The sequence below is a fragment of the Phacochoerus africanus genome, chromosome 1 (genome assembly GCF_016906955.1).
Source record: "Phacochoerus africanus isolate WHEZ1 chromosome 1, ROS_Pafr_v1, whole genome shotgun sequence".
Lineage (NCBI taxonomy): Eukaryota > Metazoa > Chordata > Mammalia > Artiodactyla > Suidae > Phacochoerus > Phacochoerus africanus.
This window is the reverse complement of record NC_062544.1, coordinates 262,263,536-262,335,624: the sequence shown is the minus strand read 5'-3', so window position 1 is coordinate 262,335,624 and position 72,089 is coordinate 262,263,536. Positions and strand designations below refer to the sequence as shown.

The following is a 72,089-nucleotide window of genomic DNA, read 5'->3' as shown; positions in this document are numbered from 1 at the left end:
TGCTCTGACCTGAGTTATCAAATAACTATTCTAGAAAGACGGGGAGCAAAAAAGAATGCATTGTTAAGGTGGGTGAAGGTATGAAAACTAAAAAAATCATCTAAAATGGGATATATTAATAGACAATGACTGAAACAAAAAAACCAAGAATGGAAATATCAGCATATCATTTAGAAAAAAATATCATATACCCAAGGAAAAACAAAACAAATGAAAGAGTTGAAAGTGGTTGCTTCTGGGTGTTGAGGCTCAAGGTGGACTGCTCCCAAACTTGCTATCATGGAATACTGATTATTTTGAATTAAGGTCACTTGGGAAACAACTAGTGAAAAAAATGGTATTAAAAACCATTCTGACTCCTCTCTGTCCCAGTGAAGGGTGAAATAAATTTCCTGTGTGAAGGTACCTATCCTATGCTTATCACCAGATTAGGGAATTCAAGGATAAGAAAGATGTATAAACAAACTTCGTTACTTTTTTTAATGAGTTTGTTACCTCAAGCATAAGCCCCTTTGTTTTGTAAAATCTTCCCAAACAATTGCTTCTTTGTCTAAAAATGATATACAAACAGCTTTGGTCACTTCAGAGGTCCTGTTTCATTCTTTTCTTTTCTTTTCTTTTTTTGTTTTTGCCACTCCTGCAACATGTGGAAGTTCCCTAGCCAGGGACTGAATCCACACCATAGCAGCCACCCTGGGCCACTGAACTGACAATGCCAGATCCTTAACCCACTGTGCCACAAGGGAACTCCTAGCCCTATTTCTATGAGACCTCTATACCAATAATTTAATTTTTCTCCTCTTAATCTATCTTGTGTCAATTTAATTATTAGACCGACCAAAAGAACTGAAGAAAGGTAGGGGGAAACTTTCTCCCTCCTCAATAGGTGGCATAGTCAACAGGATATTGGCTGAACCCCACTCCCCAACACACACTTCGAAGCTACTGTAGCTGAGCGATCCTGGAACCTCTGACAACGGCTGGCAGAAGGTAAGAGTTCTTAACACATCAGCTTCCTGAATTTCTGCCTGAAAAATCCAATGGAAGGGAAAGTGGTAAGAACCGTTTTTCTCTCTTTTAAAATTTAGATTAACAGGATAAAATATTTGTGGAACTTGTTTCTTGGACACAAGAACACTGGTAAATTTGCTAACGAGTATTGATCGTTTTCCTTCCCAAAATGGTCACTGTTTTGTTTCATTTTTGTTTGTTTTGGGTTTTTTTTGGCCACACCCATGGTATGCAGAAGTTCCTGGGCCAGTGATCAAACCCAAACCACAGCAGTGACCCAAGCCAATACAATGATAACACTGGGTCCTTAACCCACTGCACTACGAGGGAACTCCCACCAATTTTCTTTGTGTTTGTCTTCTGTGTCATTTATCATAAGGAAGAAAAATCATAGGGCAGAATGAGGTAATAACCCCTAGAAGCCTGCTATTCAAGCCGGCTTCACAGACTCAAGTTCACAGTTCTCACCAGATCGGATTCTGTTCATACAAACTTTCCTGTGAGTCCCCCATGTAATAAAACCAGATGAGGTTTTCCTCCCAGCTTTTTCTATGTTCTGAGAGCTTGGCATTGTCACCAGTGAAGATATTCTCTCTGGTCTCTGCCATCCAGCGGGTGTACTTACTGGGGTGCACTTTGGTGACTAAAAAACTAGACTAGGGTTCTGAGACACAGAGTCACAAACAGCACTTTCTTTGTCTAGCCATGTCAGTTCTCTGGGGAATTTGCCATAAGGGCTCCCAATCCATACAGGGCCTTTGATATCTCAACCTTTGCTGTTTTGTTAGTGCTGAAAAAAATCCCATTCTAGTAGTGCCTACTGGTGTCACAGATTAGCAAATTTGTAATTGGAATGGTCTCACATTCTCAAGGGAAACCAGAGACTCCAGTTTCACTACACCATTCTTACCACCTTGTTACTTTCTTACACTAACTCTGGGAAATTTCTGGATCTTCCAAGGGCTGTATACTGTGAGAGAGTACTTGTGTCTCTGATTAAGCCAAAAAAAGGCTTACTGTTTTGAAAATGATTCTTTTTTTTTTTGGTCTGCACCCATGGCATATGGAGATTCCCAGGCTAGGGGTTGAACTGGAGCTGCAGCTGCCAGTCTACACCACAGCCACAGCAACACAGGATCTGAGCTCTGTCTACAACCTACATCACAAGTCATGGCAATGCTAGATCCTTAACCCACTGATCAAGCCCAGGGACTGAACCTTCGTCCTCATGGATACTCGTCAGGTTCCTTACACTGAGCCACAGTGGGAACTCCTGAAAGTAATTCTGTGTGTGATCAAACTGTAAGATTTAATGAATTTGTAAAAAGGGTTTTAAAAGTAATATCAATAGGGTACTTACGGAAAACTGAAACTTAATTTACTTTAATATGCTAGAAGGACAAAGTTTGCTTGGGTTATCGCTGTGCTCCTGATAAGAGATTATAGAAGGTTTTCTTTACCTTTCAAAGTCATCTGCCTCAAAACAAAACAACAAACAAGGATTTTATGTTTTAAGCAGAATAATTTCCTGTGTTTACTATCTTCATTAGGCCCTTGATTACTTAAGTAAACTGACCTTTTCCAATATTAAAAGACCTAAGGCTTTTTACAACTATTTAACTTTCTGTATTAGCCTGCAAAGTCTTTGTCATTATGGTTAAATGAATAACTTAAGTGTTGTTTCACAGACGTCCTATTTGACCAAGTGCTTTAAAACCTTTTGATATTTTTGACAAAATTTCCCCAAGTCAAATTGTAAATAAAGTCTTATTGACCTGGAAATAATTTGGGGTTTTTTTTTTGCAGGCCCTTGGAACAACTGAAGAGATTTGTTTTATCTCCTTATAAAAGAGAGATATTAAACTAATTAAGCTTATTTGGTATTTACATTACATAGGAAGCATTGTCAAATAAGTGATGCTAGGGAGTTCCTGTTGTGGCTCAATGAGTTATGAACTCAACTAGTATCCATGAGGATGTGGGTTTGATCCCTGGCCTCACTCAGTGAGTTAAGGATCTGGCATAGCCTGGACCTGTGATGTAGGTCACAAACGCAGCTCAGACCCCACATTTCTGTGGCTGTGACATAGGCTGGAAGCTGTAGCTCTGATTAGACCCCTAGCCTGGGAACTTCCATATGCCACAGGTGCAGCCCTAAAAAAAAGCACACACAGGAGACGGGATTAAGATGGCAGAATAGAAGGACTGGAGCTCAACTCCTCTCCTAAAAACAACAAAATTCACAACTAAAGACTGAGCAATCTCCACCCAAATGGACCAGAAACCCATACTCTACTCCAGAAGAAAAAGAGGCGGCCACATCCACAGGTAGGAGGGGTGATTTCGTGATATAAACAACCCCATACCTCCTAGGTGAGAAGCTCCACAGACTGAAAACTAACTGGCTCACAGAGACTCACCTACAGGAGTGAGAGTTCTGAGCCCCACATCAAACCGTCACGTGCAGAGATTTGGCACTGGAAGAAAGAGCCCCTGAAGCATCTGGCATTGAAGGCCACTGGGGCTTGTGCACAGGAGCTCCACAGGACTGGGGGAAACAGAGACCCCATTCTTAAAAGGCGCACACATACTTTCACACGCACTGGGTCCCAGAGCAGAGCGAGGATTCCATAGGAAGCTGCATCAAACCTGACTGCAGTTCTTGGAGGACATCCTGGGAAAACAGGGGTGAATGTGGCTTGTTGTGAGGGAAGGACATTGAAGGCAAAGCTCTCAGGAATATTCAGCAGTTGCCTTTCTCTGGAGGTGGCCATTTGGGGAAAATCTGGCCCCACCCATCAGTCAGTGCTGAGAAGCCCCAGGGCAAACAACAATCCAGGTGGGATCACAGCCCCACCCCTCAGTAAACAGGCTACCTAAAGAGCCTCAGGCACACAGCAGCCCCTAATCCCATCCAGAGACTAAGCCTCACCCACCAGAGGGATTAGAATTGGCTCCACCTACCAGTGGGCAGGCATCAGTCCCTCCCATCAGGAAGCCTACAGCAAGCCCCCCATATCGACTTCAGCCACAAGGGGGACAGACAACAGAAGTAAGAGAGGCTACAACTCTATTATCTGTAAGAAGGTCACCACACCAAAAACCTATAAAAATGAAAAGACAGAGAACTATAACTCAGATGAGGGAGAAAGGAAAAACCCCAGAAAATCAGCTAAGCAATGAGAAGATTATCAGCCTCCAGAAAAAAGACTTTAGACTGTCGATGCTAAAGATGATGCAAGACGTTGGAAATAAACTGGAGGCAAAGATGGATAACTTACAGGAAACACTAACCAAAGAGATACAAGATATAAAACTTAAACAAGAAAAGATGCAAAATATAATAACTGAAATAAAAAACTCACTAGAAGCAGCTAACAGCAGAATACAGGAGGGAGAAGAACAAATAAGCGAGGTGGAGGACAGATTAGAAGAAATTACGGATGCAGAACAGAAAGGAGAAAAAAGATTGAAAACAAATGAAGAGAGTCTCAGAGAACTCTGGGACAATGTTAAATGCACCAACATCTGTATTATAGGGGTGCCAGAAGGAGAAGTGAGAGAAAAGGGGACAGAAAAAATAGTCCAAGAGACAATGGCCAAAAATTTCCCTAACATGGGAAAGGAGCCACTCACTCAAATCCAGGAGGCACAACGAGTACCATATAAAATAAACCCAAGGAGGAACACACCGAAACACATACTAATCAAACTGACCAAAATTAAAGACAAAGAGAAAATCTTGAAAGCAGCTAGGGAAAAGAAACAAGTAACATACAAGGGAACCCCAATAAGGTTATCAGCAGGTTTTTCAGCAGAAACTCTGCAGTCCAGAAGGGAGTGGCATGATATACTTAATGTGATGAAAGGAAAAAACCTCCAACCAAGAATACTCTACCCAGCAAGGCTCTCATTCAGATTTGAAGGAGAAATAAAAACCTTCTCAGATAAGCAAAAGCTGAGAGAATTCAGCAACACTAAACCAGCCTTACAACAAATACTAAAGGAACTTCTCTAGGCAGGAAAGAAAAGATCAGCAACAGGAAACAAAAATTCCACAAATGACAAGGCTCACCAGTAAAGGTATATATACAGTATAGATACGAAATCATCCATGCACAATTATACCATCAAAATCAGAAATCATGAGAAGAGGTGGGTACAAATGCGGGACACTGGAGATGAACCTGCAATTGAGAGAACAACAACTTAAAACAATCTCATATACATATAGACTCTTTTATCAAAACTTCAAAATAACTGCAAACCAAAAATCTACAATGATTCACAAACAAGGAATCTCTGGAGAAGAAATATATCTCATAGTAAATAAGTTCATAATTCACCATGAAGGGGGTCATGTGACATCATTCTTGGAATGCTGAAGTCTTCTTAGATCTGATTCTGATTTCCTCTCCATCAAAGAACTTATTATGATAATTATAATTAAATAATACCACTGTACAATTAAATAATACAGTTCTACAATTGTATTATTAATAACCATTTCTCTCCATGGTACAAGGTAAAGTCTATAATGTCTTGTTTATCACATCACCTAGAATGGTGTAATGCCTTTATTGAAGAATCAATGAGATGGAACAAATTGTGAAGACATATTTATATAGTTACACTGTTTTTTAACCAACTTATGCATTTTATATTTTACTTATTTTCAGAGGACGTATTATTTTTGTTATGCTTACCAGTTATTCTTTTTACTATGCTATATAAAATATTTAATGGTATATAAGGCTTTCTTCTTCATAAATTTTAGTTGCATAATATAACAATTTAATATAATGCTAATTTTTAAAGAAAAATTGAAATGTAATAGATAAAACTAAGTAGTAAAGATGAAAGCCATAAAATTGGGATAAAGTATAGAATAAATTTCCTATTTGTCTCAGCATATTTTCCGTTCCACTTCTCCAGTGGGAGTCACTTAACCTGTTTCTTAAGTCACTTAATCTGTTTCTTAAGATCCATGTTATAATAATCTGTGTGAATGTAATTGTGTATAAATGTATGTATTTTATTCTGTAAAAAAAATAAAAAATAAAAAAAATAATAAAAAAATTTTTTAAATAAATTTTTAAAAAAAGCACACACAAAAAAATGATGATAAACCCTCTTAGGTTACATTATATACATGTATATATATATGTGTGTGCATATATAGTGTATAAATTTTATTAATGTAAATTTCTAGAAATTATATTAATTTCCTAAAATTTGGATACATCCTGATATAATGTTATCAGTCATAATTCTAGTATTCTCTTGTATGTCACAAATCACAGAAATAACCAAATTTGCTTGTCAATTATATTGTAAAGGACTCTCAAGATCTTCATTCATGGCCATTTTTAATTCTTTCATCATTTAGGCAGTTAATATTTTACTCAGATACCTTTATAAATATTTCCTGTAGATGTGTTTCATCTTCAAAGAAATTCATGGAAAATAATCCAACAAATACTCTAGAATGCAATTTCTGATAACTTTTAAATTATGCAATTGAACTAGGTAAAAATTTACAGAACTCCAATGGAAAAAAAAAAATGGTTTGACAAAAATTTCTAACAAAAGATCAAGATTAGCAAAAATTACATGGGATAGAATGAACTGAGGAAGATAATTATAATTTTTATGATTTTTTTCACTTGAAATATTGCTAATTTTTAAAAATGTTTCTCCAGATTTAAGAAAATTTTTTTCTCTTTTCTCTTAATTTGGTTAATTGCACTTTTGTAAGTAGAATAGAAACATTTATCTTTTTTCTCCCTGACTAATCCCTCCAGAATTCAAAAACTCATCATGATTATTCTTATTTTCATGGCAATATAGTTATTTCCATAAGTTCAATAAGAATCTGTTCTACTTGTAACAGGCTAACAATAGGAAACATTAGTTGTATTGGCAAGGCTTTAGCTGAAATTTTGTATATGAGAATATGCATAGACTCAGATATGACCAGACAGCTTCAAGGAATTAAGACTGACTTTTTGGAGCCAATAATGTCCCTTGGAAAATCAGCCTGGTACCTTCCACACAGGGTTCCCAGTAACCTTACCAGGTGTGCAAGGAAGATCACCTCCTGGCAGGCCCAGGAACTTCAGGATGTTTGGGGAACTTAGAAAAAAGAGGAACTTGCCCAAATCTATTTTTCAGATGAAGTCTGATGGCAAATATTTTGCCTGGCTTCCTAGTCTTGAGAAGCTATCAACAGTTCGATCTGAAAATTCCTTATGAAAAGTTAGAGCAAAGTAGGTTTTTTTTGGGGGGGCAGGGCATGTGGAAGTTCCCCTGCTAGAGGTAAAACCCATCCTGCAATCTCGACCTGAGCCATAGCTGAGGAATCGCCAGATCCTTAACCCACTGTGCTACAAGGGAACTTTCAAAGCAGATTTAAAAAAAAAAAAAAAAAAAAACCCTAGATAATCACTAACTATTCCTGTTGAACTCATATCCAGACTTATTTTGCAAACAAATTAATCTTAAAATTGAATTTTTTTCTTTCTGATAAGATAAAAATTGATTTGTTTTTTCTTTCTGAGCTACCCCATATGCATATGCATTTCCCAGGCCAGGGATCAGATACAAGCTGCATGTGCAACCTATGCCATAGCTAGCAATGCTGAATCCCTTACTTAACCCACTGAGCCAGGCCAGGTATTGAACCTATGTCCTGGCACTGCAGAGATGCCGCCCATCCCCTTGCACCATAGAAGGAACTCCAAAAATGAAAGTGCTTTTAGAGAGAAAAATTATGTTTAAGTAGAAAGTATAAAACACACTATGGAACAGATTTTAGTTCTATTAATTGTCTTTGAAATTTTGTTTTCTATTTATAAACTGGATGAAACCTTCAATTCTTCTAGTATCCTCCCATATTTGGCTACAACTCTTTTTTTTTTTTTTTTGGTCTTTTTAGGGCCATACCTGCAGCATATGGAGGTTCCCAGACCCATTGGCCTATACCACAGCCACAGCAACGCCAGTTCCAAGCCGTGTCTGCAACCTACACCACAGCTCATGGCAACACCGGATCTTTAACCCACCGAGCAAGATCAGGGATCGAACCCTCGCCCTCATGGATGCAAGTCGGGTTCATTTACTGTTGGGCCACCACTCGAACTCTGACTATAACTCTTGAAACAGATTTCCAATTTTTTTCCCCCATCCTTTTGACTTGGAATCATTCAGAACTAAGATTGTGCTTTTTTCCTGAAGCCCTGCAAATTGAAGCCAGAAGACTTGATGTAAACTTCAGAGAAATCACCATAATTGGTCATATTTAAGCAATCTTCTTCATGCCTGTTGGTACATAGGTCACTTAGAAATTTTGCCTGAAGATCCAATAACATCATCAGAGACATTTAAACTGCAAAAATGTTTCAACCCTGATGTCTAGAAATCTTGACTGGCTGCCCCTGGACTCAGAAAGTCATTTATAGTGGGCTCCAATTATTCTTTATTTCTATATTTTCCACCGAGACAACTTGTTTAAATACCTGATTGCTTGTGGAATGTAGAACTGACTTTGAGAGCCCACCTGCATCACTACCTCTTGAAATGAATTAAACTAAACTGACCAATCTCAGGACTAAGAAACCAATTCTGGGAGTTCCCACTGTAGCTCAGCAGTAACAAACCCAAGTAGCATCCAGGAGGATATAGATTTGATCCCCGGCTTCCTGTCAGTGGGTTAAGGATCCAGCATTGCCATGAGCTGTGATGTAGGTCATAGATGTGGCTCGGATCTGAAACTGCTGTGGCTGTGGTGTAGACTGGCAGCTGTAGCTTGGATTTGCCCCTAGCCTGGGAACTTCCATATGCCACAGGTACGGCCTTAAACAAATTTGAAAAGAAAAGAAAAGAAACCAATTCAATGAAATAATAGAGCAATCTCTGAGCTCAGCTTTTATTAATATGTGTGAAATTTCCCGGGAAGTTTCAAAGGAGGGAACTGCTGGGACACAGGGGAAGCCACCCAAATATGCCAAATGGACGTATTAATTATTTCAAATTAAAATTACTTGAGAAGGGAGTTCCCATTTGGCTCAGCAGAAACAAATCCAACTAGTATCCATGAGGATACAGGTTCGATCCCTGTCCTTGCTTGTGGGTTAAGGATCCAGTGTTGCCATGAGCTGTGGTGTAGGTCGAAGATGCATCTTGGATTGCATGTTGCTGTAGCTATAGTGTAGGCCAGCAGCTGCAGCTTCAATTTGACTCCTAGCCTGGGAACTTCCATATGACGCAAGTGTGGCCCTAAAAAGCAAATAATAATAATAATAATAAAATTACTTGAGAAATAGCTGGAAAAAAATGATGTTAAAAAAAAAACTCCTGACCCTGCCCCCTCACCCTTGAAAGTGGGAAATAAATCTCTCATGTAAAGGTAGTATCTTTATATTAGGAGGATAGAAAGCATCCTTATTATCAGAGTTAGATAATTCAAGGCTAAGAAAATTGTATGTCCTATTTTTGTTACTTCTTCATTAGTCTGCTTCTCCAAACACAAGCCTCTTTGTTTTGTTAAATTTTTAAAAATAATTGTTTCCTCTGTGTAAAAATGATATATAAACATCCTGCTTTAGTCAATTTGGGGGTCCTATTTTTTATGAGACTTCCACATGTATAAATTAGTTTTTTCCTCCAATTAACCTCTTCTTTTGTTTGTTTGTCTTTTTAGAGCTGCACTCAAGGCATATGGAAGTTCCCAGGCTGGGGGTCGAATTGGAGCTGCAGCTGCCAGCCTACATCACAGCCACAGCAACACAACATCTGAACTGCATCTGCACCTGTGCCACAGCTTGCATCACTGAAGGATCGTTAAGCCACTGTGCAAGGCCAGGGATCAAATCCACATCCTCACAGACATTATGTTGGGCTGTTAATCCTCTGAGCCACAACGGAACTCCTCCAGTTAATCTTTTGTCAACTTAATTATTAGATCAGCAAAAGAACTCAAGAAAGTTAGAAAGGAAACTTTCCCCTTCCCTGACATGGGTGAAGAGAAATAGATGAAAGAAACCAAGTTTTTTTTTATTTTTATTTTTTGCACCTTCCTATTGAGTTATTTTATTCTTTAAATGTTGAGCACTTTGATTAAAAAAAAAAAAAAAAAAAGAGTTCCTGCTATGGTGCAATGGGATCAGCAGCGTATCTGGAGCACTGGGATGCAGGTTTGATCCCCAGCCTGGCACAATGGGTTAAGGATCTGGAGTTGCCACAGCTGCAGCATAGGTTGCAACTGTAACTCAGATATGATCCCCAGCCCAGGAACTCCATATGTCTTGCAGCAGCCAAATTAATTAAGTTTTAAAAAGAGAGAAAAAGGTACGGGGGAAAAAAATCCAAACTAGTGGTCCAAATGTTGTATGAATAACTACTTGTGTCTTGGGGAAATTTTCCAATGATAGCATAAAATATACAAATTCTTTTCACCCCTGGTGTTGCCATCTCTACTAAGCTTCCCATAGGTTTTCTGTTTTATGTCAGGATTACTGCCGCCAAAGTCTTCTATTCAGTTTCCCTAGGTCTCCTTCCATGTTTCACCTGCCTGTATTTCTTGCTTAGAAATATGAACCTACTACTTCTAGATAGTTCTATATATTTAACCTGCATCTCTAATGGAACAAAGCTTTTGAAAACTAGAAGTATGCGTTGTACTTCTGAAAACCTAGCACCTAATTCCATTCTTTCAGTCATTTCTAGACTACCCTCCTCCACTCCCATTTCCAGGTGATACAAAGGTTGGGGTGGGACTGTCTTTTGCAATCCAAAATATTGAAAGGAAAGCTTGTGGTCCCCCCTGGTTCCTAGTAATATGCTCATCATCCAGGCCACATGGATAAGCTTGAACAAGGGTTTCTGTCATCTCCATTCCTGAGATCATGAGTCCGAAAGGCCTTCCTCCCTAGCATCCTGTAGGAACCCACACTCTGGGAGTTAACAAGCAGGACCTGGGTAAGCACACCTCCTCCCTTCTGACTGTCTCAAGGGACTGCTGCCTGTAGTCAGTTCTATCTCCATGCCCAGCACTCCCCGAAAGCCATTATCTTTGTCCTCTTTTTGCTGGGTGATGGAGTATAATCCCATCAATGAGTCTAATCTTCCAAAACAACACCCTGCCCCCCAAAAAGAATGAAGTTACCTTCTGGCAACATCTGCTTTCCATTCAGCAATCCAAGGCCCCTGGGGCAAAGGAACACAATGGCTTGGCTACTTTCTTCTAATGGGAAGGGAAAAAAAACCTCTAGCAGTGAAAACAAAGTGCAATGTTTTTTTTATTATAGAGGAAAAAAATCCTGCCTCCAATATAAATACACATATACATATATAATATGAATATAGAGAAGTATTTATATAATTATATTTATTAACGGTTGACCAAATACCTGTTTGTAAAAGAGATTTTCACTATGAAAGCAGTAACTTTTACTACAATGACCTATCTTATCCTCTAGTTTTCTACTATTGCCTTTGAACCATATTCCAAACCCAGGGAAAAAACATGTTTATAAAACTGCAAAGGTCAAGGCCAGTAATGGAAATTGATTTTACATGCTCAGTGGAGTGTTTTTAAGACCATGGAACAGTCTAAGGGAAAAGAAATCTATTTAATTACTCGACGGTCTTTTGTAGTCCATTAAAAAGGCTCCACAATTGTCTACCTCTCCTGAACCAACTTAACATAAATCCCTCCCATTAAAGAAGCACTTAGAAATTGCACAGAACATGCCCTTCTGAAGAGATGAAAACTCCAGAGGATGAACTCAAACTGAGAATAATGATTACTACATGAAGACAACCTGCTTCCTTTCAATGTTTTTAATGAAGCAGAAATTTTTACTCCAAGCTTCTCCAATACCTGAGTATCTGGTCACTTTGAACTTGTATTTTTCTCCCTTCACTCTCTGTTTGATGAGATGATGGAGAAGGAACAATTATGGTGCATTTCTGCCTTTATTCTTTTTGAATTTCAGTCTATCACGGTCCATATTAAAATCTTTTTTCCCCATGTTTGAAAGCAAATACATGATAATTTGAAATATGCTTTTACTGTTATTAGCAATTAACTGGTTTAAAATTCTTACCACTTTAGATAGGAAATAAAGAAGAATAAAATGGTATGTAGATTAGATTTAAGGAGCTCTGTACCTGAATAACTCCTTGGTTATAGAAGGAAGTGTGCTTTTCTTGATAGGTTAGTGCTCAAAGGACTCTCCTGGGACAACTCTCCTCCAGCTAGGGAGGTCAGGCTGCAAGTCTTTCTAAAGATCATTCTGTTCATTAGATCATTAATTTAATTAATTCAATTTAATTAAGGTTCTTGAATAAGTGTATAGTCAATTTCAGAGTATTGTCTGAAATTTTAGTAGTCTTTCTATAAAGCCATAATTAATTATGCATTACCTATATAGTAGCTACTCTAGGACAGTAACTTGGAAACCATGATTAATGATTTGTTCTACCACTACTGGTTTGAAACAAATTATATTCAGATTGATTTATAGTGCCTTCTCCCCATACTGATGAGACTTCACTATATCATAACAGTTATGTCAAGGTAGGTATTCATCTAAGGCTACTCCTATCTTCTTGTCTTAACTGAAATTTACTTTCACCTGATTCCTTCTCCTGTAGCCTGATTCAGTGACAGTGGCTTCCTTCAACTAACCTAAACCAGCAAGAGATTTGCCCTTTTTTTTTTTTGGCTTTTTAGGGCCATTCCTGCGGCATATGGAAGTTCCCAGGTTAGGGGTCGAATCAAGCTATAGCCACCACCTGCCTACACCACAGCAACAACCACACCAGATCTGAGCTGCATCTGCGACCTACACCACAGCTCATTGCAATACCAGATCCTTAACCCACTGAGCAAGCCCAGGGATTGAACCTGTATCCTCATGGTTACTAGACAGGTTCGTTTCCACTGAGCCACGATGGGAACTTCCGAGATTTGCCATTTTTCTTCTTCCAACTACAGTTTTCACCTTTTTTCTTTTAACAAACTTCAATGATTTCTACAACTCTTTTGAAATTCATATTATCTGTATATATGAGACCCAATTCAGACAATTATCCAAAACCTTCCACTAGGTTTTGAATTACTAGGCAAGTCTTATTCTCCATCTATTAAAGGCTAATAAATAGGAACACAAACTACATCCATGCACCAACTCCTGGAACTTATAAATGCTACAGTATTTGGAAAAGAATTTGATGACATTAAGAATTTGGAGATGAGATTGTCCTAGGTCACTGGGGTGAGTGTTTTTTTGTTTTTGTTTTTTTTCCTTTTTAGGGCCGCACCTTTTTGGGGAGGCATATGGAGGTTCCCAGGCTAGGGGTCCCATCGGAGCTACAGCTGCCAGCCTACGCTACAGCCACAGCAACAGAGAGATCCGAGCCACGTCTGCAACATACACCACAGCTCACAGCAATGCCAGATCCTTAACCCACTGAGAAAGGCCAAGGATCAAACCTGCAACCTCATGGTTCCTAGCAGGATTCGTTTCCACTGCACCAAGACAGGAACTCCTGGGGTGAGTCTTAAGTGCTGTCACAGGTGTCCTTATGAGAGAGAAGCAGAGGGAGATTTAAAACACATGCAAAGGAGAAGACAATGTGAAGATAGAGAGATTTGGAGGTGCTGGCCTGGAAGTTTGGAGTGGTGCAGCCACAAGCCAAGGAATGCCAGTAGTTATCAGAAGCTGGAAGAGAAAACGAACCTATTCTCCCTTAGAACCTCCGGATTAGGCATAGCTCTGCCTATACCATGATTTCAGCCTAGTGGTACTGATTATGGACTTCTGGCCTCCAGAACTGAGACAGAATAAATTTCTGTTCCTGTAAGCCAACAAGTGTGTGGCATTACAGAGCCATAGGAAACTAGTGCACTATCCAATTATTTACCTTCTTTCTTTAAGATTTGGTCATCTATATAGTGCCAAGAGGTCATATAGTAATCAAAAATTTTAAATATTACCAAAATGTTGAGATAGAGATTTCAAAGTGTCTTTTTGATTAGGCAATTGGGAAGTCTTTAGTAACCACAAGAAAAATAGTTTCAATATGGAGGTAGGGGTGACAATCCATATCCAGTTTCCATCCAGTAGATTGAGCAGTGAATGGCAAGTCAGAAAGATGCAATCAGTAAGGCTAGACCTGAATTTCAAAATTCATGTTTGTACTCAATTGATGCTTTAGGCACAGAGCCTAGGGCCCACAAAAATGCTTTAATTTCTTTTGGAAATGGATGAAAAAATTAACTTTTTGGCCAAAGAAAATGTTTTAATACATATATTAAAATATTTATCTTTATACAATTGTAAAATATAAATGTAAAATCTTTTTTTTTCTTTTTTGGGGCCGTACCCATGGCATATGGAAGTTCTCAGGCTAGAGGTCACATCAGAGTGCAGCTGCTCGCCTACACCACAGCCACAGCAACACAGGATCCGAGCTGCATCTGCAACCCACACCGCAGCTCATGGCAATGCAAGATCCCTGACCCACTGAATAAGGCCAGGGATTGAACCCACATCCCCATGGATATTAGTCGGATTCGTTTTTCCTGTGCCACAATGGGAACTTCCCCAAATCATTTTTTTTATGGTGGGGGGGTGGGTGGGCATGAAGGCAAAAATGCATAGAGCTTATGAAAATCATTATGTGGTCCTGCCTAGGAGAGACAGATAATATGAGAAAGGAGATGTTAAAGTGGCAACTAAAGAATGTCACTTGTCATCTGGTTCTACAAGAATTAAGTTATTAGCTACTGCAGTCATTGACCTTCAACACACCCTGAAAAGAATTCAGGGCAGAAATTAGGTATGAGGCACTCTGCTCTGGGAAAAAAGAATAGGCCTTCTGCTAACTAGATATTTTCAGGAAAAAAATTTATGAACCCCAATTCTTATATTTTCCCATAGTTAGAAAAGCACTAAAATCATTAACAGAGACTAAGAATAACCTTAGTCTATTTCTATTTCTCGTGACTAAGAATAACCTTCTACCAAAATATGGGTTTGATTGCATGTACCCCCTCCTCCAAAACCACATCTATGTGCTGATCACCCCCTTACCTCTTTGGAGAAATTTCTCAGAGTAATCCAAGAGGCTGTCTTTCAAGCTATAGTCTCCAAATAAAACTGAAACTCACAACTCTCACACTGAATTTTTATTTCACTTGACAAAGATCAGAGATCTTCATGAAACTATTATGATTTTATAGTCAAATTAAGACAGCAAAAGACCTAGAAGACGAGATTTTTATGAGGAAGTGGAAAGTGAGAGTCTGAAATTTTCCAAAATAGAGAAGGGTCTCACAGGTGATGAGAAGCTTTGGGATGTGATAGTGAAAGATGGAAGGGAGATAGCTGTTGTAGCAAAGGAGATCAAAGACCATGGTAGTAGGAGGATGAGAAGGTCATTAATGCTGAAGTGGTCCACAATGGGGGCAGAAGTTAGAAAGACTAGGATTCTACATGGATCAAAAAAGTATGTATAAAAATAAACAAAGGAGTTCTCCTGTGGCACAGCAGGTTAAGGATCTGGTGTTGTCACTGCAGTAGCTTGGGTAACTGCTGAGGTGTAGGTTCAATCCCTGGCCATGGGCATGGCCAAAAAGAAAAAACAAAAACATAAAAACTGAAGTACTATAAGAAACAGGAAATTTTGTTTCTCAGCTAACAATTATTAACAAATTCACATTAAGAAGAATTTTGAGAAGTTCCTTAAAGTTTTATAATAGTTAAATATATTTTTTATTTTATTTATTTATTTTTGCCTTTTTTTTTTTTTTAGGGCCACACCTGTGGCATATGGAGGTTCCCAGGCTAGGGGTTGAATCGGAGCTGTGGCTGCTGGCCTACACCACAGCCACAGCAACACAGGATCCTCAACCCACTGAGTGAGGCCAGGGATTGAATCTGCATGTTCATGGATGCTAGTCAGATTCGTTAACTGCTGAGCCACAGCAGGAACTCCATAAAATATATTTTAGTATTTCTTTTCTGCCAAAATGAATGTGAATTTCTTTCTGTATTTAATTGATGTAACTTACATATAACATTACATTAGTTTCAGTTGTACATCATAATGATTTGATGTTTGTATATAGCAAAATGATCACCACAGTAAGTCTAGTTAACATCTGTCACCAGACATAGTTTTTCTGCAAATTCAACTCAGTTCTGACACTATGTACCTGGAGGTAGCACAAAATTCCACAGATTAGAGGTTCAGTCCCACAAGAGTGCCTACCACTTCAGATGCCAATCAAAAGTTCAATTTGTTACCTGTGCTTCTGACCTATTGGCTAAAAACCAGAGGTTCCCACACCCCATCCTTAGTTTGCTTAATTTGCTAGAGCAGTTCACAGAATTTAGGAAGCCCATTTACTCACTAGATTACAAGTTTATTACAAAGGATATTAAAGGATACAATCAATAGCTAGGTGAAGAGATACTTATGGTGAGGTCCTAAACAAAGGAACTTCTGTCTTCGTGGAGTTTGTGATCCAGCATCGTGGCACATGGAAGAGTTGTTTACCAGCCTAGAAGTTCTATAAACCCCCCTCCTTCTGGATTATTATGGAGTCTGCATTACATAGGCATGATTAAATCATTGGTCACTGATGATTAATTTAACCTCCAGCACCCCCATCTCTCCCCTCCCTGGAGGTTAGGGGATAGGACTGAAAGTCACAACCATCTATGACATGGTTGGTTCTCTTGGCAACTGGCTCCCTTCCTTAGGTGTGAACTAAAAGCCATCTCATTAACATAAAAAAAGACACATTTTATCACTTAGAAAATTCCAAGAATTTTGGCTCTTTGCCAAAAAACAGGACTAATATCAAAATATATATTTTTATTATAAATCATAATATCAGAATAGGCAAAGGAGATGGTCAAAAAGTCACAGGAAAGGAGATAATAGTGTTAAACATTTGAAAAGATGCTCATGCTCACTTAAAGGAAGAAAATCACAAATTTTAATTTCAATGAAATATTTTTCAATTATCAAATTGGCAAAGGTTAAAAAATGAATAAAATATGGTACTGGCAAGGATCATGGTAAACTGACTCACACATAACTACCTGATGGGTGTGTACATCAGCGCACAGCCTATGGTGAGCAATGTTATCAATATCTACCACAATTTTTTAAAAGCAAATAATTTTGACCCACCAATCACTTCTAGGAACAGAGGCTACAAATAAGTTGCAAATATAAAAGGTGACAAAGGTAAAATGTTATTTAGAGCAGCCTCCTTTGCAATGGTAGAAGACTCTTTTAAAAGGTAAATGTGTATATGCCTGATAGAAAATTAAAAGATTTTGGAGTTTCCATTGTGGTACAGAGGAAACAAATCTGACTAAGAACCATGAGGTTGCAGGTTTGATCCCTAGCCTCCCTCAGTGGGTTAAGGATCCAGCATTGCTGTGAGCTGTGGTGTAGGTCACAGACATAGCTCGGGTCTGGCATTACTGTGGTTGTGGCATAGGCCAGCGGCAACAACTCCCATTAGACCCCTAGCCTGGAAACCTCCATATGCTGTGGGTGCAGCCCTTAAAAAAAAAAGACAAAAGACAAAAAAATTAAAATATTCTGTGTACCTATCAATAATTACTTTAAATGTCAATGGGCTAAATACATTAATCAAAAGACATTGGGTGGTGGATTGGATAAAAAAAAAAAAACAAGACATATCTACATGATGCTTACAATAGACTCACTTCAGAACTAAAGACACACACAAACTGAAAGTGAAGATACGAATAAAGATATCTCATACGAATGAAAACAGCAAGAAACTGGGGGTAGTAATACTCATATCATACAAAACAGACTTTAGAACAGCAGTCTATAACAAAAGACAAAGAAGGGCATAAATAATGATAAAGGGATAAATACAGGAAGAGGATATTACACTGCTTAACACAGATGCGCTAATACAGAAGCACCTAAATATATAAAGCAAATATTAACAGACATAAAAAGAGAAATTGTCAAGAATAAAATAATAGTAGGGGTCTTTAACATCTAACTTATATCAATGGACAGAAAATGAATGATGCAAAAGTGGCATATACCATTTGAAATTAAAAAGATATCTATGGGACCTTCCATCCCAAAGCAGTATAATAAACATTTTTTACAAGTATACATGGAACATTCTCCAGGATAGATCACATGTGAGGCCATAAAACAATTCCCAACAAGTTTAAGAGGATAAAAATTACATCAAGCATTTTTTCCAACCACAACAGTATTAAACTAGAAATCAATTATAGGAAGAAAATGGGAAAAGGACAAACACTAGAGACTAAATAATATGCTACTAAAAACCCAATTGGTTGGAGTTCCCTGGTGGCCTAGCGGTTAAGGATTTGATGTTGTCACTACTGTGGCTTGGGTTTGATCCATGGCCTGGGAAATTCCACATGCTGCAGGCATGGCCAAAAAAACAAAAATGAAAACCAACAAGTCAATGAAGACATCAAAGAGGAAATCAGAAAATACCTTAAGACAAATGAAAATGGAAACACAACTTTCTAAAATGTATGGGATGCAGGAAAAATAGTTCTAAGAGATAAGTTTCTAGTGATACAGGCCTTTCCCAAGAAACATAAAAAATTTCAAATAAACAACCCAACCCCCCATCTAAAGGAATTAAAAAGAAGAACAAAGCCCAAAGTGAAAAGAAGAAAGTAAATAATAAAAATCAGAGATGAAATAAATAAAACGGGGGGGGGGGGAACCACAATAGAAGAGCTCAGTGAAACCAAGAACTGGTTTTTTGAAAAGATAAACAAATGAATAACCATTATCCAGGTTCATCAAGAAAACAAAGAGAACCAAAATAAAATCAGAAATGAAAGAGGAGAAATAACCACAGATACTACAGAGACACACACACAAAAAAAAATCATAAGAGAATACTATGAACAGTTTTATGCCAACAATTGCACAACCTAGAAGAAATGGACAAAATGGATTAAGGAAGAAATAGATCATCTGAACAGACTAATCACTAGCAGTAAAACTGAATTTTTAATTTAAAAAGCTCCCAGCAACCACAAGTCCAGGACTGGGTGGCCTCACAGAAGAATTTTATCAAACACATAAAGAAGTGATAATACCTATCCTTCTCAAACTATTCCAAAAAGTTGAAGAGGGGGAAACACTTCCAACTTCATTGTAGAGGGCCACCATTACCTACTACCAAAACCAGACAAAGACACTACCAAAAATGAAAATTATAGCTAATATCTCTGAAGAATATAAATGTAAAAATCTTCAACAAAATATTAGCAAATGAATTCAGCAATATATAAAAATGACCATACATCATGATCAAGTGGGATTTATTCCAGGTATGCAAGGATGGTTCAGTATCTGCAAATCAATTAATGTGATATACCACATTAATAAAAGGAAAGATAGAAATCATATGATCATATCAATAGACATAGAAAAAGCATTTGACAAAATTCAACATCCATTAATGACAAAAACTCTCATCAAAGTTGGTTTAGAAGGAATGTTTTAACATAATAAAGGCCATTTATGACAAACCCACAGCTAATATCATACTCAATGATGAAAAGCTGAAAGCTTTTCCTCTAAAATCAGGAAAAGGATAAGGATCCCCACTCTAACCACGTCTATATAACACAGTATGGCAGTCCTGGCCACAGCAATCATACAAAGAAAAAAATAAATAAAAGGAATTCAAACGGGATGGGAAGAAGAAAAACTGTCACTATTTGCAGATAACATGATACTATACAGAGAAAACCCTAAAGTCTCCACCAAAATACTATTAGAACTAATAAATGAATTTAGTAAAGCTTCAGGATACAGAAATCTGTTGCTTTTCTATACATTAGCAAAGAAATATCATAAAAAGAAACTAAGGAAACAATCACATCAAAAAGAATAAAATATCCAGGAATAAACTTAACTAAGGAGGTGAAAATCCTATACTCTGAAAACTATAAAACACTGAAGAAGAAATTTGAAAATGATACGAAAAAATGGAAAGATATACTATGTTTTTGGATTGAAAGAATAGTGTAAAAATGTTTATACTATCCAAAGTAGTGTACAGATTTAATGTACTTCACTATCAAAATGCCCATGACATTTTTAACAGAACTAGAACAAATAAAATAATCCTAAAATTTATATGGAACCATGAAAGACCCCAAATCACCAAAAGTAATCCCAAGAAAAAAAGAATGAAGCTGGAGGTATAACACCCCAAGACTTCAGACTATACTACAAAGCTACAATAATCAAAACAGTATGGGAGTTCCCGTCGTGGCTCAGTGGTTAATGAACCCAACTAGGAAGCATGATGTTGTGGGTTTGATCCCTGGCCTTGCTCAGTGGGTTAAGGATCTGGAGTTGCCATGTGCCATGAGATGCGGCTCAAATCCTGTATCGCTTTGGCTCTGGTGTAGGCCAGCAGCTAAGCTCCAATTCAACCCCTAGCCTGGGAACCTCCATATGCCACAGGAGCAGCCCTAGAAAAGGCAAAAAGACAAAAACAAAACGAAAAAAACAGTATGGTACTGGTGCAAAAACAGGAACATAGATCAATGGTACAGAAGAGAGAACCCAGAAATAAACCCATGCACTTATGGTCAATTAACCTACAACAAAGAAGGCAAGAATATACAGTGGAGAAATGACAGTTTCTTCAATAAATACTGTTGGAAAAACTGAGCACTTCCATGTAAAGGAATGAGATTAAAACTTTTCCTCATACTATAAACAAAAATAAAATCAAAATGGATTAAAAACTTAAATGTAAGACTAGAAACCATAAAACTCCTGGAAGAGAACATAGGTAGAACGTGCTTTGACATAAGTCACAGCAGTATTTTTTTAATTATCTCATAAGGGAAAAGAAATAAAAGGAAAAATAAAAGAAAAATGAAGCTGGAGGAATCAGGCTCCCTGACTTCAGACTATACTACAAAGCTACAGTCATCAAAACCATATGGTACTGGTTCAAAGACAGAAATGTAGGTTACGGAACAGGATAGAAAACCCAGAATTAAACCCATGCACCTACAGTCAATTCATCTATGACAAAGGAGATAAGAATATACCATGGAGAAAAGACAGCCCCTTCAATACGTGGTGCTGGGAAAATTGGACAGCCACATATAAAAGAATGAAATAAGAACACTTCCTACCACCGTACACAAAAATAAACTCAAAATGGAGCAAAGACCTAAATATAAGACCAGATACTATAAAACTCTTAGAGGAAAACATAGGCCAAACACTCTCTGACATAAACCACAGCAATATCTTCTCAGATCCACCTCCTGGAGTATTGATAATAAAAACAAAAATAAACAAATGGGACTTCATTAAACTTAAAAATTCCTAAAGAAAACAAAAAGACAATCCACAGAATGGGAGACAATATTTGCACATGAATCGACTGACAAGGGATTAATCTCCAAAATTTAAACACCTCCTACAGCCCAACACCAAAAATAAATAAATAAATAAATAAATGGGCAGAAGATCTAAACAGACAATTCTCCAAAGAAGACATATGGATGGCCAAAAAACACATGAAAAGATGTTCAACATCACTCATTATTAGAGAAATGCAAATCAAAACCACCATGAGCTACCACCTTACACCAGCCAGAATGAACATCATCAAAAAGTCTACACACAATAAGTGCTAGAGAGGGTATGGAGAAAAGGGAACCCATTTACACTGTTGGTTGGAATGTAAATTGGTGCAACCACTGTGGATAACAGTATGGAGATTCCTCAGAAAACGAAAGACAGAATTACCATTTGATCCAGCAATCCCACCCCTCTGCATTTATCCGGAAAAAAACATGACTCGAAAAGACACATGTACTCCAATGTTCATTGCAGGACTATATACAATAGCCAAGACATGGAAACAACCTAAATGTCCATCTACGGAGGAGTGGATCAAGATGTGGTACGTATACACAACGGAATATTACTCAGTCATTTTAATGAAATAACAGCATTTTTAGCAACATGGTTGGACGTAGAAATTATCACACTAAGTCATTCAGACAGTGAGATACCAACATCGTATGCTATTACTTACATGTGAAATCTAAAAAAGGACACAATGAACTTCTTTGAGAACAGATACTGACTCACAGTAAGACTTTGAAAACTTGCAATTCCCAAAGGATACAGGATGGGGGGGTGGGGGGATCGACTGGGGGTTTGGGATGGAAATGCTATAAAATTGGGTTGTGATGATTGTTGTACAACTAATAAAATTCACTGAGTAATAAAAAATGCTCAACATCATTAATCATCAGAGACATGCAAATCAAATCAAAAATGAAATATTACCTCACATCTGTCAAAATGGCTGTCATCAAAAAGTCCACAAATAACAAATGTTGACTAGGATGTGGAAAAAAAGGAATCCTAGTACACTGTTGGTCGGAATTTAAATTGGTATAGCCACTGTGGAAAATATTACAGAGGTTCCTCAAAAAACTAAAAACAGAACTACCATATGCTCCAGCAACTCCACGGCTGTGTATATATCCAAAAAATTAAAAACACTAATTCAAAAAGAAACATGCACCCCAATGTTCATAGCAGCATTATTTATAGCAGCCAAGATATGGAAGCAACCTAAGTGCCCATAAACAGCTGAATGGAAAAAGAAGATGTAATACATATATACAGTGGAACATTAGCCATAAAAAAGAATGAAATTCTGCCATTTTCAGGAATGTGGTGGACTTAGGGATTATTAAGTCAGACAGAAAAAGACAATGAAATAAGTCAGACAGAAAAAGACAAATAGTCTGTGTTACCACTTACATGTGTAATTTAAAAAATAAAACAAATTTGTATAAGAAAACAGAAACAGACTCACAGGGACAAGTGGAGGGGAGGGTCAGGATAGGGCTATGGAAATAAGATATACAAACTACTATGTATAAAATGAATAATCACCAATGGTATATTACAAAGTACATGGAGGAGTTCCTGTTCTGCACAGCAGAAATGAATTTGACTAGTATCCAAGATGTGAGTTTGATCCCTGGCCTCACTCAGTGGATCAGGGGTCCAGTATTGCCATGAGTTGTGGTGTAGGTCAAGACTCAGTTTGGATCTGGTGTTGCTGTGGCTGTGTGTAGGCTGGCAGCTGTAGCTCTGACTCGACTCCTAGCCTGGGAAATTGGCCCTAAAAAGCAAAATAAATAAATAAATAAATAAGGTAAAGGGAAATACAACCATTTTTTATAATAATTGTAAATGGAGTATAATCTATAAAAATATTGAACCACTATGTTGTACACTTGAAACTAATACAGTATTGAAGTCAACTACACTTCAATTTAAAATAAAAATGAAATATTTTGTTAAGCAAAAAAATGAAAGGGTTCAGAACACAATATTATCCTTCTTTTTAGTGTATTTCTAATAACAAATATTTATATATAAATTTGCATGTATATTCACACTTATATGTGTATGATTACATTTTCATAAAATATCTCGGGAAGGATGTCCAAAAATTGGTGATAATAGTTGCTTCCAAAGAGGGGTACTGAAAACCATGGAGAGAAATTTTTTTAAACCTTTTTTTTTGTTGTCTTTTTAGGGATGCACCCATGGAGGTTCCCAGGCTAGGGGTCAAATCAGAGCTGTAGCTGCTGGCCTACACCACAGCCACAGCAACACCAGATCCGAGCTGCATCTGCGACCACCACAGCTCATGGCAATGCCAGACCCTTAACCCACTGAGAGAAGCCAGGGATTGAACCTGCATCCTCATGGATACTAGTCAGATTCATTTCTGCTGACCCACACAGGAAATCCTTTTTTCACATTTTTAAAATGAAGAACCACTTGTCAGAGTCCTCAGTAATCATGGAAGTGACCCAATTACTTGAGGTAGGTAGTGGGTTGTATATCACACAACTCAAAGAAAGAGGGCTTTTTGGATGATTGGAGAGTCAAGGTTTAGAAGTTACAATGAAGGTCTGAGTGAGTATCACTTTCTGGATCAGAGATACAAATGAAGAAAGAATGGCTAGCATCCGTAAAGAAAGCTGCCTGAGAAGTGATGACGTCAAGGAAAAGCCAAGTTTACATTAGGACAAGAACAGAGTGAGTTCCGAGAAGAGATTGAGGATGTTGTGGAGAATAGAATAAGATTTCCAGAGAGCAATAGAAAGGGTTGTGAGAGAGGTCAGCAGTGGGAAGAAATGAGATGACTCAGAGGAAAAAAAAATGCACAGAGCCTGAAGGAGAAGAAAATAAGAAATGCCTGAAGAGCCTACAATCTAGACCTGAGGATAACAGCTCATGAAAGGAATTAACAGCTTACAAGGTTCTATGGTTTCATCAGTGTCAATTAGGGAAAAAGCCCTAAGTGACCCAGTGGTGTCCTGGTGACCCAGACTGTAAGTGCTGAGATTAGCACTGGCTAGAACCCATGTGTCCTCGACTATTTTGCTATGACATTTATTCAACAGACTCTTTGCACAGTTTCCCTAATAGAAATCCAGTAAAAAATTATTCCTGTGCAGCCACAGAATTCAACCCTAAGTAGTATTGGCCACCCACATGGAGGGCCTTTCCCCTCAATCTCACCATCAACCTGAAATTTCACTTTCTGATCTATTTTTTCAACATTCCCAATCATTCACTATAACTGAACTTATATGTAGAATCTAAAAATAAAGCAAAACTCATGGAAACAGAGTAGACTGGTGATTGCCAAGGATGGGAGTTGAAAGGTGAGTGGGCGAAGCTGGTCAAAAGATACAGACTTCCAATTATAAAATGAATAAGTTCTAAGGATCTAATGTGCAGTATGGTGACTATAGTTAATGATACTGTACTGTAGACATGAAAGTTAAGAGAACTTAAAACTTCTTATCACACACCAAAAAAAAAAAAGCAGCAATACAAGATGACAGATGCATTAACAATCTTATTCATGAATGTGGTAATCATTTCACATCATATGTGAATATCAAATCATCACTTTGTACACCTTAAACTTACATAATGCTATATCTCAATGAAGCTGGAAAAATTCACCTAGCATGCTTTTAAAACAACAACAAAAATCCAGACATCTGAGTCACACCTCTCAATATGATTTAATTATTCTAAGATGGGGACCAAGAATATTTTTATAAACTTCCCCAGGTAATTCTATGCATAGCCAAGGTTGAAAGCTAATTTACTTCAACATTTTTGTTGTAAAGGTGAAGGAACTAAGGGAGATTGTCCAGGATCTACGAACTAGAACATGAAAGTAGGGCAGGAACCCAAGTCGCCTGGCTCCAAGTCTAGTACTCATTCCCCTGCATCACATTCCTTTGACCCACACTTCTGTCCTCTCTCTCAGCTTCACCTGGCTCTTACCCAACCTTAAGGCAACAATTACAAATATCAAAATGTGACCAGCATAACCCTCATATGGACCCACATGTTCAGCTGCCAACATCGTGGAAGCCCAGCCTCTACTTCTGTTCCATTGTGCACTGTTGTTCCACATTGCTTGAGAAAGTTGCTGAATGGTGCCAGTTGGTCCACTGCATATTCATGCTATCTAACCTCGGCATGTCCTCATTCTGTTTGGCCTTCCTTATTTCACTCTTTTTATTCCTTGTCATGGCTCCCAGAGAGGGTGCTCCAAATCTTTTCTGTGCTCCTTGAGTCACCTGCCTTAGCTCTGCACCCCCTCTCAGCAGATAAAACCATCTGACATTAATGGTGTCTATTTCCCCAGCCTCTCCTCTGCCGGAAATCACCTCTACATTTTCAACTATTCTTTTTTGCCTGTGATTGGATTCAGCACCCCCTGCTTTTTTCTCTAGTACATGTTCTGTCTCCCCCTCTTTGTCCAGTCAGGCATTTCTTCTCTACTGCTTCTTCCCTCTCAGCCTAAAAATGGAGGAGTTTTTCCCATCCTAAAAGCAAAGCTTCCTTTACAATTACAGCTCTATTAAAGCTACTAATCACCACCTATTTTTTTCTTTCTCTGCTTAATTTTTCTATTGGATGGTTCACAATCACTGCCCCAGGGTTTCTTTTCTTTTTTGGTCTTTTTAGGGCCACACCCAGGCTAGTGGTCCAATCAGAGCCCCAGCTGCTGACCTACACCACAGCCACAGCAACTCGGGATCCAAGCCACATCTGTGACGTACACCACAGCTCATGGTAATGCCAGATCCTTAACCCACTGAGCAAGGCCAGGGATCAAACCTGCATTTTCATGGATACTAGTCAGATTCATTTCCGCTGAGCCATGATGAGAACTCCTGCCTCAGTGTTTCTACCTCCTCTCTGCAATGGGACTTCCAACACCCATCTGCTGAAACCAGCTCTTATTTATATATGCTGGATTACTTGTCCAAATTAAGCCTCATTCAGTGTTGCTGCACAAAGGAGCCCTCTCTTTTTAATTTTTCTTCCTTCTTTTATTACATCATTGCATTCTCAATTTTATTTTCTGTCTCTGTCTCTCCCTCTCTGCCTCTGTCTCTTCTGGCTCTGAATTTTCTGACTGTACCTCAGTATCTCAAGCTATGGCCATGGACTAGCAATACTGTGTGACCTGGGAACTTGTCACAAATACAGCCTCTCAGGCCCCATCTCAGACCTACTGAATCAGAGTCTGTAGTTCAATAACGTGGCCAGGTGATTCCTATACATGGTAAAGTGCCAGAAGCACTGCTCTAAGGTTCTGCCCTTGGCCATTTTCTCTAATCTACATTCACTCTATTCTTTTGCCGGGGGGGGGGGGGAGGGCCTCACCTGCAGCATCTGAGTTCCCAGGCTAGGGGTTGAATCAGAGCTATAGCTGCTGGCCTATGCTACAGCCATAGCAACGCAGGATCCAAGCCACGTCAGCAACCTACACCGCAGCTCACAGCAACGCCGGATCCTTAACCCACTGAGCGAGGCCAGGGATTAAACCTACATCCTTATGAATACTAGTCAGGTTCACTACCACTGAGCCACAACACGAAATCCATGTTCACTCTATTCTTGATCTGATCCCAAACTCCAAGAAACCATTCTAAACAAAAATCCCCAAATCTATTCCTCTGACCCTGAGTTACTTCTCTCCTCTACACCATGCCCCCATGTTCAAAAAGCTGTTTAAGGAGTTCCTGCCGTGGCTTAGTGGTTATTGAACCTAACTAGCATTCATGAGGACTCGGATTCCATTCCTGGCCTCACTCAGTGGGTTAAACGGATCCGGAGTTGCCGTGGCTGTGATGTAGGCCAACAGCTACAACTCCAATTGGACCCCTAGCCTGGGAACCTCCATATGCTGCAGGTGCAGCCCTAAAAACACCAAAAGACCAAAAAATAAAAATAAAAATAAAAATAAAGCTATTTAACATCTGCTATGGGTTTTTAATGGACAGTGTTTCGTGTTCGAAGAAGTCAATCCTGTCTATCAAAAACTCTTCTTTCTTCCCCATATCAATAAATAAACACTCTCCCAGGTATCTGGGGTTATTAATATTTTTATTGTTTGCTTCATTCCTTTCTCTCTGCAACCGACACACAATATAGCATGTAATTTTAATTGGTTCCACCTCTTAAGTGTTTTTCACATTTCTATTATTTAACAAAGAAGGATAGATGGACAGATGATAGATTGGTAAAGAGATAATCACTTATTATGAGTTATGAACCAGGTATTCTTCTAAGAGCTTTACAAACAAAACTCACGTAAACTTGCCTTTGCTGGACTGTAGTATCTAATTATCTTGCCCTCCTTTAGACTCTGGTAATTTTTTTTACTTAAACCTCTGTTACTGCCCAGCTGCTTTGGTCTCCTGCTTAATTATACACTCTCCTTAATCAGGGACCATATGATGACAGTCCTAACTAACCTCTGTGTAGTGCTTTATAGTTTACAAAGTAAAACCATCTTCTTTAACCCTCACAAGAAAAACAAAAAAAAACTGGGAGCCTGCTGTTATACTTCCATTTTACAAATAAGTGAAATGAGATGGTATTTACATGATTTGTTCAAAACCACCAGCAGCTGACCTCTTACACTTATCCTGTGCAGCTGTCTTTTCCTAAAGTACAAATAGAGCTTCCTTTCAACACAAAATGAAACAATGTTGATGTTTTATCACCTACAGAGTGATGCGACCCACCTTACCAGTTTTAACTCTCTTACACCCTATTCTACAATTACTCACTATTCCCAGAATGTTCTACTGCTTTCTCAATTCTGCTTCTGTTTACTGTTCTCACCACCTGCAGTGCCCTTCTTCCCATCACCACCCAACAAAGCTATCCCCAGCATGGGCCTCATTCCCCATGAACCCCTTCCCTATCACCTATGACAAGCCAAATGAATGCATGCTTTCTCTCTTTTAACAAATTATTTAGAGCCTGGTGAATCAAAGCACCACTTCTAGAGTCCAAGCCCCTGGGTTCTAGCTCTGATTGTGTCCATGAGCTTCAGTTCCCATCAATGAAGTGACAATGGTAACAGTCCCCAGCTCATCAGGTTCTAAGGAAATACCAAGCACAGATACACAGCAGCGACCAAACTGATAAGGTGTCTGCAGGATATAACGTTTCATTTAGAGGGAAAAATTAAAAATAAATGAGTAAAAATAAATGTTGGTATTTGTCACCAGCAATAAAAATAGTACCTGGGTAATAAAATGAAGTCTAACCCTTTTCTTTTCCTTGGCGCTTCGTCTAGTGTCACTTGCCAACAGCGGCCACGTGCAGAGGCCTCACCCCGGCCCTTCAGACCAGAGTTCCCAGTGCAAAAAAGAGCTGCTCCAACACCGCTCCTCAGGACGCTGCGCAGAAGCCCACCACGCACTCAATTCAAGATGGCAGCGGCGGGCCGTGCGCAGAGACGCTGCAATGGGCTGCGTGATCTGGAGCCTGAGCCATGCAGCTGTGCTGCCCCATGAGCAGCCACCCCGCCCCCCCACCTGCCAATTGAGGAAAGCCTATAAAGCGGCCCCGCCCACAGCCTGTCTGGGTGAGCCGGCGTTCTAGAGCAGGAGCTTCTGCCTCTCCATTCTCTGATCAGAGATGAAAGCTTTCCTTTGCATCTGACCCAAACTTGATGTGCTTCTATTGGCTTGAAACCACCCCTTGCAACTCCCCAACCCCCCACTTCCCCCCACCACACCAGGCAGAAGGACCCTTGCTGGGGACAAACTCGGGAGGGTCAGCAACATAGTGTCTTAGCTAATTACCTATTTAAAGTCCCCCTAAGAAGGTGGAACGTGAGCAGGGCTGATCCATTCAGAGTGTTGGAGGGGAGTTCCCTTTGTGGTGCAGCAGAAATGAATCCAACTAGAATCCATGAGAATGCGGGTTCTCTGGCCCTGCTCTGTGGGTCAGGTAGGGGATGCAGCCTTGCTGTAGCTGTGGTGTAGGTTGCAGATGCAGCTTAGATCTAGCGTGGCTGTGGCTGTGGCATAGCCAGCAGTTGTAGCTCCCATTCAGTCCCTAGCCTGGGTCCATATGCTGAGGGACCGGCCCTAAAAAGCAAAAAAAAAAAGCGGAACAAAGTGCTGGAGGGAGGAAGAGTGCTTGTGCAGAGGACTAGAAAAATTAAGGAAATTGAATTATTTGCAGAACTGACATGTCCTGTAGCAGAAGCACAGTAGTGAAGGGGAGAAGAAAATTAGATGAAATTAGAGAAATCAGATGCATAAACAATGGTACAAAGATTTTTATTATATTTGAGGTATGGGAAGAATTGAAACATTTTAAGTGGAAAACAACATTGTCCAGTTTTAGGTTTATTTTTAAATTTATTTTATATATTTATTTGGCTTTTTAGGGCCGAACCTGAGGCATGTGGAAGTTGCCAGGCTAGAGATTGAATAGGTGCTGTAGCTGCTGGCCCACACCACAGCCATAGCGATGCAGAATCCAAGCCAGTCTGCAACTTACATCAGAGCATGCTGCAATGCCAGATCCTTAACCCACTGAGCGAGGCCAGTGACCAAACCTGCACCCTCATGGATGCTAGCTGGGTTCATTATTGCTGAGCCACAACTGGAACTCCGAGTTTTAGTTTTTAAAATGCTTAAGGCATAGGTGGGAAAGGGAGGTATACAGGCAAAGAAAGAAAGGAAAGAAAGAAAAACAAGAAATGAATTTTGATGTTTGTAGAAATGAAACAACCATGTTCATATATTAGCACAGGGGCAGGTAAGCACCTACTGGCAAATTTTATCTTCTAGAGGTCCCAAAACCTATATATCCCATCCTGCATGCTCTTCCTGCAATATGACGTTTGGGATTCTACTGTCAGAGGTAAAGTCTAGGTCCCTTCCCCTGAACTGGGGTGGGTCTCTGACTACAGCAGTAGTGATACTATGTGACTGCCAAGGCTAAGTCATTAAAAAAAAGACAATAGAGTTTTGTCACTGAAACCCATCCTCCATGCTATGAGGAAGCCAAGCTCCTACATGAAATAACCACGTGAAGGTGTTCCAGCCACTGCTCAGTGAGACACCAGGTAACAGCTAGAACCAACTTCTAGACACTTGAATAAATGAGCCTTCAGATGATTCTAGCCTTCAGCTTTGAGCCACCCCAAGTGATCTGGAGTAAAGCGGAGAGAACCTGTCCCTGCCAAACCCATTTTATTCATGGGGATTTGTGAACAAATTAAATGTTGTCATTATTTTTAGTCACTAGATCTTGGAGTGATTGGTTGCATAGTATTAGAAAAATGAAGCAGGTTTAGTATTAATATCATGTCTGCTAATTACCTATCCAAGAGCCTCTCTTGCCTTCCTTTTTTGAAGCAAAATCCTGATTTTCTTTGGAGCAGTAAAACAACCAATGATAAGAATTTATTTCCCTAGCTATCTTGCAGCTAAGAGTTGACATGTGATTCATTTCTAAATGATGAAATGTAAGTGGACATTTACTGGTTAGGGCTTCCAGGAAAGCTTTTGTATTCCCAACAAAAAGGGACAGAGTCGGTTAATAGGTACCTTTTCCCCCCATTTTCCCATCTTATTGTCCAGAACTTGAATACAATACCTGGAACCATCTTAGAACAATAAAGATAAAAGTCCAGCTGCAAGGGCATGCAACTCATGCAACTGTTCAGAGCCCTCAACTGTGGGTTCATATTCCACTGTCATCTTGAATTTCTTAATGTTTGTATGCCCTCCCCCCACCAATTTTCATTTTGCACGGAGCCTCACCAATTGTATAGACAGTCCTAGTCCCATACTAACCAGAGCTGGAAGTTAGAAGCAGCCAATGTTCTTGAAGTCTTACTGAAATAGAAGAGCAAATTTCTCTCCTTGATGCCGCTTGTTAACATGAAGAAAAGAAGCCTTTTCCTTGCCTAAATCACTGCCGTAGAACTCAGTGTTGAGAACTCTCTCTTCAGCACTCACCCCTGCTTTCTTAGTTTAGATACAACTGTGTAGCCACCTTTCCCTTGTTAGACTACAGGAATCTACATAAGAGCTGAGGCATTTCTTACTGATCTGTGTGTTCTCTCTGGGGTTCACAACAGAGCTTTCATTCTTGAGTGTCTCCTAAGTTAAGGCACCATGTTAAAGACAGGACTTTGCCTCAGACACATAAAGATGTTGTTCCATACAATGCATTAATTAAAGTATAGCGCTAACACAGCTTTAGGGAGAGTCAATAAACATTTGATAAATGTAACTGTGAACAATTACTAACTATACCCTCAGGATTGCCATCAGTCCAAGAATGGCACTTTGGTATGTGTGTGTGTTGCGGGGGGTTGGGAGGGTTGTTTTGTTTCGTTTTTAGGGCCGCACCCGAGGCATATGGAGGTTCCCGAGCTAGAGGTCTAATTGGAGCTACAGCTGCCAGCCTAAGCCACAGGCACAGCAACGCCAGATCCGCCAGATCCGAGCCATGTCTACAGCCTACACCACAGCTCACGGCAATGCCAGATCCTTAACTCACCAAGTGAGGCCAGGGATCATATCCACAACCTCATGGTTCCTCATTGGATTCATTTCCACTGTGCCATGACGGGAACTCCTGATATGTGGTTTTGTCCAACAGTTTTATTACACCTCTCTATAGCTTGATTAGGAAATCAGATGCTTAATTTTTTCCAGGTTTGGGGACAATATAACTAGGCTTCCATATCCATGGGATACACATCCACAGACTCAACCAACCATGGATCAAAAATACTTGAAGGAGTTCCCATTGTGGCTTAGAGGGCTCAGAACCCGATATAGTATCTGTCAGAATGTGGGTTCGATTCCTGGCCTCGCTCAGTGGCTTAAGGATCCAGTGTTGCCAGAACCTGTGGCGTAGGTTGCAAACACGGCTTGGATCCCATGTGCTATGGCTGTGATGTAGGCTGGCAGCTGTAGCTCTGATTTGACCCCTAGCTCCAGAACTTCCATATGCCACAGGTGTGGCTGCAAAAAGGAAAAAAAAAAAAATTTTTTAAATTCCAGAAAGTTCCAAAAAACAAAACTTAAATTTGCTCTGTGCCAGCAAATATTTACATGGCGTTTTTATTATATTAGGTAACATAAGTAACCTAGAGATGATTTAAAACATAAGGAGGAAGAAACTATTATTTGCAAATACTCAGGCAAGGGACTTGAGTATCTGCAGATTTTGGTATTTGGTCCTGGAATGATTTCCAAAAATGATTTCCTCTGCCTGAGGTTTTTAGGGCACTGTGACTATTCTGTCTAACACTGTAATGATGGATACACTTGCCAAAGCCGATAGAATGGACAACACCATGAGTGAACCCTAAGGTTCATCAGGACCTTTGGGTGATAATGATGTGTCATTAATAGTCACAAAGTACCACCACTTTTGTGGAGGATGTTGATACTGGGTGAGGCTGGGGAGAGCTGGGGACATACAAGGAATCTCTGTACTTTCTACTCAGTTTTGCTGTGAACTTAAAACTGTTCTAAAAAACTAAGATGCTTAAAAGATAAAAATAGGAGTTCCCTTGTGGTACAGTGGGTTAAGGATCTGACCTGTCACTGTAGGGCTTGGGTCACTGCTGTGGTGCAGTTTTGATCCCTAGCCTGAGAATTTCCACATGCCATAGGGGTGGCCAAAAATAAATTAAAGTATATTAAAAAGAAAAATTACTAAAAGATATTCTCTATAGTCATAATGTATCAAGTATAATTTATAAAGATATTTCTTTCCTTTGAAAAACTTATAGTTTCCAAATGAGATAGGTTGGGGAGTAGGGGATGCACTGAGGGTTTGGGATGGAAATGCTGTAAAATTTGGTTGTTGTGATTGTTGTCACCTATAAATGTAATAAAATTCATTAAGTAGTTAAAAAAATATATTTCTTTCCTTTTGGGGTTCTCGTGCTAGATTTGGCTTGTGTTGTATTCTTTTATTTTTTACCATGGGCAGATTACATATTACCTTAGCAATGAGTTAGCTGAGAGGCACTCAGGCAAAAGGCTTCATTGAAGCCCTTTCCTTTGAAGTCAGACAACTGGGCCATATGAGTTTGGGTCTGTGTGACACCTCTAACCCTCAGTTTCCTCCTTTGGAAAACTGGAATGGCAACAGTCACTGTGTTTATAGGGTTGTTTTGAGGAGGAATAAATGAGGAGATTTAAGGTACCTCATACATACTGTGTGCTGAATAAATATTAGTACATTGGACTGTTATTGATTCTGGCTATTCATAATCCACTCCCTCTAAGTTTGGTAAACACAACCCAATTTTCCCTCAGAGAAGTACTTCTGCCAATCTCAGACCACATGGTTTTGTTGACGCTGGCCCCACTGAAGTCCAGGTGGTACACTGGACACAGGCCAGAGCCAATCAGCTCGTCACATCCCCAAACCAGGCCGATTCATTCAGGGATGGGCAAACAACTCAACTCAGGACAAGAATACAAACTTCTGAACAGAGGCAGGCACTCTTTTCTAGTGGCCTTAAGGTGGAGAAAATGTGAAGTCTGAGGCTGCTATAGCTCTGTTTAACATTTCAAGAAGAGAGGATGTCTAAGAATGGTGCAAGAAAGAAGAGAAGAGAGACTGGGAGAGAAACAGGACTGCAACAGGCATCCCCGTGCCTATGACTTTCAGTTACGTGATCAGATAACATCCCTCTTTACTTCAGCCAATGTAGGTTGAGTTTTCTGTCCAAAAGAGTTGTAACGACTCAGCTATTATTACTCATGAAAGTGTTACTGAAAGGATGATGTACATCGAAATTTAAGAACATAATCGAGATGTAATATTTTAATTACTCAAAATTATGCCAATCTGGCAATTACTTCTGCAGTCTGCATATTACTTCAGAAAAAGAGAAGGGAACTTCCTCAATCTGAGAAGAGGCACATATGCAAATCCTATAGCTAGTGCTGTATAAATGGTGAAAGACTGAACACATCCTTCCTAAGATGGGGAACAAGACAAAGATGTCCACTCTCATCATTTCTACTTAGCATTGCACTGGAGGTTCTAACACTGCAATAAGGTAAGAAAAAGAAATAAAAGCAAACAGATGGGAAAGAAAGAAGCAAATCCCTGTTTATTCACAAATGACAGATCATCTATATAAAAAATTCTATAGAATCTGCAAATAGGCTACTAGAACTAGAACTGAATTTAGTAAGACGGCAAGTTTTAAAGTCAATGTAAAAAAAATTGCATTTCTATATATTAGCAATGAACAATCAGATATTGAAATTAAAAAAAATTTTTTTGTCTTTTTAGGGCTGCACCCTTTGCATATGGAGGTTCCCAGGCTAGGAGTCAAATCAGAGCTGTAGCCGCTGGCCTACACCACAGCCACAGCAATGCAGGATCCAAGCCACATCTGTGACCTATACCACAGCTCACATCGACACTGGATCCTTAACCCACTGAGTGAGGCCAGGGATCGAACCTATGTCCTTACAGATACTAGTCGGGTTTGTTAACCATTGAGCCACAATGGGAACTCCTGAAGTTAAATGTTACTGTTTAGAATGGCATCAAAATACGAAATGCTTAATAATAAATTTGAAAAAAGAAGTTTATGACTCATACACTAAAAATTACAAACATTGCTGAAAAAAATTAAAGACAAGTAAATGGAGAGAAACTGTGTCTATAGATTAGAAGACTCAATATTATTAAGATGTCAATTCTCTCCTAAATGATGTGGATATAGATTCAAGGCATCCTAGTCAAAATCCCAGCAGGCTACTTTGTAGAAGCAGCAAGCTGCTTTTAAACTTTACATGAAAATGCAAAAAGATCAGAGTAGCTGAAACAACTTGGGGGAAAAAAAGAACAAAGTTACAGGACATTGTGAGTTTTTAAAAGTACTTTTTAGGAAGTCATTTCTAGGAGTATAATTATCAGATAAAAGGCTAGAAATATCTCTGAGAAAAACAATCTTATTAAAGTAAATTTTACAGATCAAAATTATTTCAGACTTGCAATATTTCAAAAGTAAATTAGTTGTCATGAGCTTGCACTTCAGACCTGGTAAGAAGGAAATGGGATAGGGTGAGGGTGTGACAAGTGAAGTGTATGATAGACAAGGGGAAAAAATCAGATTTACTAAATAAATTAAAATAGTGGTAAATTTACTAATAAGTTTCAAAAGTACCCTATTATATAGAAGATGTTTTATAATTATTTGATGCTTACTAATTACTCTTTAATCCAGCAAAGAGTAACAACACCAATTTTTAGAAGCTTCAGAAAATGCACTGAATGGGGAATCTGCCAACCTAAAACATTAGTCCTGGGTCTATCACTTATCAGCCCTTGGGCAGGTCACTTTACTTCCCTGGGTCTTAGCCTTGATGTTTTCAAAAGGAAGCTATTGAAGGAAACAATTTCTAAGAGCCCTTTCCCGTTCTATTATAAAAATTCCATTTAGACCTTTCTGTGTTCTTCTTCCAGTGTTGTAACTTTTTTTTTTCTTTCTTGGCCTTTGATGCAGCTGCAGCAACACTGCAGCCTTTAACCCACTGCACTGGGCCGGGCATCGAACCTGCATCCTGGCATGGCAGAGATGCTGCCAATCCCATTGTGCCATAGTGGGAACCCCTCCGGTATTATTACAGTTTGAGATAATTTCCTTTCTTCTCTGTAGACTCCAACTCCTTGTAATTTACATATTTTTATTATAGAATATCACTCTGGGATTGTTGTGGTTGTGTTTAAGAAATTAGAAGCTATGAAATGGTTTTCCCTTTCACCATCCAGGAACAGTAAAGAAGGCATTTAGCATGTTTCCATTATTTATTATGAGTACTTCTATTTTTTCTTTCTATTTTTTCTCTAATATGTAGTCTTTGACATATTACATGCCTGAAATACCCCTGTCATTTCTCTCTACTGGTCTTTAGAGAAAGCTAGAGTATTGGAGGATACCTGAGTAAACTAACAAAGGTTCCAGATTCTAAATAAAAATAACTACTTCAAGTTCACCATCTGACTTTTCTTTAGCTACATCTGAAAATCTCATTCTGAAATTTTTCCAAGTCTGATTCCTGACTTATTGGAACAGCTATCATGCTTATAAGGAAGGATCTTAGTTGAAAAAGAGCGCTATTCAGGCTATCTCTATTTATTTTTTCTTTTCTTTTTATGACCACACCTGCAGCAAGTGGAAGCTACCAGGCTAGGAACTAGGAATCAGAACTGCAACGGCAGGCCTGTGCCATAGCAACACTGAATCCAAGCAGCATTTACACCCATAATGCAACCTGCAGCAATGCCAGATCCTTGATCCACTGAGTGAAGCTAGGGATTGAACCTGCATCTTCACAGAAACAACATCTATCAGAGCCACAGTGGGAACTTCCAGGGTATCTCTTTTTAGTATATAAAGAATTTTTTAAAAATTTGCCATATGAAAAAAAATTTGTGAAGTCTTAAAAAGTTCTTTGTCTTTCAGCTGTGATATAACAAGGTAACCCTACTTATTCTACCCTAAACAGGTCCCAGCTGGCAGAGCCTACCGTATATGGCTCTGCTATTATGTAGAGTTAAAGAGAAATGAAATCTCTCCTCTGAAGATCATACTCCTGGGTACATGACCTTTTGAAATTTTCCTTCCTATCCTGTTCAATTTATTCCAGAATAAGCTTTTGGCCGAAAAGACCCACTAATCTTTACCAATGCGTGTGAGGCCATTCCGAGATATGTTTCATATAGTTAAAGAAAATTCCAGATGTGGTCTCATAGTATACAGTTACCTGAGTACAGGTATAAAGAAGTAGACTTAAATTTTAGGACCATCTTAACTATGGCTCTAGCCAAAATCTAAACTCCCTCCTTTAAACCCTTCATATTTATAGATACAGGCTTTGGCCCAAGTCTCTTCCTTTCAGTTTTGAGTAGAAGTAAAACCACTAATGACCAACCAAACTGCCAACTTGGCTTGTGTCTCCTAAATGTCACCCTTTGAAAGCCTAGACCAGTTTGTCCTAATCTCCTTTTAGCTGAGCCTCCACATCGATATGCAAGTTGTTATTCTGCTAACTTTCCTTTTCTGTTTCTTTAATAATTCTTCCCATCCTTGATCTTTCCTAAGGTTGTTAACTCACATTGTATTCTCTTCAATTTCCCTCTGAATCCTTAAATTTTGTATTTCATAAACTTTTAATCTCAGGCCCCAATTTTAACGTACAGACCATAAGGTCCTTCACTCTTGAAGAGGTGTGTGAATTTTGTCAACTCCAAATGGGCCACTCTTAATCTTTTGCTATGTGGTACTTACTGAAACTGGAAATAAATAAGTAAATAAATAAGTTATTTATACCCAAATTCTCAAACATGTTTTTTTGTTTGTTTGTTTTTTGTCTTTTTAGAGCCCATCCCACAGCACATGGAGGTTCCCAGGCTAGGGGTCAAATTGGAGCTGTAGCTGACGGCCTACACCACAGCCACAGCAAGGCCAGATCCGAGCCGCATCTGCGACCTACATCACAGCTCACGGCAAAGCCAGATCCTTAACCCACTGAGCAAGGCCAGGGATCGAACCCACAACCTCATGGTTCCTAGTGGGATTTGTTAACCACTGAGCCACGACAGGAACTCCAATTCCTTAAATCTTTACACACACACATATATACACAAACACACACACACACACACCTTATTAGTTCTGTTCCTCTGGGGAGCTCTGACTAATTAATATAGAGACCATATCTTATGTTTTTCTAAGAGCCCAGAACCAGAACAGTGTCTAACAAAGAGATGTTTCTTTTAAAGATTCACTAAATGAATTGATATTTTAATACAGTGCTTTTAGTATCTCCTAAGTGTAAGACTTAGAGTTGATTATTTATTTTTTTATTTATTTTTGAAAAAGGAAAATTTTCTCTTCCCAAAGTTTCTACATTGATATTAGAAAAGGTGAATTCTTTTCTTTTTGAAAACGGCAACTGAAAAAAAAAAAGGAAACTACTGATGTAGACCAAAATTCAACTAGTTTCCATATTGTACTGATCCATTCTTTAAATTCGGTCACATTTATTTTTTTAAATTAATCTGGGTCTTAATTTTCTCATCATGGACCACGAAATTGGCATCTTTCAAGTGTCTCCCTGGCCTTTCATCCCTCTCATGCTCAGGAGCAAGTACAGGTTAATCTGCTTTTTAACTACTTTTATCTTATTCTATAAATTTCAGCAGGTCTCCACTGTCTACCTCCTTTTGCTAGTATTCAGAGTTGCTCACAATGTGATGTCAATCTACATTTTCGGGCCTGTCATTGATCCCACAATCAAATCTTCCATCTCTTTGCTACACACTATGTTTACTCCGGTACATAAAATGCCTTCTCCCTTACTCTTATCTAGTCCAAATTTTCTCATGAAATACTGGGAAAGCACTAGTTCTGGAATTAGAAACTTTGGGTTCTATAGGAGTTCCCTGGTGGATTAGTGGTTAGGATTCACCACTTTCACTGCTGCAGCCCAGGTTCAATCCATGGTCTGGGAACTGAGATCCCACATCAAGCCACTGCACACCACAGCCACCACCTGCCTCCACACTGCAAAAAAAAAAGAAAGCAAGCAAGCTTTGGTTCTAATCTTTTCCAATCCCACAGTGTTGAGTGACGGACAGCAATTGAGTCAAAAAACTTACTGGGAAATCAATTTCCTTAGCTGTATGATAATGAGGTAAGACAAGAGGATCCTAAGTTCTTTCATAATTAAAAAAAAAAGTTATGGTTTCTTTACCTTTCGGGACAGCTCTGTTGTTGATTCAACAATCAGTACTTGAGTATCTCTTATGAGCAATGAACACCTGTTCCATGAACCCAACCCGAACACTCTCATCCCACCCCTAATAGCTGGGCTTGCTGACCCAAGTGGACTTATTGCCTATGCCATTCATTTGACATAGTATTTTTATGCCTTATCTTAAATATAGTATTAGCTCTTTAATAGCAAGGACTTAGGCTTCTGCATATCCTTGACAGATAAAGTTCTAAAACTTTGAAGACTGTAACCCAAGAAACTTGTGAAAAATGCCAATTCCAGGAGTTCCTGTCATAGCTCAACAGGTTAAGAACTTGACTAGTATCCATGAGGATGAAAGTTCAATCCCTGGACTCTGTCAGTGGGTTAAGGATCTGGCATTATCTCAACGTTTGGTGTAGGTCGAAGATGTGGCCTGTATCTGATGTTGCCGTGGCTGTGGTTCTGATTCAGCCCCTAGCTTGGGAACTTCCATGGCCCTAAAAAAAAAAAAAAAAAAAAAAAGCTGGAGTTCCCATCATGGCTCAGTGGAAATGAATCTGACTAGGAACCATGAGGACTCAGGTTCAATCCCTGGCCTCACTCAGTGGGTTAAAGATCCAGCATTGCTGTGAGCTGTGGTGTAGGTCACAGACGCAGCTCGGATCCCATGTTGCTGTGGCTGTGGCATAAGCCAGCAGCTATAGCTCCTATTCGACTCTAGCCTGGAAACCTCCATATGCTGAGGATGCGGTCCTAAAAAGACAAAAAAAAAAAAAAGTGATTCCCAAGCCTCCCATCTACCTCTTTCCAATTCTGACTCCATAATTGATAAAATGCATTGTAATAAGCACACCCTTCCATGTCCTGTGATTCTGACTCAGGTTGTCCAGGGGGCACATTTTGAGAAAATAACTGCTTATATATGTTGCATATAGCACATCCTCTTCCTTGTGCTTGGGTTTGAAAAAATATTTTTTGAAGATCTGTTTTAACTGAGAAGGATGGGTATGCTTGTATTGACACAGATTTTAAAGTAGAAAATGGCTCAGGAGGACGGAAAACTAAAATATTCTGCCCGGAGTTCCTGTCATGGCTCAGTGGTTAACAAATCTTACTAGGAACCATGAGGTTGTGGGTTTGAACCCTGGCCTTTCTCAGTGGGTTAAGGATCTGGTGTTACCGTGAGCTGTGATGCAGACGTGGCTCAGATCTTGCATTGTTGTGGCTGAGGTGCAGGCCAATGGCTACAGCTCTGATTAGACTCCTAGCCTGGGAGCCTCCATATGCCACAGGTACAGCCCTAGAAAAGACAAAATGACAAAAAAATAAATAAAATAAAATATTCTGTCCATGTTATCAAAAACACTACCCAAGAGGAAAGAAAGAAAAGGAGAAAATGCATAAGAAACCAAAGAGACGGCACAAGGTACTGCCTGATGGATAAGCTACAAATAAAAAAGACACTGGCTGAAACCCTTAACAGTAGTGAAGTGACGAGCTGTCAGGATGAGGTGATACTTCTCAAGTGGCTCTTTAGCTAAGTTCAGGGAGAGTGTTCAGATCTCTGCTCAGCTGCAGATGGAGACAGGCAGCAAAACCTTCAAAATTTCATTTTGTGTTCATTCTTTGCTCCAAGCAAAGCAACCTTAAACTTAAAAAACAACAAACATCACAGAGGTGGGGTGGTTAAAGAAAAAGAAGGAATGGTAACTTTGAGAGGATTCATATCTCTGATTGTGGAGTCACTTACATACTGTCAAACATCTTTCAGAAAATATTTAAAAGAAAAGAAGCATCAAGAATTTGCAAATGAGGAGTTCCCATTGTGGCTCAGTGGGTTGAGAACCTGACATAGTCTCCATGAGGATGTGGGTTTGCTCCCTGGCCTCACTCAGTGGGTTAAGGATCTGGTGTTGCTGCAAGTTGCAGTGTAGTTCTCAGATGCAGATCAGATTTGGTGTTTCCATGGCTGTGATATAGACCTGCAGCTGCAGCTCCAATTTGACCCCTGGCCCAGGAACTTCCATATGCCTTAGGTGTGGGTGTAAGAAGAAAAAAAAAAAAAAGAACTGGCAAATGAGATATATCCTGATTTTGAAATCAGAAAAAAAAATTGATTCTGAAAACTATAGACTTGAGCTCTTTTGAGATTTTAAGACAGATTATTTAAAAGTCTTTTCTGCTCTTAGAAATGGAAGAGATGAAAACTTTGAACTAGTTTAGGTACAACAAGGGCATGAATGCCAAGTTCCTTGTTCTCTTTTATGATAGATGGGGAGATGCTATAGAACTTACAATTAATGATTTCAGGAGGGCATTTGACAAACTAATAATATTCTTATGAATAATATTTTTTTTAAAGTTGGTCATTAGGTCAATTCAGAGTGAGTTGACTAATTTTTCTCAGACATGATTAATGGAGTGAGGCCTCTGGGGCTTTTTTAGTGATTTCCATTAATTCAACAAATATTTATTGGACATTTTCCCATGTTCCAGGAACTGTTGCAGGTAGCAGGAATCCAATGGTGAGTAAATCCAAGTTCCTGATTGCAAAGAACTTGGTAGAGGGAGACAAATAACAGATAAGTAAACAAATATATTCTACGTCAGGGAATGGAGAGAGAAAGAAAAAGAAAAATCAGGTTAAAGGGAAAAAAACAAGGAGGGGTTTCTTTTAAAGGCTGGTCAGAGAGGCTGATAGGATCTGGTGATAACAGATCTTTCAGAAACCTGAAATAAGTAATGGAATGAGCTGTGTAATTATCCAAGAGAAGAATATTCCTGGTGGCAGGACAGCAAGCATGTGAGCCCTGAGATGGAAGCATGCTTGGCCAAGAGACTCTGTTAGGCAGAATGACGGTCCCCCAAAGATGTCCATGTCTTAATTCCCAGAATTTGTGAATTTGCTATATGACATGGGAAAGGAAATTTGCAGATGGAATTAAGTTCAAGACCTCAAAAGAGATTACCCTGGATTATTCACCTAATCACACAAGCCCTTAAAGGCAAAGAATTTTCTCTGGCTGCAGCAAGAGAGATTAGGCAGAAAAGGAAATCAGAGCGATTCCAAGTGTAAGAATAACATCACAAAGTGTTGCTGTCTCTGTGATGCAGGGTCCCCTGAGCAAGGACCAGAGAGAGGTCTCAGGAAGCTAAGAGCAGCCTTTAACTGACAGCCAGCTAGAAACAAAGACCTCAGTCCTACAAACATAGAGCACAAGATTCTTCCAACAACCCAGAACAATGAGCAGAACCAACCCAACTTCTAACCTGCAGAATTGTGAAATAATAAATTTGTATGGTTTTACTTTCACTGAAAAAGATATATGCACCTGTATGTTCATTGCAGAATTATTTGCAATAGCCAAGACATGGAAACAACCTAAATGTCCATCATCAGATGAATGGATTAAGACGTTGTGGTATATATACACAATGGAATATTACTCAGCTGTAAAAAAAGAACAAAATAATGCCATTTACAGCAACATGGATGAAACTAGATACTCTCACACTGAGTGAAGTAAGTCAGAAGGAGACAAATACCATATGATATAACATATCTGGAATGTAATATATGGCACAAATGAAACTTTCCAAAGAAAAGAAACTCATGGACTTTAAGAACAGACTGCAGGAGTTCCCGTCATGGCTCAGTGGTTAACGAATCTGACTAGGAACCATGAGGTTGTGGGTTCTGTCCCTGCCCTTGCTCAGTGGGTTAACGATCTGGCGTTGTGGTGAGCTGTGGTGTAGGTCGCAGAACGGTTCGGATCCTGCGTTGCTGTGGCTCTGGCGTAGGCTGGTGGTACAGCTCCGATTAGACCCCTAGCCTGGGAACCTCCATATGCCGCAGGAGCAGCTCAAGAAATAGCTAAAAAAAAAAAAAAAAAGAACAGACGAACAGACTGCGGTTGCCAAGGGGGAGAGGGAGGGAGTGGGATGTATTTGGAACTGGGGTTAATAGATGAAAACTATTAACTTTGGAGTGGATAAGCAATGAGATCCTGCTGTACAGGGACCTGTATCCAGTCACTTGTGATGGAACACGATGGAGGATAATGTGAGAAAAAGAAATTACATACACACACACACACATATATACATATACATATATATGACTGGGTCATATATAGAAATTGTAGAAATTGACAGAACATTGTAAATCAACCATATTGGAAAAAATAAAAATCATAAAAAATTTGTATTGTTTTAAACTGCTAAATCTGTGACAATTTGTGGTCTTCTATTATGGAAGCAGTAGAAAACTAACAGACCATGACAATGGATTAAAATGAGGTGGAGTGTAGAGGGAGATGAAACAAGAGAGATAGGAAGGGTGAGTTGGAAGAAGACAATAGATGAGGGGGGTCTTTGAAGACCAATGTAAGGTCTTTGTCTTTTACTGTGGGTGAAATGGGGTGTCAGTGGAGGTTTGGAGCAGGCATAACCTAATCAAACGTGTTATAAAAGGATCACTTTGAACTACCATGTATAAGAATACAGTGAGACAGATGTTGAAATAGTTCACGCAACAGTATAAACTTGGGGAAATTGTAAGAGAGAGAATCTGGTCAGATTCTGGGTACATTAGACTGAATTATATAAAATTGTCATTTGAGGGGGTCAAAAAGAGTAGGAAACCAAGAGGGGTCAGGAGGATTAGCTCATAGATTGCCTGTGGCCTCCTTGGGAGACAGGAGTCATTGTTGACTCCAAAACCACTGGCCCAGAGTTCCTGTTGTGGCTCAGCTGGTTAAGAAGCAGACTAATCTTTGTGAGGACACAGGTTCGATCCCTGGCCTCGCTCAGTGGGTTAAGGATCTGGTGTTGTGGCAAGCTGCAGTATAGGGTACAGATGCTGCTCAGATTTGGTGTTGATCTGGCTGTGTCATAGGCTGTGCAAAAAACAAAATCATTGGCCTGAGCCGAGTGGAAGAATGGAACTGAGATAACAAACGATGCAGGAGGAACAAGTCTAGTGGGGATCAGGGACCAAGGACAGAGAAGAGTTCAGCTGGGGACATATTTTGTATGAAACGCCCATCAGACTCCAAGTGAAGATGTTCATTAAGCTGTTCTAGAGCCCAGAGGCTTGTCTGGAGCTGGACCTGTTAATTAGAGAGTCCTCTCATGTCAACGGAGTTCAAAGATTTAAGATGACGAGTTCAAGCAGCACAGAAAATAGTGTAAAGAAAGAAGAATGGAGTCTCCTGGCTTACCCTTTTTGAAAATCTCTCCAAATTGTATTTTTTTTTCTGATTGGTAAATACAAATATATGAATAATCCCACAAACTCAAATATTTTATATTTAGTTATGCATTTAATTAATTACCTATCTTAAAAATAATAAAAATTGAATAAAATCTGTACTATCACAGAAAATCCAACATAAAGAGTCTTCACTTGGAGTTCCCGTCATGGCTCAGTAGTTAATGAATCTGACTAGGAACCATGAGGTTGAAGGTTCGATCCCTGGCCTTGCTCAGTGGGTTAAGGATCTGGTGTTGCCATGAGCTGTGGTGTAGGTCACAGACGTGGCTCGGATCCCGCGTTGCTGTGACTCTGGTACAGGCCGGCAGCTACAGCTTCAATTAGACCCCTAGCCTGGGAACCTCCATATGCCCCGGGAGGGGCCCTAGAAAAGGCAAAAAGACAAAAAAAAAAAAAAAAGAAGAATCTTCACTTAATTTTAGTTAGGTCTTCCAAATTAAATACTGGTCATCGAATTGAAAAAGCCCAGTAAAATCAGCATAAGCTACATACCCATATCAAAAGACTAGTAAATTTTATTACCCTGTTGCTCTGAGAAACTTTAACATTCCAGATTTATGTACCATTTTATATAGCATTTATGCTAAACATCTGGTGAACTGGATTATTTTTCAATTCATTCTGGTACCTCAACACTAAGAATTTAGTATTTATGGAGTTCGCATTGTGGCTCACCAGGTTAAGAACCTGATGAGTATCCATGAAGATTTGGGGGCAATCCCTGGCCTCACACGGTGGATTAAGGATCTGTCATTGCCAAAAGTGGTCACTTTGGTGGATAATGCAACTCAGATCTGGCATTGCTGTGGCTGTGGTGTAGGCAAAAATAATAATGATAATTCAGTATTTACATGTCTTCAATTAAAAACAAAAACAAAACAGAAAATTACCAACCCAGCAATTTTGTTATACTCTCTGTTTCCTTCCACACAGACTGTCTCCATTGTATCAGTCGTTGCTCATGATATGGGTCATAGCTGGTTTAATACTCTCACCAACTTTCCTTCTGGTATTAAAAAGGTATTTGTGGAGTCTCTCGTGGCTCAGTGGATTATGGATCTGACATTGTTACTGCTATGGCTCTGGTTACTACTGTGGCATAGCTCTGATCCCTGGCCTGGGAACTTCTGCATGCTGTGGGTGTGGCAAAAAGAAAAGAAGTACTTGTGAGCATTTCAGGCTAGTGTAAAAACACTAAAAAAACCCAAACAAAACAATTTTGTCATAAATTTTTCTTTTTGTATCATGACTCTCTCATTCTCTATTATTCCCTCTCTTAAAGAGAGATAGTTTTATTTATACTCATGTTATATAAATATCTATCTACATGTATTACAAATATATATCTAAAATTATATCTATAAATATCTTATGTATATAAAACTTTCTGTATCACAAAGAGTTGTTGAAACCTTCCTACAAGATAGAAAAAAGCCTGACCTGCTGCAATTATCTAAAGCACCTAAAGTACTCCTATAAGCTCAATTACAAAATGTTTTTGCCAACCACATCACAAACAATTATTAATGTACTAACTTTAGTTCCATGTTTTGAGCTTCTCCCGGGCTGGGTGTGGGGCGGGCACATGATCTTTATGGTAACTTCTCCTTGGATCATATGCTGACAAAGCAGATTTTTAAAGCTTACCCATAATCACCCTAATTAAGCCATCAAATGTCAGGACTTGCTGTGTAAATTTGATTAACTCTAGCTGTCTCTGTGGTGTAACTGATGTTGCCGCATTAAAGGAGTAACTTTGCCTTGGAAGCAATTTCCTTAGGCTTATGGCCTCTCCCTCTCCACCTGCCTGTACTTTGCAATGCTGCCCTCCAAGTCTGTGAAACTTCCTTTCAGCTGGAACCCCAAAAACATCCAACCCCTTTTATATATGTGCATCACCAGTACGTTTATACCTTTTTGCAGCACTTAATTTATAATGCAACTTGTAAAATGTAGATTGTTCACGTCTCTATCTTCCACTAGATTGTGCGCAACTTACTTGTTCATCTTTCGCCTCTCTCTAGTGGACCCCCGTCCCCAATATTTGACATCATTAAGCAGAAGAGGGCACCTGAAAATCAACATCCAAGCTTCCCTCTTCTATCCCCACCCTTCCGACCACTACACAATTGACTGAAAAGAGCAAAGAAAATAAAAACAAGGGAATTTGTTTTCTTATTGAAAGTATATGTTACATTGTTCACTAAGGGATTTATAATTTTAAACGTACTTACCGTAATGCCTTTGAGGACATACTATTGAATGAAGGTTGTTGTGATGGTTAATCTTAGGTGTCAACTTGACTATAGTGTCCAGTTGTTTGGTCAAACACTAGTCTAGATGATGCCGTGACTGGTATTTTGCAGATGTGATGAACATTTGCAAGCAATGGATTTGGGAGTTCCTGCTATGGCTCAGTGGGTTAAGGATCCAATGTTGCTGCAGCTGTGGTTATGATGCAGTTTTGGCTTGGATTTGATCCCTGGCCTGGGAACTTCCATATGCCATGGGTGTGCCCAAAAAAGAAAAAAAAAATCAGTGCATTTTAAGTAAAGGAGATTATTATCCTCAATGATGTGGGTGGGCCTCAATCAGTTGAAGGCCTTAAGAGCAAAAAATGAGGTTTCCCAGAGTAGAAGGAATACTTTTCCTTCCTCAAGACTATAACAAAAAAATCCCCCCTGTGGATTCTGGATTCAAGACTGCAACTTCAACTCATGCATGAGTTTCCAGCCTGTCATCCTGCCCTAAAGATTTCAGACTTGCCAGCTCCCACAACTACATGAGCCAATTCCATAAAACAAATTTCTTTCACCATCTATGTATCTTCTTGATTCTGTTGTGCTTCTTTCTTTTAAGCATTTCTTTCCTTTACAATATTTCCATAAATGTTGTTTCACTAAATGAATTTAATTATTTACACTCAATTTTCTTACACTGAATAAGGATGGGAATTTATATACTACTTACTAATAGAAGTCTGTTTCTCGGCTAGTCTGAAGAACAAGAGTATTGCCAAAGGAACCCAACCCAATAAAGAATCTGAGAAGTTTAATCACACCATTTTCATCCAAAAAAGATGGGCTATAGCTGTGGCAGGAAGGAGGGTTTTAAGAACTAATGCAGGAGTTCCTGCTCTGGCATAGCAGGTTAAGCACCTGACTAGTATCCATGAGAATGTGGGTTTGATCCCTGGACTCACTCAGTGGGTTAAGGATCCGGCGTTGCTGTGAGCTGCAACGTAGGTCACAAATGCAGCTCAGATCCCAAGTTGCTGTGGCTGTGGTGTAGGGCAGCAGCTGTAGCTCTGATTCAATTCGACACCTAGCCTAGGAATTTCCATATGCCACAACTGAGGCCCTAAAAAGAAAAAGAACAAAAAAAAAAAAAAAGAGGGAATGTAGTAATGCAACTCAAAATAAGAGGCTGGTATGCCCAGTTTCCATTGCTTCATTCATCAAGAGAGTTTGTGTTGTGATTCTTGAAGTCAGTTTTATTGCATGATGTAATGGAGAAAATAATGAAGATTACAAATTTTCTTTATGTTTATTTTTTTTAAAACCACAAGTTTATGGGTATTTAAGAAGCTGAAGCAAGGAAAGTAGATTCAGTTTCTTTTAATTCAGCCAAATGGTAAAGTCCTGGAAATTTTTGAAGAAATATATAGAAGTGTTTTTAGAATTAAAAGGTTTTAAATCCCACTTGGTAGACCTCCAATGGCCCTCAAAGGCTGCACAACTTCCCTGATGTTGTGTCACAGAACTCTGTCCACTATAAAAGTGATGGTTTTGTATTCAGATTCAGGATTGACATGTGAATTGAAAAAGAGTAGACGAGAGTGTTTTCAATGCTGAACTTCTCTGAGTTCAAAGGAATAACATATTTGAAAGAGTTACAGAGTTACTTAGTGAAAAATAAGTTCTGATTTTGGAAGCTATTCATAGATTTTGGCGATTGTGTGTTGTGGTCTCTGAGACTTTGGGATACTACCAGAAGATGTGTGTGATTGGCTTGTTTTCAAAAGAAACAGCTTGTGCTAAAAGCAAACTACACCTATCAACACACAATCATAGCGATAACGTTGAAAAGAAATCAGCTGTGAAAGGGAAAATACATATTAATGTGTAATTGAATCAACTCTGTTCCTCTCTTCCAACCTCCTAAAGAGGAGGGTCCTGCCTTGAGACCAACTCCTTTGGGTTTTTGTGATTCTGAATCAGGAGGAAAGCAAGCTGGGGCAAAAGATCTAATGCACACAGCCATGGTTGGAGAAGAGCAGGGTATTTTGAAAGGCAGGCATACAAGCATCTACCTTGTGTGAGAACAGTGGGTGAAAGAGAAAGGTATTTAAGATATGTTTGTTATTTATCTGCTTTGAAGTGTTCAGAGGATGAGCTTTTTTGGAGGGTTTTTTTTGGGGGGGGGTCTTTTTAGGGCCACACCCATGGCATATGGATGTTCCCAGACTGGGGGTCGAATTGGAGCTGCAGCCGCTGGCCACAGCCACAGCAACGCCAGGTCCAAGCCTCATCTTCGACCTACACCACAGCTCAAGGCAACACCAGATCCTTAACCCACTAAGCTAGGCCAGGGATGGAACCTGTGTCCTCATGGATACTAGTCAGATTAGTTTCCACTGCGCCATGATGGGAACTCCCAGACCATGAGAATTTTTAAAAAGTTACCTTGGGAGTTCCCGTGATGGCACAGTGGAAATGAATCTGACTAGGAACCATGAGGTTGTGGGTTTGATCCCTGGCCTTGCTCAGCTGCCTTGAGCTGTGGTGTAGGTCAGAGAAATGGCTAGGATCTGGCATTGCTGTGGCTCTAGCACAGGCCAGCAGCAACAGCTCCAATTGGACCCCTGGCCTAGGAACCTCCGTATGCCTCAGGTGCAGCCCTAAAAAAAAACAAAGGGCAAAAGACAAAAAAAAGTTATTTTGAAATTAGCTATCAGGTACTTGCCTGTGTGTTTTGAACATAGTACTGCTCTAAGACTGGACCATGTGGATGACAGACTTATAAACATCATACAAAATACTAATCTATATTATGGAAATTCTGCACAAGTCACTTTATGTTAAAATATTATCTCTCACAAGGAAAAAATGTTAAATAAAAGGGAATGCACTTCAAAAAAAGCTATAGAAATTTATGCACAAATTCTGAGTAATGTTTGTCACTGCCTAGCTATTTTATGATATTGTAGAGAGAAAAACCTTCATCAATAAAATAACCTGAGAATGAAAACATCTTCATACCTCCTAGAATAGACTAAGGTGTATGTACCAGTATCTTCTTTAAACTGACCAGTAAAGTTTATTGTATTGTTTTGGGAATTGAACATTTTTTTTTTACCACCAAAAAAACTGACATTTTGAATTATAAAGAGGCTCTACTCACCGTTAGTAGTAAACATTTAAAATATTCATAGAATGGGGCCAAAAACATGCTCCCAGACCTAGGGAGCAGTGAAATATCTGGTCAATGTATAACTTGAACAGTCAGTTCTTGAGTAATTTACAATACGTTTTGGCTAGAAACAGTGAAGGCTAGCACTATTTTTAATTTTTTTTTTTGTCTTTTTTTTTTTTGCTATTTCTTGGGCTGCTCCTGCGGCATATGGAGGTTCCCAGGCTAGGGGTCTAATCGGAGCTGTAGCTGCCGGCCTACGCCAGAGCCACAGCAACGCAGGATCCAAGTCGTGTCTGCCACCTACACCACAGCTCACGGGCAACGCCGGATCGTTAACCCACTGAGCAAGGGCAGGGACCGAACCCGCAACCTCATGGTTCCTAGTCGGATTCGTTAACCACTGCGCCGCGACGGGAACTCCCTCTTTTTAATTTTTAAAAAAATAGTAGAAATATTTTGTATTTTTCTGGCTTGTTTGATGTATTAAAGTGCTTTCACAAAACCAATAACGCGGTGCCAACTCAATATAAAAGATTGGAAAGCTATTTCTCCTTTTCTTCAGAAAGTTAATGTACCTTTTCCATCTTTGCATTTACTCAAAGATTAAGCTTTATCTGGAAGTCCTTGACTAGAAGTCTGGGAAACAACGCTTGGACTTTGAACGTGTCATTCAGCCAACATCCCTGAAGCCCCTCCTATGTTTAAGACACTGTACTCAGTGCCAGGCTGGGACACAACAGTCCACAGGAGGCACTCGCTGCACTGAGGGAGCCACCTGCCCGAACTGTAAGGGCCCAACTAGGACTTCTAAACAAACTGAAATATCACAGGGCGCCTGCATAGTTGACGTGCTCGTAATCATCACAGCAAAGAAGAAGGTCTGTCCACAAAAACAAAGTCTCCCTTCCGTCTAATGGCCCAGCACCCTCCAACCCGCCCAGAAACCCCGGGTCTGGAGAGATGGACCGCTACAGAGGAGGTAGGGCACTCGCCCTCCCAGCCTTAGGGTGTCAGGGTGCAAGGTAACAAGGAGAAACGAGAGGTGGAAGCAGAGGCCCAGGCAGCCGAGGGGAAGGGGCTCACGCGACCCCTCGAGGCGCTGCAGCAGGTAGGGCGGGTTGCCTAGGGACCGCTCGGCCCTCAGCGCCAGGTCAACCCGAGGAGGAAAGCTCCCGACGCCGGGAACCTAGCCGTCGGACTGAGCGTCTGCGCCGCGAGTTATACTGCCGAAGAGTGCGTCGCTGCCCGCGCCGCGAGGCCCGCGTCTCGGGGGCGGGGCCTCAGCCAAGCTCCGCCTCCTGCCTCTCCCCCCAGGAGCGCGAGCCGGTCCCGCGCAGCGCCAAGCCTTTCCCGGGTCATCGCCCCTCCCCTCTTCCGGGCCGCGAGCCCCCCGCGCGCCGCTTCAGAACCGCGCTCGTTCGCTCGCGCGCGCCCGCCCTCACTGCGCGCGCTCCGCCGCCCGACGACGCGGGAGCCGCACGCGCCGGACTAGGCTCGCTGCGCTCCCTGCCGCCCTGCGCCTGCGGGCTAAGGCGGCGTCCTCGGTTCTCGGTCCGGAGACGGTCAGGCAGCCAAATCTGTAGTCCGAGAGCGGCGGCGGCGGCGGCAGCAGCGTTGGTGAGGAGACCGGGCCGGGTGGAGGCGGATATGGGGGGGGCTGAGGGCATCGGGAGGAGGGTGGTCCGGGCGCCCCTGCGGCCACGTCGAAGGCTCGCGGGCGGGCGGCGCGCGGGGGAACCGGGAGGAGCGCGGGATCGAACCGATTTACATCGGCTCCGGTCCGGCGCGAAGGAAGGGCTGGGGACTGAGGCGGGGGGGCAGCCCGCAAGGACCCTCAGCGGCATCGCGACGGAGGAGACGCCGCCTCGAGGCTCCTGCCACGTTTCCACCGCGCGTTACCTTCCGCACGGGGTGGGCGACAGCCCGGCGCCTTCCCACCCCACCCCCCTTCCGTGTCCGTGGGTTTTCTGGAGCCGCGACTCGGGTTGCTGTCTGAGGGGTCGCGCCTGAGGGGAGCCCGGTCCTCGAACCCAGGGCCATCAGAGGCTCCGGAGCCTGCTGGGGGCGGCGAGCCCCGCCAGGCCGTTCGTGGGGGAGGAAGGGGATGAGGCTCCCGGGGCCCTGGCCCTGAACTCGGGGAAAACCGCGATTGCAGAAGTTGGACGCGCTGCAGGCCCTTCTTCCAGAAGTGGGTAGAGATGCTTGATGCCTACTCACCTATCACTCTCCAAGCCCAAGCGGGGTGCCGAGCGACCGGCTCTGATGGGTCACACACCCCAACTCCCGGCCCCGGGGGAGTCCCAGCTCCCGGGGTCCAGAGCCCGCCTGGTATCGCCGCGGAGGCCAGGCAAAGGCTCATCACCCCCTAACCCTCCTCCCGCCCTCCTGCCCCGGGGCCAGGTCCCTGCTTTCTCCACCTTGGCAACGTCTGTCACGCGGGGCACTTGCTTCTAGAAACGGTCGCGAATAGCTTTTCGTGACAAGGGAGGGAAAAGTACAAAGTTATAAACTCCTGGAAGGCAGGGCTTGGTTTTCCTTTGGGTTCTCTGCGCGCCGCCAGGAGCAGAGGAGCCTGTGGAACAAAGTAGAACTTGAGGAGCAGCCGCCGTGGTGACTACGTCCCAGGATGACGTCACCGTGCGATATTTAAAATGGGAGCTTTTCGCTCCGAGTGTGGGCGGAGGAATTGAGGCTACTTAACTACTGGCGCCTGAGGTCTTCATGGCCCTCCTTGCTTCTGGTTTCTCTCTCCCTGACTTTATAACTCTCCCCTCTAGAAGTACCCCTTGGGTCCTCCTAGAACATTGACTAGTGGGGGTGGGTTAAATTGTCAGCTATTCCAGGCATCATTCCTTCAAACTGAAGGGGAAAAAAAAAAGTAATTCCATATGACTCATCTTGTGTTACAACCAAAAGCAACCACTAAGTGGTTCTTTCCGTCCTTTCTTCCTTTTATTCTTTGATATGAAACGGGGTGGGGGGGGGGGGAGGAACAAAACCCGAAACTCAGATATGTAGAACATAGTTGGTGAGTTTAATGATGGAGGAGAATGAGCTAGTTAGGAATTGAATACATTTCTTTAGTGTGGTTCCTTGTTTTCTTTGGTGGGGTGGAGGCTAATGTAGTTCCATCAGCAACTTTCATCCTAAACCATATATTAAATTGCAGTGGGTTTTCTTTTCCATCATAAAGTGGTAGAGTATAAATATAGCTTTATAAGTGGAAATGGCTGACTTTTTTCAAGAGGAAGCTGCACAGCAGCTGTTGAGGCCTGGGGTTGTGTGCAGCTCAGTACCTGGTGCCTCGTAGCTGGCTACAGAAGGTGGATTTGGCATTCTAGGGTTCCAGGAGGAAGGTTTGGGTATCTTCCCATCTAGGATCAGGATGGCTGTGGCTGCCAGCACACCTCTCAAATAACATATAGAATTTATTTCACACTGAGATCCCTTGTTTGAGTTTTCACAAGGAGTATGCAGGAATCATGCAAAAAGACTTTAAGAGTGGGTTTGAGAAAAGGAAGCTAACAGAGTCCGCTTTATTTTTTAGATGTGGAAGAACACAAACAGTATGCTAGGTTAGTCATTTTTTTACACCAAACATAGCAGGGGCTGTATATCTTTAATAATTGGCCCTGAAAAGGTGATGCTGCTTAGTAAATGCAGCATCTGAATAACTCCAAGTTACTTACAGCAGCCAAATGAATGAGCTCATCGTGTAAAGACAGAATATACATCGAAACAATCCCAGTTCGAGGTTTTTGCCTTTATGGATTAATCAATGATAAATCAGATCTGACATTTAAAAGAGTCCTTCTTGAGGCAGTTCCAAAATGCAGCTGAATCTGTGATTATTTCTTTTAGTTTGATTTTCTGTGGATGACCCTGAGTTTTTATATTTTGATAGTGTGGGGCTTTTTAAATCATATTTTTTAGGTAACTATATCACTGTTCCTGAAAGAATGCTTACAGAAACTCGGTATTGGAATTTTTTCTTTGTGTATAACACCTTTATTGAAGTATAATTCACATTCTGTACAGTACACTCATTTAAAATGTATAGTTTTTTGGGAGTTCCCATTGTGGAAATGAATCTGACTAGGAACCATGAGGTTCCAGGTTCGATCCCTAGCCTTGTTCAGTAGGTTATGCTACACCATATGCTGTGGTGTAGGTCAAAGACGCAGCTCCCATCTTGCTTTGCTGTGGCTTTGGTGTAGACTGGCAGCTCTAGCTCCAATTCAACCCCTAGCCTGGGAACCTCCATATGCGGTGTGTGCAGCTCTAACAAGCAAAAAAAAAAAATTAAATTAAAAAAATAAAATGTATAGTTTTGGGGGGTTTTAGCATACTCACAGAGTTGTACAACCATCATCACAGTTTGAGGACATTTTCATTACCCCAAAAGGAAATCTTACACTCACTGACATCACTCCTCCTTTCCCCCCATCCTCCTTCCCCCTAGGCCACTAATCTACTTTCTGTTTATATAGATTTGCCTGTTCTGCATATTCTATACAATTAGAATCATCAATATTTGGACTTTTGGCTTCTTTCCCATAGCACAATGTATTCAGGTTTCATACATGTCGTAGCATGTATCTGTACATCATTTCCTCTTGTTGCTGAATAATGTATCACACTTTATTTGTCCATACATCAGTTGATCAGCATTTATTTTGTTTCTACTTTTTGGTTTTTATGAATAATGCTGCTATGGACGTTTGTGTACAAGTTTTTGTGTGAACACATGGTTTCATTTCTCTTGGGTATAGAGCTAGGACCTAGTAGAATTGCTGGGTTCTGTGAGAGCTATATATCTAACCTTTTTAGGAACTGCTAAACTGTTTTCTCTAGTGGCTCTATAGTGGATTTTAAAGTGGACTTTTTTTATGTTTCAAAGTACAAGTTATTGGAGTTCCTGCTGTGGCACAGTGGGATAAGAAGAATCTGACTTCAGCAGCTCTGGTTGCTGCAAAGGTGCAGGTTCATTCAGTCCTTGGCCAGGTACCATGTGTTAAAGGATCTGGCGTTGCCACAGCCGCATCATAGGTTGCTTAGGTCACAGCTATGGCTCAGATTCAATCCCCGGCCTGGGAATTTCCGTATGCCATGGGTGTGGCCATTAAAACAAACCAGAATAAGTACAAATTACTTCATAGAATTTTATTTATTTCTCTATGTATGTATTTTTTTAATTTTTTTAGGACCGCACCTGCAGCATATGGAAGTTCCCAGGCTAGGGGTTGAATTAGACCTGTAGCTGCTGGCCTGCACCACAGCCACAGCAACTTGGGATCCAGGCCACATCTACGACCTACACCACAGCTCACACAATGCCGAATCCTTAACACACTGAACGAGGCCAGGTATCGAACCCTCATCCTCATGGATCCTAGTTGGGTTCATCACCACTGAGCTATGACGGGAATTCCTGTCTCACAGAATTTTAAACTTGAATTATTGTAGCTAAATAGTCACACATTTAGTAAAAACTACATAGTGGTATCATTGTAGTGCTTCTCTTTGAGTGATAGCTCTGATTTTATTTAGTTAACAGCAATTTGGTGTGCTCTCTTTGGTGAACTTTTGTTTATATAGCTAAGTGATAAGATTCTTAAACAGTATTTTATAATAAGGTCTTCATGGCATAAATTAGTGACTGTTACTCCAGATATGAACAAATGAAACACAAGATAAAATTGGAAGGAGAAGTGGGGGCTGTAAAGGAGGGATATTTCTCAGAACTTTATCTTCCAGTTTTGATGTTTTGAGTTTTTTTGAGAAAAACTATTTTATCTTTGCAGAGAAATATGAAGAACGAAATTGCTGCTGTAGTCTTCTTTTTCACAAGGCTAGTTCGAAAACATGATAAGTTGAAAAAAGAAGCAGTTGAAAGGTTTGCTGAGAAATTGACTCTAATACTTCAAGAAAAATATAAAAATCACTGGTATCCGGAAAAACCATCAAAAGGACAGGCCTACAGGTAAAGGATAAGCTTGGACAGTTGGATTGGATGAAGTAAAGAGCTCCTCAGATAAGTGTCAGGACAGGACTGAAGGGTAGCCATTCCATGCCATTCACATTTTATCTGCAAAATACGGAACTCTGAGGTGTCTTGGTATTTCTTCCTTCTTCATTTTAAAATACAGGTATTTGTTGTTGGGGTCTCACTGCCTTGACCTGGGAGGCCAGTACTGTAGGCTCATGGGAGTTAGTCTTGTGGTTATTGTGTAGCTCCTGAGTGTGTTTCTTTATGTATCACAGGTAGTTGAGGGTTTTCACAAGTCTAGAGACCCCCCCCAAAAACTATCATTTAAAAGAGGGCATGATAAGAGTTGAGGCAAATGAGTTCCTTGTATCTAAAGTAAATTACATGTAACATATTTTCGGTAAAAATAAGTTTTTTTGGCAAATGAGAACTAAGATTGTTAAATACCTAATATATTCTTGACTCAGGAATAATTTCATATGTACTATGCATAATTCATTGTGATGGAAACCAGTGTAACTATTTTATAGATAAAGGTAACTTACCTATGATTCACAACTGGTAAATATTAGCTCTGGGATTTGAACTCAGGTCTGACGGACCCTAAATTTATTTTTTTTTTAATGTTTTTTTATTCGGACCCCAAATTCTTATGAGCCTTCTCTACACCACAGTCCGACCACTGCCTTGTCTCTGAGAGTGAAGGCAGTTCTCACTGCTAGCTATCTTTTGTACCCTGGTTTATAAGTTAACATTTACAGCTTAAAGAAGAGCAGGCTCCTGCAGAACATGTCCTGGCATGTTCGCTCACTCCTTAGTATTTATGTGACTACTTGGGAACCTGAGTTGAGAATGTTCTGCTAAACTCAGCTGTGAAGCTATGCCCTATTTGTGGATGTGACCAAAAAAATAGAAGTGCAACAATAGTGAGTATCAAAAAATATGTAAATTCTTTTATTTATGCCTATTGCTGCCCCCAAAGATTCCTCCACAAATCAGTGCTTCACAGGAGTTCCCATGATGGCGCAGTGGAAATGAATCCTACTAGGAACCATGAGGTTGCAGGTTCGATCCCTGACCTTGCTCAGTGGGTTAAGGATCTGGCGTTGCTGTGAGCTGTGGTGTAGGTTGCAGGCATGGCTCAGATCTGGCATTGCTGTGGTTGTAGCTGTGGTGTACGTGGTATAGGGTGGTTGCTACAGATCCCATTAGACCCCAAGCCTGGGAACCTCTATGTACAGCGGTGGGCCCTAAAAAGCAAAAAAAAAAAAAAAATTCAAATCAGTGCTTCACAGCAAAAAGAACTTCCTTTCAGTCACTGAGCTCTTACAAGTGTAAAACTATTCACAGAGTTTACATGGGAGGTAAAAATACGATTTGTTTAGTTCTCATTTGCTAAAAGCCAGGTGAGCATGTGATCTGTTGAAAAGAATCAAAGTAATTGATGTGTTTTCCTTGTCATTTTTATCCAGAGAAGTTTCTTAGTGTATTGGCAAGTGTGGTGAGTGAAAATAGAAATGTGATGTTCTCTCTAAAGCAGACTCGAGTTATTACTTTATTCTCTCACTTGATTCTCTGAATTTTTTTCTGCAACATCTTCATTTCTGATAGAGTGAACAGCTTTTGTGAATTAGAACTGTTGAGGCTTTTTACACTGATGTAATTGACATTGGGTGAAGGCTTTCAAAAGTGCCAAGCCACCATACTATTACTGAAGAAGAAGACACTGTCAAGTAAATGCTTAAAGGTCAGACAGTGTACAATTTCATTTCCATTAATTCTAAAAACTTGAGGAAAAAAGTTAGCCAAACAGGATTAAATTGGCATGTGGTCAGAAGTATCATTATTGAGTCATTTTGAAGCTGTCTTTGAAGTAGAAAACTATTAGAGTGAATGTTGGGTCATTACTATTATAAAAATGAATAGACTATAGGATTAACCAGAGTTAGTAGTAGACTCTTAAGTCCATATAGTAGGTTGGACGTGTTCTTTTTCTTCTAAAGTTTTAATAAATTAGTATGTAAGGGCAATTTGGCAATATTGTCAAGGTTTTTGAAAAATATTCATAGTCTTTGAAAAGTAAATCTAAAATCTATTCTAAAAGCATAATCAGAAATGCAGACAAATATGTATGAATATGTATGTTTCTTACACTTTAAAATTGCAAAAAATTGGAAAGCACTACACTGTCAACATTAAGTAACTGATAGACTATTTTTATGCAATTTTTAAAATCTTGTTTTTGAAGAGTGGTTAATGGGTAAGTAGTCACAGTATCTAGAGTAAAAAAAAAAGCATAAAATATGTACAGTATGCAAATTTTGTTGAAGCAATCTCTAAGCATCTATATTTACATATTTTTTTAAGCTTAGAGCCTACATCTCCCTCACTGTAGACAAAAACACATATATCTACGATTTATCTCCTTAGGCCTAACTGCTTTTGATCCTGGGGCACAATGGGACTTTTGAATCAAACTACACAAGTTAGAGTCTGTAACATGGGACCATCTTATAGAAAGGGACAAAAAGTTTAAAATCATTTTTTTTTTTAATTCAAAATTTGCTAAATTGTTAATGGTAATGTTAAGATCTGTACAGGCATAATAGGGTGTTGTATCTAACTCAGGATCTTGTGAAAATTTAAAAAATTAACACAGGCATGACTTGTTTTATTGTGCTTTATGAACGTCACAGATACTTTTTTACAGATTGAAGAGTTTGTGCAACCATGCATTGAGCAAGTCTGTCAGCACAATTTTTGCAACAACATTTGCTCACTTTGTGTCTATTTTGGTAATTTTTACTATATTTCAAGCTTTTTCATTATTATTTGTTATGGTGATCTATGATCAGTGATCTTTGACACTACTATTGCAAAATAGTGATCTTTGATATTACTCGCTGAAGGCTGAGATGGTGGTTAGCATTTTTTGGCAATAAAGCATTTTTTAATTAAGGTATGTACATTGCTTTTTAGACATGTTATTGCACACTTAATAGACTACAGTGTAGTATAAACATAACTTTTATGTATACTGGGAAACCAAAAAACTTGTGTGGCTAGCTGTATTGTGGCACTTGCCTTATTCTTATGTCTGGAACCAAACCTGCAATACCCAAGATATGCCTGTACCTGTAAAGCATTTTAAGAGACTCTCGATTGCATAGTAAGTTTTCAGAAAAGGTTATTATTATTTAGAAATATATATTAGTTGTAACCTAATGAGAATTTTTTCACTGTTTTAAATGAAAATTGACATCAATTAATAAAACAATTTTTAAAAATTTAGGTAGTGCATTCTGTTGATGTTACTGTATTTAGTAATATAATCAATATTTGTCAATTAGCTTATATTTTCCATATTTTAAAGCTTTGGGTCTGAAGAAAAAGTAAAATGACAATCTATTCTCTTGATTGATTTCTTAGTTGTAGGCAGTAAATGTTTTTCTTGTAGCTAACACTTTTGTGTGTAAGCAGAACACTTATTTAACAGGTATTTTTGCATTCATACTGAGAGCTGTCTTTGAGCATTCCCTTAGGTAGCTGTTATTATTTCCTAGGTTTAAAAAAAAATGAAACAATCTATTGGTTTATAAATTTTTTTCACTCATTTTGACAGCTATTAAGAAAAAAAAGAAAACCCTTGAATAACAGAAAGTAAATTAAATAAACCAATAAAACTTTTGGATTTTCTTTTAAGTGTGTGATATGAATGGTTCTGTGTATTTGGAGAACCATTATAGGTAAGGCAAAAGATACCCTTCTTAGCACTTACTTTATTATCTGAAATATATAAGCAAGGTAATGACAGGTCAAACCTTGTCACAAGAATTTCTTTCTTTTTTTTTTTTGTCTTTTTGCTATTTCTTGGGCCGCTCCCGTGGCATATGGAGGTTCCCAGGCTAGGGGTTGAGTCAGAGCTGTAGCCGCCGGCCTACGCCAGAGCCACAGCAACGTGGGATCCTAGCCACGTCTGCAACCTACACCACAGCTCATGGCAACGCTGGATCGTTAACCCACTGAGCAAGGGCAGGGACCGAACCCATAACCTCATGGTTCCTAGTCGGATTCGTTAACCACTGCGCCACAACGGGAACTCCAAGAATTTCTAAATATTACTTGAAACATTAGTTGAGGTCTTTTGTTAGTTGGCAGTTTTGTCATAATAGAAATTTGGCCTATTAAAACTTTTACCTTCAAAGCTGTAAATAATTTAATGCAACTTTCTTGCTCCTTGCTAATTTAATGTACATGGGAGGTTGAGTAGTTTCTGTGTGAAGTGAGGTAGAGCCAGTTCTAGTGAATTCCCTGTGCTCACATAGGGTGCCCTCTTCCTTCAACCAGGGTGCGTAGCCTTGGTGGTGTTTCTTCTCCTTTGCCTTTCCCCTCTTCACATTTGTTAGCTATTTAGGAGAGGTATTCCTAGATTCTCTGCAAGGGTTTATTTTATTTTTTTAAATTCATTTTGGCAAATACTAATAGATATAACCAGGTTTCTGATAAAAATTTCTTTAAAGCTGTTAACATCACTCCACTTCATTGTAGATGCATTCGGGTCAATAAGTTTCAGAGAGTTGATCCTGATGTCCTGAAAGCCTGTGAGAACAGCTGCATCTTATACAGTGACCTGGGCTTGCCAAAGGAACTTACTCTGTGGGTGGACCCCTGTGAGGTGTGCTGTCGGTGAGTTCTTGAGTTGAGTGCTGAACTCATTACCATGCTGGAACTGATTTTATGAAATCCTCTCAGGTACTGCCTGCACACGTGTATCTTTATGGTCAGGAGCTGGTCATCTGGCTTTCTCAGATGTGAATTTTGTAAAGTATTCTTCTGGAGGTAATAGTGAGAGACTGATTACCTTCCTGTTTCATAGCTAAAGAAATTCAAAAACTGATAGAGTAGGATTTTTTTAAGAGCTTTACCAAGAAGTTTATTATAAAATTAACATACTTAGGACTCCCTATAGGTCATTTATTATCTTTCATTGGTGGTGGCCTAGTCTTTCCCCTTTTCTAATTAAGAAAGGCACTGATCCCAAATAATACTAGGTAATAACTCTTGGTTAATCTGTGTCTATTTGTTTTTACTCTTGCCTACCTCTCCCTTTCCCCTTTTGGTTTTTAAGTGGCTGAGTGATATTTTCATAATGGAAATTATTTCTCAACCAATGAGCAGAATTATAAAAGGTTAGTGTTAGGTATGAAATCTCATAGAACTTCATTCATTCTAAACGAACATGACATTCTGCTTTCAGGTAGTACAGAGTGTGTTTTGTGCTATAATATGTAAAATTTGCAGTGGTTGGACAAAGGAGAAAGTTACTCCCTCTACTGGAGTATCCATGGAGGATCGTTTTCAGAACCTCCTCTCCCCCTCACACACACCCAGAACCACAAACCTTATTATACTCAAGTCCTTTATATAAAATGGTGTAGTATTTGCATATAATGTATGCACAGCCTCCCATATACTTTAAGTCATCTCTAGATTATTTATAATACAATGTAAATGCTATATAAATAGCATTGAATTGAAAAAAATTCAAGTTTTGCTTTTAGGAACTTTCTGGATTTCCCTTCCCCACCCCCAGATTATTTTTGATCTCTGGTTAGTTGAATGCACAGATGCAGATCCCATGGATACAGAGGGCCGACTGTATTGAGTAGGTGATACTTGAACTGTATAGGGAATGATGAGTTGCATTGACTGGATGAAAAGTTAGGAAGGACATTGCCAGGCAGGAATCAAAGAATGAACAGATTTATGGAAGTCCCTGCAGGTGACTTCCTACAGCTGTCCCTTCAGGGTATTTCTCTTTTGTTTAGAGGTATATAGTTCACTCATTGATTGCAGAGGTGCTTTTTGATTCAGCCCTAATGTGTTCCAAAGGTGGTCATAACCTTTGACTTGATTTCCCAACAATGAAAGTGGAAGTGAAGACATGTTTTTGCAAAAATACATGGTTATTCTGAAGCAATTTTCTGGACCACCTTGGAGCTTCCTGATGTATAAGCTGATGGCTTATAAGCTTATTGCTTTGGGAAACCAGGGTGGGTAGTAAATTCTCCAGCACTTTCTCAGAAAACGAAAGAACAAGATATCTCAAGTTTTGGTCTAAGAAGTTGAAGACTTAGATTTTGAGACTAATTAAGAACTGTAACTTTAGGCCAGGGTCACACTTTGTAGACTTTGACCACTGAACCCTGAAGTGTACAAGAAATAGGTGCCAAAAAGTTATCATATTGAATTACTTTTTTTTTTTTTAGGGCCACACCCCAGGCATATGGAGGTTCCCAGGCTAGGGGTCTAATCAGAGCTGTTGCTGCAGGCCTATTCCAGAGGGATCCGAGCCTCATCTGTGACCTACACCACAGCTCACGGCAATGCTGGATCCTTAACCCACTGAGCGAGGCCAGGGATCAAACCTGCAACCTCATGGGTCCTAGTTGAATTTGTTTCTGCTGTGCCACGACGGGAACTCCCTGAATTACTTTTTTAATATTATTTTTATTTTTTCCATTATAGCTGGTTTACAGTGTGCTTTTTTATGAGGCCCACACTTTGATCCTGATTGACTTATTTAATTCACAGTTAAGTTAGTTGTGTAGATTTTTAGCCCACAAAAAAATTAAGCTGCATTTGAAAGGGGATTGTTCATAGTACAGTTGGCCTTCTGTATCCAAGGGTTCCACATCCAACTTTAGTTCAAAAATATTTAGAAGGAAAAAATTCAAGAAAGTTCCAAAAAGGAAAACTTGAATTTTTTCAATTCAAGTTAACTATTTACATAGCATTTACATTGTATTTACAAGTATTTACATAACATTTCATCGTATTAGATATTATAAGTAATTTGGAGACTATTTAAACTGTATCGGAGGATGTGGTGGTGTATGCAAATACCATGCCATTTTATTTAAGGTATTAAGGTATTTTATTTAATGCCATTTTATTTAAGGTATTAGAGCATTCACAGATTTCCAGTGGGGAAGGAGGCGTCCTGGAACCAATCCCCCAATACTGTAATCATAAAACTACCAAAAAAAAGTCATAGTCCGACAAAGAGGCAAGAACAGAAAAGCTAAAGAGTTGACCCAAATGTATCATCACACCATCAAATAATGAATATTTAATACAGCAATCTTAAATCATTAGGGCAAATTTTTCTGTATCCAAGAATGTTTAAGAAGTCAAGTATAAAAATATTTTCGACATATTTATTTTAAATACTTAAGCTAAATCTTGGCACCTGAAGATAAAAGCTTTAGTTATGTGCACATTCTACTTAAGTGGATATTTCATTACTTGACGATGCCAGTTAATGAAAAAATAAGTCTTTGCTGTCAGTAGCCTTCTAATTTTATATTTGATCAAAAATTAGAGTTCCGTTGTGGCTTAGCAGTAACAACCCAATTAGTATCCATGAGGGTGTGGTGTGGGTTTGATCCCTGGCCTCACTGTGGGTTAGGGATCCAGTATTGCCATGAGCTCTGATGTAGGTCACAGATGCAGCTTGGATCCCATTGTGGCTGTGGTGTAGGCTGGCAGTTACAGCTCTGATTTGACCCCTAGCCTGGGGACTTCCATATGCCGAGGGTGTGGCCCTAAAAAGACCAAAGAAAAAAAAAATTGACTATGATGTGATTTTTTTTTTTTCACAGCTAACAGAGATTACCAGAGTATGGGTGCTCATTCAATGATGTTAGAACCCTAGAAAGAAAAATATTTTAGTAATTGGATAGTGGTGATTACTATAAATTAATAGAGGAGATGAAGATTTTTTTTTAGTGCATTTGGACCAAAACTGGAAATATTCTGAAATTTAATATGTACCTGAGTCTTTAAAAATAACAACTTATTGGTATGTGAGAGACTAACTACAGTTATGAGAAAAAAAATTGAAATGTAATCAAAGAGAACATTCTTCATAGTCATAGTTATTCCATGGATAAATATTAGAAGAGTGCAAAGTGTTATTTAGTTAGAAAAGTTATCACCAATATTTGAGAAGATACTGAATAGATAACAGATCTTTCCTCTAAGAAGGCCTGCAAATAACTTGCAGCTTTGTTATCTACTCAATATTCTACACTTCTTTTTTTTTCTTATTTGTAATTCCTATAATCCTTTCTCTTCCTGATAAAGAGTATTAGATACTATTGATTGGTTTCAAATTAATTCACTTGGCCTTAATGTTCTAGCAGTGTGTCATTATAAATTTAAAAGTTGTCCATTACTAATTCCGAGGAATTAATTGCATATTCTAATGTTACAGTAATATAGTAAGCAGCTTCACTTACCAAAATACTACCAACGGGAAAATGCAGAACGTAATTGAACTTGGATATTGAAGAAATCTGAGTTAATAAAGCCGATCCTTCAATTATTAGATATCTGCCCTTGATTTATGTTTCTCTTTCTATAGAGGCAGGGATTTTTTTTTTCCCCCCTTAATTTTCTGCCTTTCGATTTTGTTTGAATTTTGACTCCATTAATGGGCAAAACTGAAGTTAGGCCTAAGCCTGTTGTTAATATTGCTGGCAGTAACATATGAATTAACTTTTGATTATCAGAATTTTTTTTAATCTTTGAACCTAGAGAGGACCAAGGGATAAATTTCCATTACTACAACCCAAGGCTAAGTCATCTTGAAATTACAGTACATGAATTCTGTGTTGTGAAGAATTTACCCAATTATTCAGCCATCTTCTGCTGAGAGGAATCACCAGCTGAAAACCAATCATTATCCAGCTAGCTCCAGTCTCCTCATCCTGCAGATAGGAAACTAAGGCTTAGAGAGATTAAATAACTTGTGCCTGTTCACAGGCAGCACCAGAACCGTAAACAACTCCTTTTGTGAGACAGACTGAAAAAGAATAGAAAAAGGAATGTACCCATATTTAGATTGCATTTATGGCCCTATCCAGCCCATAAGAATGGAAGACAGCACAGTTGAAAGAAATAGAACTCACCTATGAGACTACTTGATTTCCATTTAAACTTTCAAAGGCTTTGCTGCAGTTAAGCCTTTTACTTCATTGTAGATATCCTGATTCATAAATAATTTGAGACAAGAGTTAATGCTGGAAGTGAAATTAATTGACATCATAGACAATTAACCCTATTTTTAAATTGAAGTTGTTTTATGTTTCTTAAGCTTAGAATCACTTTAATTACATGTTGTGTAAGAACTGCTTTACAACTCATTTCCTTTGTCCTAACACTTAACTGGAAATTGCTTCATAGTGTTTATGTTGTGCAACCTATTTGAATGGATTTGTGGGTTTCTCCTTTGTCCTCTCAATGAAAACTTCTAGTTTTACTGTGTGTTACTCTATTTTCCCTCATTGCAGAATTTATTTTCCTTTTTTCTAGTAACCAACAGCCAAAGTTACATATTCTAACAATTATTTTCTTAGACCAAGACTTTTAAAATGTTTTGGAAGGATATAAAGGCTTATCTTAAAAATTAAGATGAAAGGTGAGCACTTACTATGAGTCTCTATGAAATGAGCAGTATAATTCAAGTAAAATCCCTTTATTTTCCTCTACAGTAGTTTTGTCTTGTTTTTCTCCTTAAGCCTCAACAGTTGCCTCAGTTCTCATTTTTGTCAGTGTGGATCTAGGAAACACAGGCTCCTTTTTTATTTAATCATGGTAAAAGTAAATCACATAGGGAATGTCTAGTTGATTTGTGGCTTGAATTACTGGGATCTATAATACACTGTCAGTTTAAAATACATTAGAAAGTTTTACTGTATGACCAGTTTCAGTGGTACATACAAAAATGTAATCAAAACAATGAATTTCTCTTTGATATTCTTAACCAACTCTTTTGGTTAGGTGGCAGTAGAAAAGAAAATTAGAAAAGAGAATGAGGTCGCTTTTTATTTGTACTTTAATAGACCAGAAGTAGAAAATTGTGGCCTGCCTCTTGACATGGAGCCAGGTTAGGATACTGTATGTGTAGAATCAAGTCCTGGGAGGGGTCCTTCCTTGCCTGGAACTAATGGCATGTCTAGACGTGTTCATTTGTTTTTATGGTATTTCTTACTTTGTTGATGTGACTTCAAAGTCTATAAGTTTTTTGTTGTTGCTATTAGGTATGGAGAGAAAAACAATGCATTCATCGTTGCCAGCTTTGAAAATGAGGAGGAGAATAAGGATGAAATTTCCAAGAAAGTTACCAGGGCCCTTGATAAGGTTACCTCTGATTATCATTCAGGATCCTCTTCTTCAGATGAAGAAACAAGTAAGGAAGTAGAAGTGAAACCCAATTCGGTGACTGCGACCCCTAGCCCTGTGTACCAGGTAACTGTGAAGTGGTTTCATATTGAAGGTCACGAACAGGGCTTGCAAGGTCTTTCTGGGGTGGTCCTGTTCATATTGCCCAAGGGTTCTGATTTTAGATTCTGGATCACAATTCTTGCCTTTCCATACTAAGGGGAAGCTACTTCTCTGAGATTAAAATAGGCACCCTAAGTCATTTTATCCAAGATCAGCTTTACTACTTGATAAATATATTTCAGAGTTCCTGGCACAGCAGAAACGAATACATCTAGTATCCATGAGGATGCGGGTTTGATCCCTGGCCTTTCTTGAGTGGGTCAGGGATTTGACGTTGCCGTGAGCTGTGGTGTAGGTTGCAGATGAGGCTCAGATCCCAATTTGCTTTGGCTGTGGTGTAGGCCAGCAGCTCTAGTTCCTATTCAACGCCTAGCCTGGGAACTTCCATGTGCCACAGGTGCGGCCCTAAAAAGCAAAAAGAAAAAAGATAAATATATTTCAAAAATACTAGAAAAAATCATGATGATAAAACATTCTGATGTTATAAAAATTCTATTGCATTAAAAAAAATAGCTACTCGGAATTCCTGTTGTGGTACAGCAGAAACGAATCCAACTAGTATTCACGAGGACACAGGTTCCATCCCTGGCCCCACTCAGTGGGTTAAGAATCTGGTGTTGCCGTGAGCTGTGGTGTAGGCCAGCAGCTGCAGCTCCAATTCGACCCCTAGCCCGGAAATATCCATATGCTGCATGTGCAGCTGTAAAATGCAAAAAAAGAAAGAAAGAAAAGTAGCCACTCTTTTTTTTTTGTAGTCTTTAATACTTCCAATTTGTACCTTTGAGTTTTAACTTTCATGCTGTTCTCTCCCTTTCTATGATTAAAGAAAAACTCACTAAATTATTTATTTTTTCACTGATGCCAAAACAATATCCCTTTATTTGCTTTAACATTTAAAGAGTTATGTAGGAGTTCCTGTGTGGTGCAGTGGAAATGAATCCGACTAGGACTGAGGTTGGGGGTTCAATCCCTGGCCTCACTCAATGGATTAAGGATCCCACGTTGCTGTGGCTGTGGCGTAGGCTGATTAATAGACCCCTAGCCTGGGAATCTCCACATGCCGCTAGTACAGCCCTAAAAAGGCAAAAAAAAAAATTTTTAAATTGAAAATAAAGAGTCATGTAGCTACCATGCATGCACTTAGATTTGTATACTTATTATTTATACCACACATACCAAAGAACATTTAATATACTTTAAAAATTCTTAGCATGACGGTACTATTCAACAGGAAATACTTTTTTTTTTGAGCCGTGCCCAAAATGCAGAAGTTAGCAGAGCAGGGATCAAACCCACCATACAGCAGTGACCCAACAAGCCACAGCAGTATCAACAATGGATCCTTAACCTACCGTGCTACCAGGGAACTCCAGAAAAATATTTTAAGTAAAAAAATTGGGGGAGTTCCCGTCGTGGCGCAGTGGTTAACGAATCCGGCTAGGAACCATGAGGTTGCGGGTTCAATCCCTGGCTTTGCTCAGTGGGTTAAGGATCTGGCGTTGCCGTGAGCTGTGGTGTGGGTCGCAGACCCGGCTCGGATCTCACGTTGCTGTGATTCTGGTTTAGGCCAGTGGATACAGCTCCGATTAGACTCCTAGCCTGGGACTCTCCATATGCTGCAGGAGTGGCCCTAGAAAAGGCAAAAAGACAAAACAAACAAAAAAACAAAGGTCATTATGTATTGATATGAATGTCTCTGAGATGTATTTATCAAGTGCAAAAAGCAATGTACAGAATTGTGTGGGTTTTTTAAAATATGCATATAGCTGTATACTCAGGTATATTCATAGACTATCTCTAATTTTGTCCCTTTTGGATTTTCTGTCATATGACTGCAGTGCTATTATATAGAATATAAATTTTAAAATGCCCATGCCAAGACCATACTAGAAATGAGAGAACAATGAAACTCATAGAGTATAGCGTTCTGAGCAGACAGGTCTGAAACTGCTGATAACATTTTGAATAATGTGAACTTGTTGTCCCACTTGATTTATGGGATAACCTAAGACAACATCTTAGATTTATTAGAAAATGTTGAACTGGCTACATTAGAATTACCTGCAGAGTGTTGTCAAAATACCTGGCTTCTATTCCTAAGATTTTGTTAATATTGTTCAGTAGACCAAAGCTGGGTCGTGAAAGTATTTAATAGCTTCTTAGGTGATTCTGTAGCCAGCTGTGGAAACTAATGGTCTTTATGAGCATCCTTCATTCTGTGTTTTAATCTTTTCTGGTTGTTTTAAAGTGCTGTGTTTGAGTTTATTCATATTCATTCATTTAGAAAACTTTGATTGATCACCTATTATATTTGAGGTTTTTAACGTAACTGAAGGACTGTCCTTTAGACCTACTCTTAGGGTCGTGGGTGAGTGATTTTGTTTTTCTTTAATGAGTAATCTGGAAGGTCACCTAGTTTTTATATAACACGTAATTAATTTTTCCTTTGAATTAACTTACAATTTTCTCTTCCCTACAGATTTCAGAACTGATATTCCCACCTCTTCCAATGTGGCACCCTTTGCCCAGAAAAAAGCCAGGAGTGTACCGAGGAAATGGTCATCAAAATCACTACCCTCCTCCTGTTCCATTTGGTTATCCAAATCAGGGAAGGAAGAATAAACCATATCGCCCAATTCCAGTAACATGGGTACCTCCTCCTGGAATGCATTGTGACCGGAATCACTGGATTAATCCTCACATGTTAGCACCCCACTAGCTGCTTTTGATTCTGTTGGTGTCATGTTGAGAGAAGGTAGAATAAGCCTGACATATTAAAAAGTTCTTACTCAAAGTAGTAAAGTTAGATGGGCCAAACCATCAAACTTATTTTTATAGAGAAGTTATTGAAAATAATCTTTCCTAAAAGATATATATGCACTTTAGATATATTGATATAGTTTGAGAAACTTTATTAAAGTTAGTCAAGTGCCTGAGTTTTTAATATTGGACTTGAGTATTTATATATTGTGCATCGACTCTGTTGGATATGAGAACACTGTAGGAGTGGGCGATATGTTCTAGCACCTTTGAGCATTTACTCTATGGAGAGTATGTAAGTTATTTATACACAAGGAAATCTATTTTATGTCATTGTTTAGAATTGCGTGAAATCATGTAGTTGCAAATAAAAAGTAGTTTGAGGCATGACAATGTCTGCTTCTCTTCTATGCATAAAAAAGGGAGAAAGAACAAAGGGGATATTCTACTTCTATGTATTTAATTAAATATTTGCCAAAGAAAAAACCAAGTAACAGTTACCATTTTTCTTTAAAAAAATTAACTTTTTTTTGCCTTTTTTTTAGGGCCACACCCACAGCATATTGAAGTTCCCAGGCTAGGGTTCGAATCAGAGCTGCAGTTGTTGGCCTCTGCCACAGCCACATAGGATCTGAGCTAGGTCTGCAACCTATACCACAGCTCACAGCAGTACTGGATCCTTAACCCACTAAGCAAGGCGGCAGGGATTGAACCCACATCCTCATGGATACTAGTCGGATTTGTTTCTGCTGCATAATAATGGGAACTCCTAAAAAATTAACTTTTATTAACCATACCACTCCCAAAGACAGTAGTATAAAAATATTCATATAAAAATCTATAATTTGTTAGTAGTAGCTAATTAAAAATACAAATACAATGAAACCTCTTGCAACTATCAAAGTCACTGTACACAGGATTCTCCTGAGAATCCAGCCTGTACAAATTTTGGTATGACACCTGACTGCTGCTCTACTCTGTGCCTTGTGCTTTTCTTCAGTATGTTAGCCTTCATTAGAAGTCTAAAATACAACCATATGGTATAGTCCTTCAGATTCTTCAGTAGTCTTTCATATTTATACCACTGTAATGCCATCAGTCTTGTAAGCATACTTGAACTACAAAAAGATTTAAGTATTTTGATTTTTTCCCCAAAAAATATATTTTAAAAACCTAAGATCAATGTTTTCCCAATACCTACATCTTTAAATGTCTATTCTGACTCATCCTATCAGAAAAATCAAAGCTTGCTTAATAAATTGGATGGCCTGGGCTGTTCTAGATATTCCTGCTGTCCTGTTTTCTGATAAGTTGTGTTGAAGTATAGACTACCAGCAAAGTGCATAAATCCTAAGGGATACATAGCTCTCAAAGGTTTGAAAGTATATAGAATTTAAAATGTTTGCAACCTCAACAGAAAACTTATTTTTAAACCTTAGAGACCTTTAAAGTTATTATACTCTTTGATAAGCCATATGCCGTTTTTAACATAGTCCTAAATCATAATAGCAACTTTTTTTCCTGAAATACGTAGTATGTATTCAAACAAGCATATTTCCCTAGGGGTAACTAGCATCACAAGGGAGACCAGGGTTTGCGGGGGAAGCGGGGGGGGGGGGGGGGATTGTTTTTGGTCATACCTGCAGCATGTGGAAGTTCCTGGGCCAGGGATCAAACTCATGCTACAGTTGCGACCTGTACTAGAGCTGCAGCAACACTGGGTCCTTAACCTGCTGTGCCACAAGGGAAATTAGTGTTATTTTAAGTTTGAAAAAAAAAATTATTACTGTCCCCTTTATAGGTCCTAGGGAGTTTTGCGTGATAATGGCAGATTTGTGGGCAAGTTGTAAAGGTCGCAAGTTTCAGGTATTTTTATCATGGAGATGGCAGATGGCATTTGTTGTTTGCTCATGTTGTATTTATAAGCTTATTGGGAAAATTGGAATCATAAAAGCCATACTGTTAAGGAGAATATTTTTGGTACATGCCTAGTAACCAGACCTTTCCACATCAGACTACTATAAAATCTCCTGAATTTCTTATTAGTCCTGACAACTAAAGGGCAGTATTAGGGAAAATACTGACTACACATTAGAAGAATTACCTGTAAAAGATGCTGCCCTTTATTAACTATCTGCCCTATTTTTGAAAAGAGGCTAATAAATTCATAGCCATTTTACTTGCAATGTAAGTCAAACTGCAATAGAACATACAGCCAAATTGATTGAGGATTGAGATGACAAAGCAAACTACCATTCACTGGTCAAGGGGAAAGATCACATACAGAAAATCTATTAGTGGAGCACCCTTTGTGGCGCAATGGGATTGGTGTCCTCTTGGAAGCACTGGGTTGCAGGTTCCATCCCTGGCCCAGCACAATGGGTTAAGGATCCAGCGATGCCACAGCTATTGCTTCAATCTGATCTCTGGCCTGGTAATTCCACATGCCATGGGTTGGCCAAAAATGGGGGGGGGGGGGATTAGTAAGGCTCAAGTTATTAGTAAGGGCTCAAGTTTATCACAGGACTTAACTCTTTTTCTTAGTATCAAATATTTGCTGATTTACATGGTGTACATGTTCTCAGGTATCCTCTGGAGTTCCTATCCCAGCTGTGAAGCAGTAACATTGTAAGGCTCTAAGGGAAACAACAGCCCTGCATTACAGATGGAGCTTTATGGCACGGACTCTAGAGAATATAGGTGTTAAGTATTTCTACCCTAGCTAGAGGTTTAACTAACTTCTGTACACAATTTTGATGTCATGACTGATGAGTGAACTTCACTGGGAATTAAAGATTTTGCCAATCATAAGATTAAAAATGCCTGATGCTGGTGAGAGTATGGGGAAGTAGTCACTCATGTCATGTTATTTGGGCCATACCCACAGCATTTGCAAGTCCCAGGGCCAAGGATAACCCAAGCCACAGTAGTTGGATCCTTAATCCACTGAGCCACCAGGGAACTCCCAGGCTTAAACTTTTTGAAGGGCAGTTAGAAATGTAAATGTGCGGAGTTCCCATCGTGGCGCAGTGGT

The 72,089-nt window shown here is 39.5% G+C and overlaps 1 protein-coding gene across 2 annotated transcripts; it reads left to right on the top strand.

The window, feature by feature from the left end:
- The first annotated feature begins 51,333 nt into the window (after positions 1–51,333).
- BTG3 (BTG anti-proliferation factor 3) lies at positions 51,334–69,442 on the top strand. 2 transcript variants are annotated; one of them, XM_047794757.1, is made up of 5 exons: positions 51,334–51,573; positions 55,761–55,939; positions 60,494–60,631; positions 66,052–66,259; positions 68,775–69,442. In XM_047794757.1, the coding sequence occupies exons 2-5, from the start codon at positions 55,767–55,769 to the stop codon at positions 69,012–69,014; spliced, it is 759 nt and encodes a 252-aa protein (XP_047650713.1). In that variant the 5' UTR covers positions 51,334–51,573; positions 55,761–55,766; the 3' UTR covers positions 69,015–69,442. The 2 variants fall into 2 exon arrangements, with proteins under 2 accessions (XP_047650713.1, XP_047650723.1); XM_047794767.1 differs by lacking the exon at positions 60,494–60,631 and having other exon boundaries at positions 51,417–51,573.
- Positions 69,443–72,089: the final 2,647 nt, after the last annotated feature.

Coding starts and splice junctions, on each gene's coding strand:
- BTG3 (XM_047794757.1), top strand. CDS start 55,767: ATGAAGAACGAAATTGCTGCTGTAGTCTTCTTTTTCACAAGGCTAGTT. Junction 55,940..60,493: donor TCAAAAGGACAGGCCTACAG/GTAAAGGATAAG, acceptor ACTTCATTGTAG/ATGCATTCGGGTCAATAAGT. Junction 60,632..66,051: donor CCCTGTGAGGTGTGCTGTCG/GTGAGTTCTTGA, acceptor TGTTGCTATTAG/GTATGGAGAGAAAAACAATG.